Source organism: Sphaerodactylus townsendi, linkage group LG08 (assembly GCF_021028975.2).
Source record: "Sphaerodactylus townsendi isolate TG3544 linkage group LG08, MPM_Stown_v2.3, whole genome shotgun sequence".
NCBI classification, from domain to species: domain Eukaryota; kingdom Metazoa; phylum Chordata; class Lepidosauria; order Squamata; family Sphaerodactylidae; genus Sphaerodactylus; species Sphaerodactylus townsendi.
The window spans coordinates 33,869,733-33,941,821 of NC_059432.1; the positions used below are offsets into that span (position 1 = coordinate 33,869,733).

The 72,089-nt window shown below is 43.6% G+C and overlaps 2 protein-coding genes across 4 annotated transcripts in view; one reads left to right on the plus strand and one right to left on the minus strand.

Annotated features, from left to right (window-relative positions):
* The first annotated feature begins 1,642 nt into the window (after positions 1-1,642).
* On the plus strand, positions 1,643-55,821 carry LOC125438561 (lipase member M-like). The gene is made up of 10 exons (XM_048506997.1): positions 1,643-1,816; positions 4,035-4,146; positions 5,138-5,255; positions 9,135-9,333; positions 10,094-10,203; positions 13,493-13,629; positions 16,435-16,581; positions 48,194-48,265; positions 51,917-51,988; positions 55,548-55,821. The coding sequence occupies exons 2-10, from the start codon at positions 4,042-4,044 to the stop codon at positions 55,779-55,781; spliced, it is 1,194 nt and encodes a 397-aa protein (XP_048362954.1). The 5' UTR covers positions 1,643-1,816; positions 4,035-4,041; the 3' UTR covers positions 55,782-55,821.
* Positions 55,822-57,823: 2,002 nt separating this feature from the next.
* ANKRD22 (ankyrin repeat domain 22) overlaps positions 57,824-72,089 on the minus strand; it is a 17,589-nt gene continuing 3,323 nt past the window's right edge. The window contains exons 2-6 of one of the 3 annotated variants that reach the window (XM_048506214.1): positions 63,476-63,667; positions 60,677-60,784; positions 60,216-60,293; positions 59,185-59,283; positions 57,824-58,241 (exon numbers count right to left, since the gene is read on the minus strand). In XM_048506214.1, the coding sequence (XP_048362171.1) occupies positions 58,167-58,241; positions 59,185-59,283; positions 60,216-60,293; positions 60,677-60,784; positions 63,476-63,667 (552 nt within the window). In that variant the 3' untranslated portion in view covers positions 57,824-58,166. Of the gene's footprint in view, positions 58,242-59,184; positions 59,284-60,215; positions 60,294-60,676; positions 60,785-63,415; positions 63,668-72,089 lie in introns of all 3 variants that reach the window. The other 2 variants (XM_048506213.1, XM_048506215.1) reach the window with 2 other exon arrangements.

Below are 72,089 nucleotides of genomic sequence, written 5' to 3' on the forward strand. Positions count from 1 at the left end.
CTCATTCAAGAGGTTTAAGTTCAACGTCCCTGTAAATGGAATGGAATCTGGTGTATTTACTGCAAACCCAAAAACAAGACATTCATTTTCCATCATCAATTAACAGGAACATAACAGAAAATACCTCATAATTAAGACTTTCAGTATAAATAAATATTATTTATGGGGTTTAAAAACACACACACACACACTCAGAACCTAACTACACAAGACTGGGAGACCTATCCTTGGAAATTCCCAGTGTTTCTGAAGCCAAACTACAGCTATGTATGGACCCAATTTAGACAGAGGGATAGGGGATGTGTTATAAGACATTTAATCAAAGTGGAAGGAGTGAATCATACACAGCCTATGTTGGCAAAAATTAGCTACAGTTTTTCATTGGCCACATTGCAGGAGCATTGGCACAGCATGGAGACAGGCCCTTGTATCAGGTGCCCTGCCTGTTAAATAATACGACCCCACACTTGGCTTTAAAAGGAAGAAGCATACCAATATGATGGGCTTCATAACACAGATCTGTGCAGACACCCCCCCCCCCTTCATAACACAGATCTGTGAAGGCCCCCCAGCCACTGCCCTGACAAGGACAGCTGGAAGTCCCCTACCCCCACCTCTCTGCCACCATCTTCAGCTCTCATAAGTGCTCTTCTTTGAGTCCACTCCCTACCCCATGTCACAATTTTCAGACTCACGTAAGTCAGGGGCAAGGCTTACTTGGTGTTGCTAAATGAAACAAATGCCATTGTTATCACTCTTTAAATGGGAAAAAGACACACACTCTTCATCTGACCTTGAAATGCAGACAGGGTAAGTTTTGATTAATAAAAAGATAGAAGGAGAACACCTTGTAATGGGTTTCAGTTGAAAGTAGTTTAACAACTCGTAATTCCCATTTGGAACAATTCCATCTTTAAATAATGCTGGTAACTGTGCCTTCCCTGGATTCATTTCCAGGCAACTCTTTTTCATCCATTCCATCATGGTCCCCAAACAACTGGCCAGAACTTCCGGGGCAGCTTCTGGATGGTCGTCCGTCAACAGATACAACGGACAATTTTATTGTCATTGCTTCATTAATTAGCACTTTGCAATGCTGGCTCTCCATAGAAAAGCACTGTTGATGTTACATAAATGTTCAGTCTTTGGTGATTAATCGATAGCATGTCATTCACACATATATTTCCAATGCTTTGTACCCTAGTCTGGATATACATGTGTGAACCAGCTCTCACTGTTTACAAGTTCACAAGTTCACAAATCATGTTCTTACAACTGATATATAACCACTGTCAGTCATCAACCATGAAATGACTAGGCAGCTTAAATACTTGCTGACATCAGAACTATCTCACCTACTGAGGTGTCCTACACCAATTATCCTAGACCTTTGGGTTATCATGCTACAAAATGTTAATCTTTGAAGTTTTGCAGATGGTTTCATTTCTGGAATGCACAAAATCAGCCTTGGCAGGATTGAGCAACACATACCATTCTGCTTATAGACCTGACAGTTAAGAAAACAACATAATGTCTTTGAAATTCCTTTTCTCTTTCAAGAGGCTTGAACTTACTCTACTGACAGTAAAAGGAGTCACCAATCAGTGTCAATACTCTTTTCTTTCAGTGTTGATTAGTTGAAGTGGTAGCTGAAGGACTGAGATGGGGAACTGAAGCTGGAAATTATTACCAGGAGAGTTGCTGTGTGATTGGTGCAACTTATCTGTTTCCTTTATCATATGTTGCTGGTGCACTGAAACCCCTTGAGTTTCCATCATCTGAATGTCTCAGTGGAACAAGTGAAGTCTGGCACAAGGTTGGTGTTTTTTTGTATTAGAATTGCATTGAGTACATGGAGGGAAACATGGGGGAATTATGCACAGTGATTTTTGTTTTTTGCTTTTAATATATTTTTCTCTCTTCATCTTTCTTTCTGTTTTATTGCTCTTTAAGGAGAAGAGAAGGAAGAATGAGAAGTAAGATAGTTACTATTGTCAAAGGTTTTCACTGCCAGAATCAACTGGGTGTTGTGGTTTTTCCAGGCTATGTGGCTGTAGTCTGGTAGTTTTTGCTCCTAAATATTGTATTCAGGATGCATAGCATAACAGTTCAGGAGAAATAGACTATTCTAAAGAGAAGACTATTTAAAAAAACAGAGGTGACAAATTATGAAGTTTCAGGTTGCCTTGCTCGCTTCAGTATTAGAGTAACTCCATTTCTTCTATGTCTATCATTTCCGGAGTAAAACACTTTCTGACTGAAAATGTCCTAATGCAATCTGTTTTAGTCTACTCACTCCCAGGACTGTGAGGTTTAAACATTCCATTTCTCATTTTAGTATTTTAAGGTTACCTTAATTCATACTTCTCATACTTCATGATCTTCTTCCATGTGTTGAACAGCTTTGTGGACTATAGGGAAACACTAGCAGTGGAAAAATTACTGGGTGACTAGATTTTTGATTTAAGAACTTCAATGCACATGATTGTGGATTTTTAAAAATATATTTTGTTATTTGTATTTTACTTCATTGGCATTTTTTGTAAACAGTGACCTAAAGAGATTTACAATGTCATCCTCCCTTTCTCTGTTTTATCCTGACAGCAGCAAATGAGGTCTTTAGAGGTAGGTGAGGCTAAGAGAAGAGACTGGTATAAGGTCTGTTCATTATCAGAGAAAGACCTAACTACCAGACACTTGAGGTAGAAATAAGTCATTCTGTCATCTACTAAGCAGAACTATCCCTCAAGTTGTCTATTCTTTTGTTGAGACAAACCTGAGCTGTCACTGTCCTCTCCCTGAGGCAGACATCAATTCTACCCTGATGTGACTCTCTCCAATATTCTCTCTCCCATCTGAAAGGTGATTGAATGTTGGAGAAGCACTCCAATGTGCTCAGCTGAGTAGCTGTTTATTCTTTTCAGGGTCAAGACAGTCTCCTGCCCTTCACACCAAGCCAATCACAACCACCAGGTGACTGGGTACCATGTGACTTGCAGATTTCCCCCAGGCTGGCCTGATACTATTCAACAGCAACCATCCAACAAAAGCTAGTGTGGTGCAGTGGACAGAGTTTCGGACTAAGATCTCGGAGACATGGGTTCAAATCTCCATTGTGCCATGAAAGCCCACTGGGTGACCTTGAGCAAGTTATACATACTCAGCCTCACCTACTTCATAGAGTTGTTGTGAATGGAGGAGAGGAGAATTATGAAAGCTCTTTTCAGTCCCCATTACGGAGAAAGATATGCTATAAATGAAGTAAATAATAAATATAGCAGGACATGAGGGACAGATAAAAGGCAGGCTGGTTGATGAGTAGGAAGGAAAAGAGGGGCGTTCCCCACTCACCAGGATCCACCCTATGCCGCGCGCTGCTCTCAGCGCACGGCATCCCTGGCACGTGCCCGGGCATCCCCACGACCCCGCGCTCTGTGCAGGGTCATCAAAAGGCACCGTTTTCTCCAGCGCCAGGGATGCCGCGTGCTGAGGGGGCGCAACAGAGGCAGCATCGGGGCGGCTGCACTGTTGCCGCCCCTGTCATGGGGAGTGCCAGGGGACCCCGCGCGACTTGAGGAGAGTAGCGCGGGGCTTAAGGTAAGTGGGGAAAGGCCAGAGGAAGAACGGAATTGTGAGAATGTAGAGGTTTCCATGAGGCCAGAAAGGAAATACTGTGGGGAAAGAGGTACTGGGGGATATGAGATGTCTTCTTCATGTTCTTGCTAGTTCCCCAGGATACAATTGGGCATGGTCTGGCAGTCAGTACAGTACAACTTTGCCAGACTTTTCTCAGGGTGCAGAAAAGAGAGAAATCTAAATACAAAGGGGCAGATAAAGGTAGACTGGCTGGTGGATGGGAAGGAGAGAAGGGAGCAAGCAACAGGGAGAGGCTACATGAGCTTTCAGGGAATAAAGAGAGGAAATAGTGGAGAAGGAGGAAATGAAGTGCCTCATGAAAATCCTGGCTAATTCTTCACTCGTTGCACTATAATTGATAACAAAGCTATTGCTTATGCATGTATTCTGTTACCCAGGTAAAGGATGTGGCTGTTTATTATAGTGATATGTCTGCCCCAAGAAGTTGTGCAGTCAGAAGAACACGTGAGAATAAAAAGAGCTGCGGATCCAGAAGCATTTATGAGTATTGTAAGTTGCTCTTTGGCTAGAATGAATGGGATGCATTGTCAATGTAACTGCTAGAACAGTTCCAATTAGGCATCCTGCAAACTTCACTGTGGACATGATTGACCCCCTTGATCCTGACTGGATCATCTCAAACAACCTTGTACCTGTGGAGTAGTCACTTGTTCACAGAATCTGCAGGTTGTGGGTAAAAACAAGGTAAAGCATTTTAAACAAGTATTTCTGTCTCCCATCTTGGTATTTTCCTGCTCAATGGCAGTTCTTTTCACCTATCCACCAAGCCCAGCTTTGCTGAAGAAGGTGGCTGAGAGACTGACACTAATGCCAAGCAATGCTCTTCTCACTCCTATGGTTGGTCTAGTGAGTGAGAGGAAAACTTCCCTCAGAATGTTATCAGGAATGTATGACTTATTGCATGCCATGAAACCCCCAAGTATCTGAGCAAATCTGAACAACTTACCTTCTCATTAAGAGTTAAGGCAGATTACAAAATATAAATACAATGCAATCAGACACCATAAGATGACAAAATAATAGGACTAGGGTTACAAAATAGAAAACAATGCAACAAAAAAGTATAAGTTTTGACATAACATAAATAATGCAGAGAATGGATTGCAAAAGTAGACAGTACAGTAAGAGTAAAATGTGCAGTAAACTACACTACACAACCATCTAGATGTCATAACTTTGGCAGACAGGGCCTGTGGACCTGGAAGCAGATTTCAAACATTGCCTGGCTGTACTAGTAAATGACTCCCAGTGAGAAAACTGAGTGTTTGACTCTCGGTATACTTGTCCTACTCATTAAGAACTGCTGCTTACATCCATGTGACTGCAGTTGATGCTTGTGCTCTCACAGTTTAAGGGTTTAACCATTTGGCCTCAGGCAGTCTTTTCTTTCATGTCTTGTTAGAGAAAGTAGGTATCCAACTACTGGTGTGGAAGCTTCTGAGCACTTTTCTACCAATGTTTATTTCTTCACTTTTGGCAGAATGAACTCATCATGTACAGGGGCTACCCCAGCAAAGAGTATGAAGTAGTGACAGATGATGGATACGTTCTTAGTATCAACAGAATCCAGTATGGCATTAAAAACCAAGGAAACTCAGGTAAGACTTCCTGAAATGATGCAAAGCAGAAAGAAGACTGAAGGATGTGACCTACAGTGGGTTTAGTATACATCATGCTCAAGCCCATCTCAAAAATCTGAGGGGGCAGCAATGCTAGCAATTTATAAATTAAAGCATGTTGGAGCCTACCACTGTTGCTGCTCTCTGTTCTCTTTTTCCTTCTGTCTCCCGCTTGTCCCCATCTCCTTCTCTGAATCCTTCCAGTCCAGCTGTACCAAGTTCACAAACTACCTGGCTGAAGTACCTGATTACAGAGTAGTTTGTTAACTAGTTAACAAGCAAGGGAAATTGCCCCCAGAGGGAGGGATTGACTATCCTAGTGGTGAATGTACAACTGATTGAAAATAACACACAACACTTTTATTTGTGGTAAATAAAATTGGCCATAGCCATTTGCATTTATTGGCAAGAAAGAACAGATGAGCGTGAGGCGCAGCATGGGGGTCTGATCTGAAAGCAGGGCAGCCAAGCAGGCTGTCCCAAAAGCAGCTTTCCTCAAACCGGCTGTTTGAGGAAAATAAACTCACCCTTGAGTTAAACAGGGCAGCAATGGAAGGGGGAATTCCAGATGGGCGGTGGGCCGCATTCTGAAGAATCCCCCATTTGAAGAGGCATATTATAGCCATATGTGGATAGAATGTGCAGAAGTAAAAAAAAAATTGGACAATTGTATTGTTATATATCGAGAAACTGGTGAAGATTAATATTGATTTAAATAATGACTTAATGTTCATGGGTGTAATGGAAGACAGAAGGGTGGATAAAATATATAGTTACATGTATAAAATAATGATTAAAGCAGCCCATGCAACAGCCTTGGGCTGGAAAGAAAAGAAAAAATGGACATTTCAGAAATGGCTAGAATATATCTGGGAACAAGTGACACTTGATATTTTCGATATATTAACCAAAAATAAGACGTGGCAAGATAAACAGAATGAAATTTTGAAGATATGGATAATATACGTGGACTGGATGAAAGAAGCTCGAGTCAATGAAGAAATATGGGAGAAGAGGCTACAGAGAATGAACTTACTGCTGTTTGTGTGACAAAACTATTATTATTATTATTATTATTATTATTTATTATATTTATAAACCGCCCTCCCCCGAAGGGCTCAGGGCGGCGAACAAACAAATAGATAGAGCACAAATAAAATCAAATTTTTAAATAGTTATTAAATATGGCTCTATATGTTAAAATCAACCCCCATTAAAATGCAGCATCTATCAAAATTACCGATGGCGTCTTACTCGTCGTCCCCTAAGAAAAGAGGGGGGGAGGAAAGAAGAGGGAGGGGGAACGGCAGGGTCCACAGATTTTAGAAAGTGAGGAAGAAGTAATAGGGGGAGGGAGAAAAGGGGGAAAATGTATTGTTTGAAAATGCATGAAGAAGGAAATTATTATAAACTGTAAAATTCAAATGATACAATAAATTTTTTTTTAAAAAAAGAATCCTCCATTTGCTGGGGGGGGCAAGCGGTCTCAGCCCAAGCCTGGGCTGCCAGACCCCAGGCTTGCTCCACCCCTACCTTGTAAGGAGGTTCCCAGGCAAGATCAGTCCCCCATGTGCAAACTGCCAGATGGCTATGACAAGAGCAAAGCAAAATCTTGAGCTCCTGTACCCCTTCAAGCAGTAAGGGAGCGGTGGGTGGGACGGTTTCAGTGGCGGGGAAAAAGAGGGCCTGCACGAGTCCCAGCCCCGTCTTATATAGCGAGGGGGCGGCCCGGGCAACTGGCACCGAGGAGCTGCGCCCTCGCGCCAGCCGCTCGCCAGTCAGCAGACTTGCCTTTGCTGACCTCATCCCCAGGGGACTGGCCCGCCCCCTGAACGAGCTGGAAGGGAAGGAGGAGCACTCCACCCTTCCCCTGGTAGCAAATGGCAGCCGCAGTGAGTCCCTGCTGCCCCCTAAGCAGGATGTAGCACAAATATTATTGTCATCCCCCCACCAATCTATGAAGTAACCTGGTAATGTTAAGCCTGCAAGAGACAAATATTTCATAACCTGCTGACAAGACAAGCAAGCAGGGAGAGGGGGGGATCTCATCAGACATTGTCCTTTGCTAATAGGCATTCTACCTAGCATGCAGATAGTCCAGGGAGAGGCTAAATAAACCATCTCTCTCTCTCTCTCTCTCTCTCTCTCTCTCATGCACACACACTCACACACACACACACACACACACACACACACACACACACACACACAGCAAGCCAACATACTAAACATCAGTAAAGAGGAATGAGAACTGTGATTTGGGCAACTTATCTGAAAACCCAGTGCAGCTTAAAGAGATTTCCAAAACCACCAATTTAAACAATATAATTTAAACAAACTAATAAATAATAAACAAAGAAAATAAATACATTCTGGGCATGTCCTGATTAACTACATAATCCCAGATTGCAGGTCATGATTTAAAATGTTTCTTTGCCTCATAACTCGCAGCTCTGGACACACCCAGGCTGAAGTACCTGCATGCAAAGGAGAAAAACAAATTCAGTCTAAGTCAAATTCGTGTATTGCTGGTAGGATCTTTCTAACTTCTGCTCCCTACTTTCTTCCTTTCAACACTCCTGTTCCTATGCAGAAGTCTAAAATAATAAAACCAAAATACTTAAATAAAACCCAATGTAAAAACACCTCCCTTCAACTCTTCTCTGCAGCCTCTAAAAAAATGAGCAACAAAAAATAAGTATATTATTTATTTATTTGTTTGTTTGTTTATGGACACTCCCAGTGCTTTTTTCAGTGACATCTTACTCTACATCAGCTGACTGTCATGTATAAGGATGTACCAGATTGTTGTTGGAGATACATATCATTTGCAGGGTCTTGTGATTCCAAAACACAGACTTGGGGGGGGGGGGGATTTTGTAATCTATCTCATTAACAGTATGGTAAATATTAGTTTGCCTCATGATTCTAAGATTATATTGTTTTGTTGGATCTGCAATATGCCTTGATTCTTCTTGTGATAGCTGCTAGATGGGGGAAAAAAACACTCCTGAGCTTCAAGAGATTAGCTTAATTCTGTCTGGGAAAACGTGTTGCTTATTAAAATAACTTTTCACCAAAGAACATTAAGAAATTATTGTGATATTTAAAATAAGTTTAAGGAATATTGAGCTATGTTCATAATGTTCTGGATTGAGAAGACTATAGAGGAAATTTCTCCTGATGTTTTCTACAAGCTACTCTGAGTAATTTCTGTGTGGTATTTATATTTTGAGGGATTGTAGAATTAACATTATTATAAATCATGGTTTATTTATTAAATAGCAGAAATAGCTTTGAGATATTTGTGTTGTTTAAGATGATGGGACCATGTTCTCCCTCCCTCTCTCCTTCCCAGTCTCTCTGTAAATGTATGCGCGGTTATAGATATCTACACAGGCAAGTTAATCAAGATGTATAGTTTAGTGAACTGATAAACTTTATTTATACTTTTCTTGTCTCACTAAATTAAGCATCACAATATTCTTTATCTATAGCTCATGTGCTTCACTGAATCAATGTTTAGATACATGTTTCGTATGAATCAGAGAGATCTGTATGCTGTATATATCTATAATGAATAAAATTATAACACATTGTCCTTTCAGTCTGATATTTGCCTTCTATCACCACAATTTGAACATTATCACATAAGCATATTTTTTTACAAAAAAATTAATTTACTTTAAAAATACACATGATTTGAAATCCAAAATTTAGAATTTGAACTATGTTGATACATAAGTTTAATTTTTCAAAGCTTAATGTTAGCTTAAATTCAAAGCTTAGCCCTTGCTATGTCTTAATCATATGATATGACCATAAAAGATGAAGGAAAATATTTTGTTTTTGTTTCAGTTGTGAAACCCGTGGTGTTTCTCCAACATGGCTTGCTAGGAGATGGAAGCAACTGGGTCACCAACCTGGAGAACAACAGTCTGGGCTTTGTCCTTGCAGATGCTGGCTATGATGTTTGGATTGGAAACAGCAGAGGAAATATCTGGTCTAGAAGACACCAAAATATGTCTGTACATCAAGAGGAGTTTTGGGCTTTCAGGTATATTGAACTATTGCAATCTTTGTAGGTTACAACAGAATAGTCTAGTGCAATCCCAAACAGAGCTGGTGGCGCACTGGAAAGTGCCATCCAGTCTCAGCTGATTTATGATGATCCAATAGAGTTTTCAAGACAAGAGACAACAGAAGTGGTTTGCCATCTGCATAATAACCTTGACTTTCTTAGTGATCTCCTATTCAAATACTAACCAGAGCTGACCTCGGTTAGCTTCCAAAATTGACAAAATCGGGCTAGCCTGAACCATCCAGCTTTTTTTTGCCATCAATGATTGGCAGGGTTTTCAAGGCAAGAGATGTTCAGAGGTGGTTTGTCATTGCCTGTTTCCATGTCATAACCCTGGTATTCTCTGGAGACCTCCCATCCAAATACTTGCCAGGGATGACCCTGCTTAGCTTCTGACATCTAAGGAGATCAGCCTATCCCAGGCAATCCATGTCACCCTTCTAAATCAATTAAGGGGTGGAACTTTGCTTAGGAGTGCATTATAGGTAACCCTCCCCCCACTCCACACCCCACCCCCCGTGCCATTCCTCAGGGTTCCTTGTCCTCATGAACAGCATGTCATAGAGATCAATAGACTGGATTGGGACAGGCCAGCTAGGAAAGTTCCATTCTGTCATTGGAAATCTTAATCTGGATCTAACCCATTATCTGGTATCAGATTAATAATGATAGTTGGCATGTACTTGCATGATGTGCTGCAAAACAAATGTTATGTCTTGATTTATTTGCCATGCAGTTTTGATGAGATGGCCAAGTATGATCTACCAGCTGTTCTGAACTTTATTCTGCAAACCACTGGACAACAACAGTTATACTACATCGGCTATTCACAGGGTGCTGCAATAGGTATGGTATGAAATGAAAAGTATGTATAGAGAGAGATACTGTCTTTTGATACTGTAATTCAGTACAGCACGAAGATCTAAGAACAGACATTGGACATTGTAAGAAAAAAAGCCAGGTTGTTATTTATTTAAATGTTTGTACCCTACTTTTTCTTCTGGCTCAAGGCAATTTACAAATCATAATCTAAATACCACAGTTTAAAATCACAAATATAAAAACCCAAATGACCCCTACCCCCAAAAAGGAAATCTGTCATTTATACCCCATTAAAAGTCTTGGCAAATAAAATGGCCTTGCAGAATCTCCTAAACATTTCAAGAAGGGGGTCGGTTATCCCCTCCCCTCTTCAGGCAACCTGGTCCACAAAGTGGGAGCTACAGTGGAGAAGGTTCAGGTTATGTTAACTGAAGTAACAGCCAGTAGGTGGCAGTATGAGGAACACAGTTGACATGCAGGGATATATTGAAGGAAACAGTTCTTCAGATGTGGAGGTCCTACCTAGGCCATGAAGGCCATGAAATAGATAGCCCAGACTAGCCCAATCTTGTAAGATCTTGAAAGCTAAATAGGGTCCATCATGATCAGTATTTGGATGGGAAACCACCAAGGAACAGCAAGGTTGCTACACAAAGGCAGGCAATGGCAACTCACCTCTAAATGTCTCTTGCCTTGAGAACCCTGCAAGATTACCATAAATTGGCTGTGACTTGATGGCAAAAAAAGAGCATGAAGGCCTTTAAAGATCATAACCAGGTCCTTGATTTGGACTCAGAAACAAATTGGCAGCCGATGCAGCTGTTTTAAGGATGATGAAAAGTGTACTTATGAGCTACCTCCTGACAAGAAGCAGGCTACTGCATTTCCTGGTTGTCTTCAAGTAAATTACAGTAGTCCAGCCAAGAGGTTACAAAAACATATATCAGCATTCCCAGATAGTTTGATTCTAAGAAAGAACATGGAAAACCAAATGCACTCTTGGCAATCCTGCCAACCTGCTTTTAAAACAGCATCCTCTAACTCTTAAACTGTTCTGCAAATGCCAACTCCCTTCCCTCCACTACAAGTGGATCCATTCCCTTTCAAATATCAGTCTTCCCAACTGCCATCACCTCTGTCTTGTCTGAAATCCTTTACCTTGTTCTGCTTTATCTACCTGACAAAGACCTTGGAGTACTGGTTCAGAGGCAGGGTGGGTGCATCTGGAGGTTTAGCCAATGAAGCACAGAGCATGGCTGAATACTAAAGCTTCATTAGTTTGAATATTACCTTCAGCATTTGAAATATTTGTCTTTGAAATTACCAGAGTAAGAAATAGAGCTATAAAACTATGACAAAACCAAATCTTTCTTGAATTGCACACATTGAGAGTATGCCTCAAGTGTCTAGTATTTGGCCTTGATATATAAACTGCAGGGGCATAGAAAGCTTTAGATATCAGCATATTTGTGTGAGAGCCAGCTTGGTGCAGAGGTTAAGAGTGGGTGGTGTGGCTCTAATCTGGAAAACTGGGTTCAATGCCCTATGAATGGCAGACTGTTATCTTGTAACTCAGTTTATTTCTCCACTCTGGCACATGAGGCCTGATGGGTGACCTTTGGCTAGTCACAGTTCTCTCAGAACTTCTCTCAGAACTGTGACAGCTCCACCTGCCTCACAAGTTGTCTGTTTTGGTGAGAAGCAGTTTGTAAGCCACTTTGATACTTCTTACAGGAAAGAAAAATGGGGTACATCAATCCAAACTTTTATTCTTCTTGGCAATCCAAGAGGTTAAGAGCAGAGAACTCTATTTGGAGAACCGGTTTGTTTTCCCACTCCTCTACATGAGGTTTGCTGGGTGACACTGGGGTAGTCACAGTTCTCTCACAACTCTGCCTATATACCACCTATAAATTCCCCTTGCTTTGAAAATCCTATGAGGTCACCATACATCAGCTATTGACTTAACAGTACACACATACACATAATTGTGAGGGGTTGTGGCTCAGCAGTAGGCAATCTACTTTGCATGCAGCAAGTTTGAGATTCAGCCTGTGGAATCTCCAGTTAAAAGGATCAGGTATTAAGTGATCTAAAGGACCTGACAAACCTGGAGGTCACAGACTGTTGTGGGTTTTACAGGCTGTGTGGCCATGGTTTGGTAGTTTTTGCTCCTAATGTTTTGCCCACATCTTTGGCTGGCATCTTCAGAGGCAGGTCATGGTAAGATGTATTTCTCTCAGTGGCACAGTGTGGAGTGATTGTGTGGAGGGGTATATGTCTTGTCCACTTCACAGGTGGGAGGAAGGTGAGGTACATTTCCATGTATCTGAGTGGACACAAGCAACTGCAACTGCAACTCCACCTAGAGTGGATTCCATGTACCCATTACCTCCTCACTGCAAACTGAGGACCAAACTAAACATGATGTCTGGCACAGGGATCAACATCGACAGTTGATACCTCAGGGAAATAATGTTCTTAAGTGCTATGGAACCCGATTCTTCAGGAGCATGGTGGAGCTTCAGAAGCTTTTTCTGAAGAGGGGGGGGGTTCTGTTTCTGTTGTGGGGTTTCACTTATTACATTCAGTTCATGGTACACGGTAGATTTTAACTGAAGACTTCCTAATTTATAGGCCAGCCATTCCACTACAACAGCTCCTTTGAAAACATTAAGCAAGAGACAGAGAACTTTGACAAGAGATATTTTAAAAGACTCTAAAGTTCAGTGAGGCAATTCTGTGCCCCTTCATAGGTTAAGTTGACACTACAAAAAAAAGCTAGCAAGGAAGGGCTACATAAGCATGATGTGAAAAGAAAGCTGATTCTGAGTAACAATGAAAGGATAGCATTGGTCCATAAGAACATAAGAACTAGCCTGCTGGATCAGACCAGAGTCCATCTAGTCCAGCACTCTGCTACTTGCAGTGGCCCACCAGGTGCCTTTGGGAGCTCACATGCAGGATGTGAAAGCAATGGCCTTCTGCTGCTGCTGCTCCTGAGCACCTGGTCTGCTAAGGCATTTGCAATCTGAGATCAAGGAGGATCAAGATTGGAAGCCATAGATTGACTTCTCCTCCATAAATCTGTCCAAGCCCTTTTTAAAGCTATCCAGGTTAGTGTGTCCAAAATGCTGATAGGATTCTCTAATAAACCATATCTTGTAATGGCAGTAATGCAGGAAACCAGTATTTAATAATTGCAATGATGCAGCCATAGAGATGGCTGGAGAGTGACAAAGCTACTGGTATGTGTATTTTCACTGTGGTATTTCTTTTTGCTGCTGCTAACTTATCTCTTTGATTTTCCCAGCATTTATAGCATTTTCAACAATGCCAGAGCTGGCTCAAAAGATCAAAATGTTTTTGGCCTTAGCTCCTGTAACTAGAATTAAGTATGCCAAAAGTCCTGCAATGAAACTTATGAGTCTTCCAGAAAAACTTCTCAGGGTACGTCCTTCCTTTTTTGATTCCTGATTCTGTAAAGAATCTTAAAGCAAACTTGCTAAGAGAGCAATCCTAAACAGGTCTGCTTAGAATATTACTGAAGTCTACTCAATGGGGATTATTCATGGAAAAAGGTTGTTAGGATTGCACTGATAACCTTTAAAATTTCTCTAGGGCTCATTCCGCACATGCAGAATAATGCACTTTCAAACTGCTTTCAGTGCTCTTTGAAGCTGTACGGAATGGCAAAATCCACTTGCAAACAGTTGTGAAAGTGGTTTGAAAATGCATTATTTTGCGTGTGCGGAAGGGGCCTAGGTTTTAGTTTGTGTGTATTATACCATGCATAATTTAAGTACATTCATTAATTATGTGCAGCTAAGCACACTATGGAAATGTGATTTAATCTCTTTCTGCCATGTACACACAAGCTATTAGAGCAGAGGAACAAAAGCTAGATATTTCTGTGTTTATTGGGGAAATATTATTTACAAAACTATTTGAAAAAGATATTACCAAAACACATATCTATGTCCAGCTGTCATTTCTTTAGCTTAGCCTCTCCTTGTTTCCCATATCCCAAACCCACAAACTACCTACAATTGAAAGTAAACTGTCTCTTGCTAATAGTGCTGCAAAACAGGAGGTGCTGTTGGTTTGGGAAATTTTTGTTTTACATTTCAGGGATTGATTTAAAAGTTACAGAAAATTATGACCCTTAACTCCTGGTTCCCATTTAAATATCATCAGAGGTGAGTGTGAGACTGGCACCTCTGTACATGGTAGATATCAAATGGAAGCCAGAACAAGATGTACACAATTCCATTTTTCATCGCCAATGGAATGTAATGGTTCCAATTTTAAAAAAACCCTGCCATTATTTTTCTAAAGTTGGAAATGTTTCTAAAGCAATTGATCAGCTATAAATATAATTGGTTATATAAGCAAGGTTTGTGTAATAAATATTTGGGCAAAAATTCAGTGCAGTGAAAACTGCAATAAATACCCAAGCCAGAAGTCAGCACTGCTATCTGGTGTTCAGTTCAGAAATTGCAGGCTAAATACACAATATTTTATCTAATGTCTACAGATAGTATATTAGTTGGTGCTGCCAAGGTAAGTATTATAAAGTATAATTCTAATTTTAAAAGGAAATTCTAGAATGTTTTTTAAACCCTTCATTTAACAGGAGAATTTCTTTGAAAATAATTCATTCTGCAAAAATTACAAATGGAATGGAAGGCTAAGACTTCTAAAGTCTTTCATATTTCACTAAATTACAACTTAGGCTCTCTAAATCTGTATGCCAGCTCTGAGTCCCAGTTTTCTTTCTCAGTGTGCAGTATAATGGGCCCAGGCAAACTTTGGGGCAATCCTAATCACAGTTACACAGAGATCGAAAGTGGATTACAAAATTAGAAAACAGTACAATTAAAAAAAACCAGTGCAAGACAGGATGACAAAAATGAGAAGGAAATGCAGTAAAAACAAAACTATGCCATGAACTACAATCCCATTTTACTTTGATCCTATTCACTGTGTTGACTTAACAAAGGAAGTCATGGCCTACAGCAAGTCTGTTAATGATAATGTTTTGGAGGGTCACCTTAAGTTGGATGTGACTTGATGGTACTCAACACACTTACCCATGTGTTCATTTTATAAAAAGTCTTCCTGAACAATTTTTGTCAAGCTAGGGACGATTAGCATATGAAAGCAGGAGTGAAGAGGGGGGGTGGGAAGAGTTAAATTTGGAGGAAGTTTGGAGTAAATCCATTTTGGGATTTTGTGTTCCCTCAGCACGGGAGAACACAAGCGTCGTCAGCCAAAATGGATCTTTTTTCCCGCCTGCTGCACAAAGATCTTGCCAGTTTCATTTTGTGTGCTACAGCAGATTCTCCACGGTGATTTCCCATGGAGGTTTCCTCTGTTAGCAGCTCATCCATTTGCTATTTCACAGTCAAAAGTAGATGAATAAAGTTTGTTTCACTTATGATCCAGTGGGCATGTTGTTTTTCTTGTTTTTTATTCTGGGAATGTCTGTAAAGCTAAGGCCAAACAAGCATGTGCATGTTGCAGCTTCTCCAATTGTATTGCCATTGTGTTGTTTGTATTTTTAGACTTTTATTGTTTTATTGTTTTACTTTGTTGTTCACCGCCCTGTCCCTTTGGGGGAGGACAGTTTATAAATTTAATAATAATAATTAAAAACAAAAAAGGAAAAAGACACATGCAAGGGATTGCTAGGCTAAACAAATTTTATTCATCTTCAAATGGATGAGCTGCAAGCAGAGGAAACCTCTGTGGGGAATCTCCACAATTTACTAGAGTACACAAAATGATGGGTACAAATGGTGGAAACAAAAGAGGTTTGGGTGGGAGAAATAAAGCATTTCCCTCCATGCTGGCATTTGCTTAGCAGGCAGGAATTGTCCTCAATTTGGGCTGCGGGGAAAAGATCACTAGTATAGCGATTGTTTAAAAATCCAGCTTGAGAGGAATATAACTGCTGAACTTGTTTTGGGGAAGAGAGCTGTATGAAGTTCTTCCCCAAAACGCTATTTATAACATCCTAAAGATGTTATATTTGTGCCATACGGAATCCACCCATGTGCAAGCATCCCAGGAAAGACTCATTGAAAGAGCCAGTACATGGCATTCATTGTGGACATAAGTGATGTGGTCAGGAGCATGGAGCTTACACTGATCTTGCCCCCAAACCATACTAATGAAAGTGGTTCTTCCATTTAGGCAGGGGTAAGAACCCAAAATATCTCTCCATCTGACCAATTCCTTTGCATGTTACAGGTTATGCTTGGCAAAAAAGAATTTCTTCGCCGGAACAAATTACTGAAAAAAATTGTTGTTCCACTGTGTAGCTACAGATTATTTTCTGGTGCCTGTGGAAATATCTTTTTCCTCCTGGGTGGCTATAATATGGAAAATATGAATATGGTAAGTATTATTTAATAGGTTGCTAAGTAGAGAGTAAGTTACTTGTTTCTATGTTGCAAGTTATATTGTATTTTTTCATATAGCCAATGCAAGCAAACCAGAAAACTTTGAAGAGTTGCCAGTTTTATTACCAATATAAGATTAAGGATGTTGTATATGTATAGAGTAAACAAATACAAGCAGATAAAAATAAAGACACTTACAGAAAGGTACTCATATTGTATCTTCACCAAATTTTCATAAAAAGATTCATTCATGTTCTGATCCTAGTAGCAGAGGTAAGAGAACTGTAGTTGTCAACCAAGCTGGTAGTTGTCAACCAAGCTGTGACGCTGTAGTTATTTACCACAGTCACATAGTTAGTTAGTAGTTGTGGGTCTAATTGTACTATTTGTTCCACTGTTATTGTTAGCCTGGCTTTCTGTTACTCAGTTAAAACTGTAATTGTTAGTTAGATTAGGGATTAGTACTTTAACTAGTGGCGAACCCGAGTCCACTACGGTGGAGAGCCTTCGCCGGGGTAATAGGCAGGAAGGGGACGGTAGGAAATGGGGGCCCCACCTAAAGGTCCAGGGATCCCAGTGATGATGGGACGGGGTAAATATGACGGTAGGCAGCGGCCATATGAGAGAAGGTGGGTGAGAGGGAGATGCACTCGCTCACCTTCTGACCTCCCCCCCCCCCCCACCCCCCCCCACCCCCCCCGCCCCCGCCCGGCCACACCCCCCCCCCCCCCCCCCCCCCCCCCGCCCCCCCCGCGCCCCCCCCCCCCCCACCCCCCCGCCCCCCCCCCCCCCCCCCCGCCCCCCACACCCACCCCCTCCCCCCCTCTCCCCCCCCAACCCCCCCCCCCCCCCCCCCCCCCCCCCCCCCCCCCCCCCCCCGCCCCCCCCCCCCCCCACACCACCCCCCCCCCCCCCCCCCCCCCCACTCCCCCCCCCCCCCTCCCCCCCCCCCCCCCCCCCCCCTTCCCGCGCCCGCCACCCCCCCCCCCCCCCCCCCCCCCCCCCCCCCACCCCCCCCCCCCCCCACCCCCCCCCCCCCCCACCCCCCCCCCCCCCCACCCCCCCCCCCCCCCACCCCCCCCCCCCCCCACCCCCCCCCCCCCCCACCCCCCCCCCCCCCCACCCCCCCCCCCCCCCACCCCCCCCCCCCCCCACCCCCCCCCCCCCCCACCCCCCCCCCCCCCCACCCCCCCCCCCCCCCACCCCCCCCCCCCCCCACCCCCCCCCCCCCCCACCCCCCCCCCCCCCCACCCCCCCCCCCCCCCACCCCCCCCCCCCCCCACCCCCCCCCCCCCCCACCCCCCCCCCCCCCCACCCCCCCCCCCCCCCACCCCCCCCCCCCCCCACCCCCCCCCCCCCCCACCCCCCCCCCCCCCCACCCCCCCCCCCCCCCACCCCCCCCCCCCCCCACCCCCCCCCCCCCCCACCCCCCCCCCCCCCCACCCCCCCCCCCCCCCACCCCCCCCCCCCCCCACCCCCCCCCCCCCCCACCCCCCCCCCCCCCCACCCCCCCCCCCCCCCACCCCCCCCCCCCCCCACCCCCCCCCCCCCCCACCCCCCCCCCCCCCCACCCCCCCCCCCCCCCACCCCCCCCCCCCCCCACCCCCCCCCCCCCCCACCCCCCCCCCCCCCCACCCCCCCCCCCCCCCACCCCCCCCCCCCCCCACCCCCCCCCCCCCCCACCCCCCCCCCCCCCCACCCCCCCCCCCCCCCACCCCCCCCCCCCCCCACCCCCCCCCCCCCCCACCCCCCCCCCCCCCCACCCCCCCCCCCCCCCACCCCCCCCCCCCCCCACCCCCCCCCCCCCCCACCCCCCCCCCCCCCCACCCCCCCCCCCCCCCACCCCCCCCCCCCCCCACCCCCCCCCCCCCCCACCCCCCCCCCCCCCCACCCCCCCCCCCCCCCACCCCCCCCCCCCCCCACCCCCCCCCCCCCCCACCCCCCCCCCCCCCCACCCCCCCCCCCCCCCACCCCCCCCCCCCCCCACCCCCCCCCCCCCCCACCCCCCCCCCCCCCCACCCCCCCCCCCCCCCACCCCCCCCCCCCCCCACCCCCCCCCCCCCCCACCCCCCCCCCCCCCCACCCCCCCCCCCCCCCACCCCCCCCCCCCCCCACCCCCCCCCCCCCCCACCCCCCCCCCCCCCCACCCCCCCCCCCCCCCACCCCCCCCCCCCCCCACCCCCCCCCCCCCCCACCCCCCCCCCCCCCCACCCCCCCCCCCCCCCACCCCCCCCCCCCCCCACCCCCCCCCCCCCCCACCCCCCCCCCCCCCCACCCCCCCCCCCCCCCACCCCCCCCCCCCCCCACCCCCCCCCCCCCCCACCCCCCCCCCCCCCCACCCCCCCCCCCCCCCACCCCCCCCCCCCCCCACCCCCCCCCCCCCCCACCCCCCCCCCCCCCCACCCCCCCCCCCCCCCACCCCCCCCCCCCCCCACCCCCCCCCCCCCCCACCCCCCCCCCCCCCCACCCCCCCCCCCCCCCACCCCCCCCCCCCCCCACCCCCCCCCCCCCCCACCCCCCCCCCCCCCCACCCCCCCCCCCCCCCACCCCCCCCCCCCCCCACCCCCCCCCCCCCCCACCCCCCCCCCCCCCCACCCCCCCCCCCCCCCACCCCCCCCCCCCCCCACCCCCCCCCCCCCCCACCCCCCCCCCCCCCCACCCCCCCCCCCCCCCACCCCCCCCCCCCCCCACCCCCCCCCCCCCCCACCCCCCCCCCCCCCCACCCCCCCCCCCCCCCACCCCCCCCCCCCCCCACCCCCCCCCCCCCCCACCCCCCCCCCCCCCCACCCCCCCCCCCCCCCACCCCCCCCCCCCCCCACCCCCCCCCCCCCCCACCCCCCCCCCCCCCCACCCCCCCCCCCCCCCACCCCCCCCCCCCCCCACCCCCCCCCCCCCCCACCCCCCCCCCCCCCCACCCCCCCCCCCCCCCACCCCCCCCCCCCCCCACCCCCCCCCCCCCCCACCCCCCCCCCCCCCCACCCCCCCCCCCCCCCACCCCCCCCCCCCCCCACCCCCCCCCCCCCCCACCCCCCCCCCCCCCCACCCCCCCCCCCCCCCACCCCCCCCCCCCCCCACCCCCCCCCCCCCCCACCCCCCCCCCCCCCCACCCCCCCCCCCCCCCACCCCCCCCCCCCCCCACCCCCCCCCCCCCCCACCCCCCCCCCCCCCCACCCCCCCCCCCCCCCACCCCCCCCCCCCCCCACCCCCCCCCCCCCCCACCCCCCCCCCCCCCCACCCCCCCCCCCCCCCACCCCCCCCCCCCCCCACCCCCCCCCCCCCCCACCCCCCCCCCCCCCCACCCCCCCCCCCCCCCACCCCCCCCCCCCCCCACCCCCCCCCCCCCCCACCCCCCCCCCCCCCCACCCCCCCCCCCCCCCACCCCCCCCCCCCCCCACCCCCCCCCCCCCCCACCCCCCCCCCCCCCCACCCCCCCCCCCCCCCACCCCCCCCCCCCCCCACCCCCCCCCCCCCCCACCCCCCCCCCCCCCCACCCCCCCCCCCCCCCACCCCCCCCCCCCCACACCCCCCCCCCCCCCCACCCCCCCCCCCCCCCCCCCCCCCCCCCCCCCACCCCCCCCCCCCCCCAAAACCCCCCCCCCCCCCACCCCCCCCCCCCCCAACACCCCCCCCCACCCCTAGCCCCCCCTCCCCCCCTCCCCCCCCCCTCCCCACCCCCCCCCCAGCCTGGGGGCGGCGTTTTTACCGCCCCCAGGCCGTCGTTTATGGGCCGTGCGGAAACGGCCACAGTCTTTGGAGGAAAAAAAACCAAAGGAAGAATGGGGATGAGGGAATTCATGAAACAAAAATTCTGCCAACTGGAATTATACAGAGATATTTTGCCATGGAGGACTAGTTCACATGTTTACATCCCCAGTGAGTACCTTCAGATTCTTAATTCCATTTTGAAACATGAAGAAGAGAGCAAACTCCCTCTCTTTTGGCAGGTAGCTAAAAAACCTTGGTATATGTAAATGTATGCTTCTTTCCAGTACAGTGTTATTTTTTCCAATAAAGTACTATTCTTCCTTAAAATGGTTTTCTGCTGAGCTGGATGAGAACTATAGTTTTTATAACCTCTACAATGAACTCAAAAGGCCATGAAAGCTACAACCTCTTCATGCCGGCAGTATATACCTGCAAGCTGGCTATATTGATATAAACTTTGCTAACTGTGAAGATGCAAATAAATTATACCTAACTTCAAACATTGTACAAATCACCAATACAAATATTTGAGTTGTCATTCAAAGAAAAATGAGCAAACTGGAAGCAAATTTCAATCATGTCATTTATTATCACTACTGTTTCTCCTTAATAAAGATGGGCACAACTCTGAGTGGTAGACACAGTTCAAAAGAGTTGGAAAAGGACTGTTATAACTTAAAAGGAAAATATGAGTTAAATATTCATATATTTAATGTATATTTTAAAAAATGGGGAACACTGAAAATGTTGTCTTTCTTTCTTGTGCATTTTTTTCCAGTTTACCCCTCCCATATATAAGATAGAAGATATGAATGTACCAACCGCAGTATGGACTGGAGGACAAGATCTTCTTTCAGATCCCAAAGATGTTGCTATTTTACTTTCTCAAATTAAAAATCTCGTATTCCATAAAGCAATTCCAAAATGGGCTCACTTGGATTTCATCTGGGGCTTGGATGCACCTCAAAACATGTATAAGGAGATCATTGATCTGATGAGACAACATGCATAATCCAAAACAGAAGGGGGCCAGCAACAGGCAGTTTAAAGATAATACTGGCCAGCTGACCTTTTTTAAAGTGGTTGTATTTTAAACATTTAATGACGGGACTAATAAGAAGGAATATGGCTGGTCGTTTTGCAACATTTGCATTTGAACTGCATTTTCCTACATATTGACAAATCTCCTTATATTATAGCATCACATAAGAGATCCTTTTGGAGATACCTATTAAAGGTTTTTGCCATTCTTCGTGAAATATGGTTGTTATTAAGCAATTGATCCTCTCGCTTGCTCTGAAAATTCAAATAAGGTTGAGGATGATGAAAGATTTCAGAAACGTTTGGCGGTTCTAAGGATCCTATGACATCAAGCCACTTTGGAGATCGTATTGGTAGAGTTTGCCTGCATGAGTCTTTCTCTTGGACTTGCTTTGGACATTTAACTGGAAGCTGAGATGTGGTCCTTTGAAATATTAAGTGCAGTGTGGTGTGGCAAGAACCCTTTATTAATATAAATATAGAACCATGGTCTGCGGTTTCATGAAGATGGCAAGGGATGGTTTGCACCTCACAGGTACAGGTAGGAACACTTTTGCTCACCAGCTTGATCAGGAGGACTCTAAATTGAGTTATGTTGTGGAAGGAAACAGTATTCCTTCTTCCCATAGTGCTAGGCAATCAGATAATGGCTTTCACATTCTAACCTCCCTGCTTTTCTCACCAGCTGGCTGGGAGCGGGGGGGGGGGGGGGGGGGGCTTGGGTGCTGAAACTGTATCTCCCTTTGCCTTTCCCCCATTTCTCAGTTCTGGCTATGAAAAGTATGGTACCTTGCCTTGCATAGACTTTCAGTAAAGACAGCTATTATCAATATCAGAGTTTAGTTAATGTCTACTGACAGGGCAACCTTACAATTAACCATCATTAAATTATTGCATGTCAAGAATGGGTGGATGAAACCAGAGGTAGCAATTATTCCAAATGAAATAATTCATAATCAAAGGATGTGATTATTTCAGAGAAGGGCCACTGCTTGGTGACACCACACCTGCATTGCATATAGAAGATCCCAGATACAACCTCTGGCATCTCCACTTAAAAAGGAGGAGGAATAGCAGGTGCTGTGGAAAGTTTCTACTTGGAAAGCTGCTGGTAATCAGATGTGACCAGGTTGGATGGATCCAAGCAGATTCAGCTGATCATAGTACATGAATGTCAAGGCTCAAAAAAATGTCAAAAAAATGTCAAAAAAATGTCAAATGTCAAAAAAACCCAAGAAGGCCATTGCTTTCACATCCTGCATCTGAGCTTCCAAAGGTACCTGATGGGCCACTGTGAGTAGCAGAGAGCTGGACTAGATGGACTCTGGTCTGATCCAGCTGGCTTGTTCTTATGTTCTTATGTTTTCCTCTCCTGGGTCTGAGGTTGCTTCCAAAGTTTCCATCCTTGGTTCACTCAGGTATCACCACCTAGATCACGTGGGAGCACATTTAGCTGCCCCCTCCCCCCACCCCTGCATTTGGTTCACCTGCCTTTCTTGCTGGATCATTCCAGCCTGCCTGCACACTCTTTGACTTTCTCAGTCACCGGCTGCCACTGGACTTTCTCACCCAAATTTTGATGCTCCTTTCTGCTGGCCGGTGACTGAGAGAATCTGAAAGTGTGCACGCAGGCCCCATGGTCTGTGAGGGTACTAGATGAACCATGGCTAGCAGGGGTCCCCCTCACATCAGCTGCTGCAGCCAGCGTGTCCTCTTGAGCGGTTTCTGTGCCAGGGTGTCTCTGACAGAAATGCTCTCCCATAGGTTGGTGTCATCTCTGGGGTTGTACCTCGGGGGGGGGGGCGCTGTCCACACCATGACCTCCATTCCTCTTCAGGCAGTTGTGACAGCAAGGGGCCATTTTCAAAGTTAAACTCTGGGGCGGTGTGGCCTGCATCACATTTGTGGTGCAGCATTACACAGGCAGCCATAATTGATGGAACATTCTCAGGCATGGCCAGGAGCCTCATCAACAGGAAGCACCATCTGACCTTCAGCTGCCTGAATGCCCACTCTGAATGCATTCCTGGCCTGGCAAGTCTGCATCTGAGGTTGGCTCTCATAAAATCCTTTCATTATTTTACTCACTTTCATTTATCTGAACATTTATAGCCAAATTTATAGTCAAATTTAAGTTTTCAAAAGCACAATAGCTTATCAAAAATTACAATAGAAGATACAAAAGTAACAGCAAACATAAAACCTACATACAACAACATTACTCAAAAATATCAGCCTCAAAACATCCCACCAGAAGACTACCTGAAAGCAAGATAGAAAGCAACAGAAGTCTGAATCACTGCCAAGATGCCTATCAGCACCTTAGCTTGTCAAGGATGATCATCAAAAGCACAGCCTCTTCTGGTTCATTCTGTGCCTTTTCATTTTATGGATAGTTAAATCCATGCCTACGCTAAAATCACTTTCAAAATGCTTATCAACATCTTAAATCTTTTCTTACATCATTCTTGGCTTTCATGTTCATATTTTGAAATAACTATATACAATCACAAATGTTCTTGTGCGGAAGGAAAATACTGAACAACTGGACAGGGCATAAGATTTTAGTACTAAGCATATGCCTTGTATCCAGAAGATTTCCATGCCCTGGTATCTACTGACCACAGCACCATGGTGCTGTTGTGGGGACTGTCCTTCTTCATTCCCAGGGTCTTGTGGGGTTGCCCTTGCCCCTCACATGGGCTATCCTACTGTGGGGTGAACTCCCTTGTGCCATCAGAGGGCATCATGAGTGGATGGGATCCACAACTTGGACTGATCAATGGATGGAGGGGATTGAGCACAACAGTCATCACTACCTCAGGTCATCTGGAGGCCTTCTTTTGGGTTACCTGGGTCATCATCAATGACCAGTCACAGATCAAGGTGGTGCTTGATGAGCTCTCCCACTCTCTTTGAAAGTGGCACAGTGCCACGATCATGGTGCTGTTCCTCACCTGCTTTAAAGCTCCCCCACCCATCCCGTGGATTGGGTTGCCCAACAGTCATCAGTATTTTTAGGAATTTTTTAAAAAAAAACTAGACTATGTAAAAAAACCCATCAAGGTGGCTCTCACCACAAGAAGCAGGGGTGTGTTTTGGGTGAGATAAGGGAGGTCTCATGACTCAGGTGCCACTGCCTAGGTCATGTGGAGGGTACGTTTGGCTACCCCCATCCCCTTGCCCCCTTCATTTGGTTCTCCGCCTTTCTTGCTGGATCACATATGTGGACATGAAACAAAATATGAAACATTGACAAAATGAATGCATTTTTTCAGACAGTCAGGGACAAATGGTTCGGATTAACTCAGAATGACTAGACAAAGTGCTGCCTTGGAATGTAGCAGGATGGTACAACAAGTTATCTAATCAGGATTTCCTCACCTGTTTAAGAACATTTGACATAATAGTTCTTCAGGAAACCTGGTGCCCCTTTACTATTACCTTCCAAGAGTATATAGAGTATATAGCCTAACCTGCTTACAAATCGCACCACAGAGAACACCATCAAGCTGGACTTGCTGTCTTCATCAGATCCAATCTCAGTGTATCCACAGAAATTTTGTCAACATGTGGTAATCTGGCGATCACTGTAGCCCTTTCCTGAGACCACTTTGAGGAGGTGCTGCTTAATGTTTACCTTCCCCCTTGCACATCAAAGGAGGAAAGAACTTCCCTCTGGACCAAATTGTTGGACTGTTTAGAAGAGCTGCAATCTGTGCGTGTGTGTACAAATTAGCTTGTAGCTGCAAACTTTAATGTTAGATTGGGAGAGGATGAACTTAGTTTGCAGGCCATATCAGGACTGGAGCTGGATGACGCACCTTGGTTCTTTTCTCTTCCAAGGCATTCTAAGCGGGGCAAGTTTTGACTTTGTTAGTATTTGTTCTAAATTTGACCTCATCCACCTCACTGGTATGGTAGCCTTTGACAGTTCAGGAGAGTATACATACATTTCTACTCGGGATAGTAGTGTAATTTACTATGTTATGATATCCCAAAATTGCCTTCATTGGATAAAGGGCTTTCAGGTGATGTATCAGATTTGGAGTGACCAGAGGCCCCTATGTCTTTATCTGGAACTTCCACCTCCAAATACCATGGTCACTACCTCTTCCCCTATCTCTGCCCACAAAATTAAGTGGAACAGTCACAGCAAGGCTAAGATTAGGAATTTTCTGCATTCTTCATCTCTAAGCTCCATTAGATCTAAAATCCTGACACCTACCTCTTCAGATGAATGCCTGACTTATTATGAAACACTTATATCACTGTTTGCTGATTTTATAATTAATCAGGCAACTGCTCAAACAACCTAAGCCAAAAAACCAATGAGGGGTGGCCTCAATAGAGACTGCTATATGATCAAAGAACAGATCAGGGAAATCTGTGCATGCACTAGGGCATGTGGGGAGTCAAAAAATCTCTGGGGAATATTTCTCTCTAAGAACCCAGTTGTTGGCTCACTGCAGGAGACTCTTTTTAAAAGTGACCGAAGTTTGAGGGGACCACAGCTGAGTTTTACCACTCTTCTAAGGAGATAAGTGCATTGCTCCTGTTGGCCACTATTAATCAGGTATTTTAGGAGGGAAAGGCTTTCTGCCTCTTGATTTGAATAAAAGATGGTAATAATTCTCAAAGAAGGGAAGATCAGGCAGAAATAAAGTTGTATTGACCTAGATGCCTACTGAATTTAAATTATGAAATCTTGACATCAGTCCTGCAAACTCCATCCAGCAGGTGGGGCCTTTTGCAGCCTAGTCAGAAATAAATATGAATGGGCTGGAAGTGGCATGACAACACAAGTGAGAGGGCGAGAGCAAGAAAACAATGGGGAAAGGCTGGTGGGAGGTCAAGGGATGAAGACACATTCCCAAGGGGGAGGAGGGGACAACAGGTTGACTTTATGTGAAGGAGGAACAGTTGGGAGTTGCAGCCTGAGCTGGAGGAGAGCCTGAGAGCCTGTAGGCATCAACAGTAGCTGGCTGTGAGGTTGCTGAGACTGTGTCCTCAAAGGGGAAGCTGGCATTCCCTCAGAGAAGGCAGAGGCAGAAGGTGGAGCGGGGGAATAGAGAGGCTGTAGGTGGAACAATAAGACTGCAGCTGCCAGACTGAGGATAGTGCAGGGAAGAACCAGATCCTTGCCATGACAACCCTGCTTCACGGTAAGACTGAGCAGAACAGCCCAGCAATAGCACAGAGGGGCAATTACTCACTGATAAAACCATGGGGAGTGAAAGACTCTTGAGATGGTGTAGGGTAGGACTTAAGAGCAGTGAGGTTTAAGGGCAACTTAGATAGTGTTTTGTGGATATGTCAGTGACCAAGGAAGAACTCAGTTGGATATATCCAGAGGGGGACCCCTGATTCTAGGCCTTGTGGAACGTGACACAGTCATCAAAATGACTTTATTCCTGACCAGTTATTAACTCAAATGTAAGGAGAGTTGTAAATCTTACAGATTATATTAATAAAAATAACATAAAATCATCTCGTTTTTAGATGATGAGAAGACATTCAACTGAGTAGAATTCTTTTGTACAAGAAGAATTGGTATTTAAAAAACCACTTTTCTCAACCGTGAGGAGTCTCAAAGCAACTTACCTTTCCTTCCTTTCCCCACAACAGGTAACTTGTGAGGTATGTGGGACTAAGAGAGTTCTGAGAGAATTGAGACTAGACCAAGGTCACCCAGAAGGTTTCATGTGTAAGAGTGGAGAAACAAACCTCACCCAACTAGAATCCAGCATTCTTAACCACTATAGCACACTGGATCTGGTCCCTGTTTTGTGGATTGGGACAAAGTAACATATTGCAACTCAGTAGTTCATCTATTCATTACTAACACAGTATAGAAGCTCATCACTATAAAAGAGTAGTGCCAACTTTCTTCCCTTTCATTTTTCTTTGGAAGGTTTGGAAACTGCAGTTAGAAAATCTTCTCAGGTTAGTGGTTTGAAGATAGGGACTCAGCTCCATAAAATAAAATTGCCTACTGATGGTTCTAATATTCCAAGTTTATCCTCTGCACACAAATCTAGGGACGTGCTTTCAAATATCACCAGTGCAAAAATATATCAGAAAAAGACCTTATTAGTATTTTCTGGGTATATTCAGCTCTCCCAAGTATATGGGGGATTTTACAGAATACTGGAAAAAATATGTCCCCAAAATTCAAGATAAAACAGGTATGTCAAGAGTTGGTGTTCACAAACACCTAAGACTATTTTCCCCTTTATTTCTGCTGTGTTTCTATGTTTTCTGGGGCTCACATTGGCTTAGCAAGCTGATTTAGCAAAGGTTTTGTCAGTTTCATGTGGTTTTGTTGTTTTTAAAAGTTTGTTTTTTGCTGGATCTGATTTGTGTTGAATTTGTGGTGCTCTTGCAGATTACAACATTTTGCATTGATATTTTCACATTTTACAACATTTCAGATTCTTGGGAGTTACATTGATTATCAATAGCTATGGAGGGAGATTCTTGGGTTTTACATATTTTGCTTTGTTTTCCTCAACAGGAAACAATGGAGACAAAGGGCTGGAGGCCCTTTGTTCAGTGGTGTGAACAAAGGAGTCCAATCAACTTGAAAATTGGGGGTTATTTAAAGGACAGGCACCAGTAGCTTCCATCCATTGTTGCTGCCAGTACCTTTACAAAGACCCCCAGCCCTCTGGAAAAATTCCCCATAGGGAATAATGGAGTTGATAAATATTGGAAATGCTGTGTGTGTCCCCCCCCCCCCCCAACTGATTTGGATGCCCTGCTCAATGAAGATCAGCCTTAATGTGGCTCAGTGGAAAATATACAGATGAGGCTTTGAGGTCCTTAATCTACAAAATGATCATGATACAGCTAGACAAGTATGGTTATGCATATGGCTGACTTTGGTGGGTCTTTGAATAAAACACATGAACAATAATTGACTAAAATTCCATTAAAACCTTTTCACTCAGTTAACAAAGTTTAATTGAAAGAAAGTATACGAGTATGTATTTTCCCATTAAGTCACAGTTGACTTATGGCAACCTCATAGGATTAAGGTAACAAAGATGTAGGTAACGTCTAAATAAGCATTAACATACAAACCACGTAACCCACTGGCAGCCAATTTAAGTGTGGTATTTCTTATTTGTATAATAAGGAACAATGCTCATAACATACAATAATATAATTCACTGTTGTATCATCACATGAATTATTTTTCTCTTTTTTCATTCAATAATCTAAACTAAACCTTTTCTCTTTTTTTCATTCTAATGAAGTCCTTTCAAAGGTGTATCCACATTCATATAAAATCCAAATTCATATAAATCCAGAGTTCTTGCAATTGATAACAAAAGAGTTTCAGTCATAAATATTGCAGTCTTCAATTCATTGCTGGCAGGAGCATCGCTGCAGTGGCGCTCTTGATTCTGCCTTCATCAGTGCCAATTTGCCATTTACTTGTACATGAGGTGTTCTATAGGTAATAAACGCTTTCCAAGAAGCTGTTAGATCCTACCACACCTTCCTCTGGTAGTAAGGGAGAGAGTCAGCTACCAGAGGAAGGTGTGGTAGGATCTAACAGCTTCTTGGAAAGCGTTTATTACCTATAGAACACCTCATGTACAAGTAAATGGCAAATTGGCACTGATGAAGGCACCGAAGAGCGCAATTTCAGTATGATCGCGTTCCTACAGCGAATGAATTGAAGACTGCAACAATTATGACTGAACTGGCATATTGTTCCATCAATTGCAAGAACTTGGATTTATATGAACCCTTTGGATTTATATGAATGTGGATACACCTGATAATGGACTATTGAATCGAGAAAAAAGAGAAAAGGTTTAGTTTAGATTATTGAATGAAAAAAGAGAAAAATAATTCATGTGATGATACAACAGTGAATTATATTATTGTATGTTATGAGCATTGTTCCTTATTATACAAATAAGAAATACCACACTTAAATTGGCTGCCAGTGGGTTACGTGGTTTGTATGTTAACCTCATAGGATTTTCAAGGCAAGAGAAATTCAAAGGTAGTTTGCCATTGCCTGCCTCTGCATCACAACCCTGAAGTCTCCCATCCAAATACTTGCCCGGGCTGTCCTTGCTTCGTTTCTGAGTACTAATGAAATCAGGCTAGACTGGGGCTATCCAGGTCAGGGAATGAGGTAAATTGCTTGGTAATAAACAATTAATTGACAGTATAGGAAAAGTATCCCAAGCTTTCTCCAGAGCTCCCCCCCCCTCCCCCGCCCAATACACACACACTTTGTTTTAATTGTATGCATGACAGGCTTTTTTATTTTAACCAACTGAAGGTATGGATACAGTCTCCTGCGATTTTTGAGATCTACGTACATTTTAAACTATAACCCACCCCCTCAGTTACCAGGTGATCTAAAGGTAGTAAGTGTACAAGCTTTGGGGTAAGTTTTGTGGTACACAAGAAGATTATTGAGATCACTAAGAAAGGGTTAGTAAAGAGATGTAGTTGAGGTGTTGTGTGATTTCTGGGCTGTTTGGCTGTGTTCTAGTAGCATTTTAACCTGACGTTTCACCTGCGTTGGCATCTTCAGAGGATCTTCAGAGGATCTGAAGATGTCAGCCACAGATGCCGGTGAAACATCAGGAGAAAATGCTGCTAGAACACGGCCATACAGCCTGGAAACCACACAACACCCCAGTGATTCCAGCCATGAAAGCCTTTGACAATACGAAGATGTATTTATTTACAGGTTGGTTTAAAGAAACAAATAAGCATCACAGGTTTCCAGGCAGACAAAGGAGAAACTTTGCTGAGGCACATATATTTAAACTAGTTATGGTTTCAGAGAGCCATTGACTTTAAAGCTTTCAGGCACAAACAGGTTTTTTTCTGACTACCCACTAGGACGGATCCTATCTTGGATCCTGTTTGATCCACTCTCGCCAGTCTGCTCTTTCCCAAGAGTCATGCTACATTATAAAAGGTCTGCTCTCCCCAGAGACAGGCCTAACAATTGGGCACTCTATTTTCTCTCAAAAATAAAGATAAACCACTGTACCACACAGTTACCCTTTGCTCTATCTGCTCTTTTCCCTGAGCCAGAGCTGTCACTGCTCACTCTTTCTGAGTCAGATCTCAACTAACTTCTCACCTGCTTCTCTCCAACATTCCATCCCGTTTCTCAAAGGTGATTGAGTGCTTGAGCAGCACTCCTGCAGGCTCAGCTGAGAGGCTGTTTTTTTCCCTTCAGGGTCAGATGATACTCTCTATCATAGTATGGGACATGGAAGTTGTGTATGATTTTACATCTTTTTTGTGATGTGAATGAGCCATCTTAGACCAGTACACTGCTGTGTCAGAAAACAATAGAGTTAATATCCTTTGAAGTGGTTCTACAAAGGGCCAATGGTTGTATCTTTATGTTTGTCAATCTTCAAACTGAAAGGTGTTTTATTATTACTTGCTGGTTTAAGGTTAATGAGCAAAGTGGTCATGCTTTCCCCAGGATTTACAAACAGGTCATGAGTAATTGCAAGATATATTTTTTTTCACGGCCATCATTAGTTGGTGGGACTTCAGCATTGGTTGTAGGAACCTTGAGTTACAGAGGGGCCACAAAAGAACAAAACAGATACCCCTTGATGATTAGATGTTTCCTCCAACCGATGGTGAAGTTAACTTTCACTAAATGCATTGTATGCAAATTCAGTTCTTTATATTACCTACTAAAAGTTTCCCAGTGTCTTATTATAGACAATAATGGGCTAGATGGACTAAAATTGTGAATCAGTTTAAAGCATCTTCATATTTTCATGTTGTGTATGCTTTGCTGCTGGCAGGGGGCCAAGTATTTTGGCTTCTCACCTATATAAAGTAGAAATGACAAATGTTCCATTTTATTAATATACGTTTCTTCCCAAGCAGGTTCAAAATGTGGTTCTTTATTATCATAGCATGTTTATTTCAAGGAACATTCATTTCAGAAGAGTTCATTTCAGAAGATCATTTGGAGAAATATACAGCGGATTCTGAGTACTTTTTAAATGTTGTAAGTTAGATACACACTTTTTACCAACATTAATTTGGCCTTCCCGGGCCAAAAAGTAAGGTGGGTGAAATGGAAATATTAGTGCCCAACCTATAGTCAGATATTGTTAATTCCATATAAGGCTGAGGAAAAGTGCTTACCCAAGGTGGATTCTATGCTAATATTTTATTAATCTTTCCTCTGTATCATGTATAATCAAGTATACTCTCCAAAGCCATCATAACCTGACAGACAGACTATAGCCGTGATGGCGAACCTCTGGCACGCGTGCCAGAGGTGGCACGCGGAGGCCTCCCCTCTGGCATGCGAGTGCCGAAGCTTCCCTTCCCCCTTCAGAGGCGGCTCGTAGGCCGAGTCATCTGCAAACTCACTTGCATTCTGGGCTGGGCCTTCCCCTCCAGCAATGCATTCTGGGGCTTCCCCTCCCGCAATGCATTCTGGGGCTTCCCCTCTTGCTCTGCATTCTGGGGCGTTCCTCTTCCACCTCCTTCACGCCGCCCAGACACGCCTACTCCAGTCAGTCAGTCGGTTCGGTAGGGACGAAGGCAAGGTGTCTAAACAGCTTTAAGAAGCCTGCTCAATTTCAAAAAGTAAGTGTGGAGGGGGGGCGCCGCGGGGGAGGGCGGCAGGGGATTTTGCGCCCCCACATGACCCAAATCCGTCAAGGCCAAGTGCAAGGCGCAAGACTCTCCGCTTCCTATGGGAGCTTGCGGCCACCGCCTGCACCCAAAGATCTTCAGCCAGATAAACCTCCTGCAGCTGTGCCTCCGCCCTAGCACGGGCGCCTTCTCCGCCTCCGAACACATGGAGGTCTCCGAGCTGGCAGAAGACAGGGAGTTGGAGCAAGTGGCGGCGGCGGCAGCAGCTCCCTCCAAGCTCCTCTCGTTGCACTCCGGCTGCTCCATGCCCTTTGTCTGGTGCAGCTGATCCCACTTGCCCTGCAGAGTGCCCGTCATGCCTGCAGGCACCAGCGGCAATCGGGCTGACTGGGCTCGAGGGTGCTTTAGGCGGCAGAGGCAGCAGGGCGACGCAGGGCCCGGCTCGACTCTTGTGGGGGGAGAGGAGGGGGGAGAGGAGGCGGCGGCGGCAGGGTCACCCCAAGCTTCTCTCGCTGTTCTCCAGCTGCTCCATGCCCTTTGCCTGGGCATGCAGAGCTGGGATCTCCACTTTGCCCCGCAGAGTGCTCTGCATCAAGTGCCTGGTGCAGGCACCAGCGGCGATCAACGCCAGAAAGCAACCCCCGCCTGCGCCCCGAGCCAGGTGAGTGCCTAAGGCGGCCGGGTCAGGGCTGTGCCTGGGCTCGAGGGTGCTTTAGGCGGCAGAGGCAGCAGGGCGACGCAGGGCCCGGCTCGACTCTTGTGGGGGGAGAGGAGGGAGGAGAGGAGGCGGCTGCGGCAGGGTCACCCCAAGCTTCTCTCGCTGTTCTCCGGCTGCTCCATGCCCTTTGCCTGGAGCAGCTGATCCCACTTGCCCCGCAGAGTGCCCGGCCATGCCTCAGCAGGCACCAGCTGCTTATCAGCCAGAAAGCAACCCTCGCTGGCACCCCTTTGCCAGCCAGGCGCCGCTGCAAGTGTTTCTCGGGCCGGGTTGGGCTGCCGTGGGCTCGGGATGGTGCTTTTAGGTTTATCATGCATCATGCTCGGCAGGGCCCACCTCGACTCTGCATGGGGGATGAGGAGGCGGTGGCAGGGTCACCCCCCGCCGGCCTGCAGCCAGCCAGCCACGCTTCCTTTGGACCTGGTGCTTGCCAGCAGAGTACATGGCTTTGAAGACCCTATATTATTCTGTTAAACAATGTATGTACATGTTAAAACAAGCATAACTCCAGAAACAAACATAAGGGACCTCATCTTTTCAAGCATAGCTGTGGGCCATCTGTAACTTGTGCAGGTTGCTTCTAGCTGGGCTTGTAGAGCCCACAAGTCAGTTGTTTTGAGGATAAAACAGAATAAGAATAGTTAATGCCACCCTCACCCTTTAGGGTTACTTAATAGAATGTTAAATAAAAACAAATGGCAAATGTTAAAAAAAGCATGAGGAGAGGAAGAAATGATTTTCCCCAGCAAATTTTGGTTTTAATTCTGCAAAATGGCAAACTTTAATGGTGTAAACTCCCTCCCCCTGGTGATTGCAAGCATTCCTTCTACATGGAAGCATTCATCTGAAAAGGCCCTTTGATTAAAGGGAATAGGAGTTCGCTAGAAATACCTTGCCCAAAAAGTCCAGTAACATCATGGATTTGTCTTTAAGTTCAACTGATCAATTATTCAAATTCAATTAAATGCGCCATGGACTCACTTCCTTTTATTAAAAAAAATCTTTCTATACATTCATACAAGGTATGGTCCCTCTTTGCAGTGGAAACATTTTGATGTGTACTTTAGCATTGAGTTGTTTTTCTAAATAAATGTAAGGAGCTTGTTTTTCTAAAATAAAACTCAGGGTGTATCTAGGTTAAATTGCTGTGATTGGTACCTGGCGAAGCATAAATGGGCTTTGAGTTGCGGTTTGGGCACTCGGCCTCAAAAAGGTTCGCCATCACTGGACTATAGGATGGCAAGTGGTGTAGATATCTAGGTAAATGATAGAATCTGAATGAGACAGAGTTGCCAAGTTGCCAACTCCAGACTGGAATCTCCTAGAAATTTGGGAACTGGAGTCTGAGGAGGGCAGGGTTTGGGGAGGGGAAAAAAGGGACCTCCGTGGGGTTTAATGAATCTACCCTCTAGAGTTGCCATTTTCTCCAGGGGAACTAATCTCTGTAGTCTGGAGATCAATTATACTTATGCAAGATCTCCATACCCCACCTGGAGGATGGCAACCTCCAGGATGCCACAGAAAGTAGCATACGAGGAACAATCCTAAACAGGTATATTTAGAATGCTCCTAAGATATATTGACGAGTAATACTGTATACTGTATACTGTAAGTAATGTTCTTGGGATTGCACTGATACAGCCTCCTTAGTTCTAAGCCTTCTTTGAGATTTCACTCTTTCCTCTAAAATGGAATTCTATTGATATAGGTGCAGATAGATTCTTTTTTCCCTTTCCTTTCCTTAAGTAGAGCTTAACTGCGATTTCAATTCATCATGGCTATTCAAGTGGGAGGAGCATCATGTTGAGGACTGGCGATAAATATATCCTTACAGCTCTATAGGAATACGTCCAAGAAAAAAATAAGCAGTGGCAAGCATAAAAGTAGGACATTGTTAATAATTAAATTTCCAAAACAACAAAGTTCAATTTTTTAAAAAGTTAATAATCTCATCAAATTAGCTTTCTTGCAGCATTCAGGGCAGAATTCTACCATTTTAAGTTTGAACTCTAATTCACCTGTAAATTCTGTAGTATATTTATTGCTTACATAACAGTGTAACAGTCTCTTCTCTCCTTGAGTATTTGTGTGTGTTGGTTTAGCCTCATGGGTTGGGTCTCTGATTGTTGGTTTTGTTTATTATTTAGAAATGTTTCATGAGCTCTCTTATCCTGATCCAGTTGTTTTGATCCCCGTAACTTCTTGCTGATAAATTGATTTTTTAGCACACTCATTTCTGTTGTGTGAACCAAAAAAACTAGGAACTTAAGCAATTACCCTCTCCCTGATTTGCAAGCAAAGGGGAACATCACAATTTCTGTTTTCAGTGAGCCAGGGACAGTGTTAAACACTTTGCAACACAAAACCTGCACTGAGGCCATTTCTGCACAGCAAATGTATAGCGGATTGTAGTCAGGATAAAATAACCCGTTTTCCTGATTTTGCATTCACTTTCATCTGTGCAAGCTGCGATTGGAGCCCACAGAAACAATCTAGGTTGCTGTCATGCCTTGGCATGGAGACGTGCCTTTTTAAAAATTTACTGCATAGTTACACAGACGTGCACTAACAAACCCCCAAAGCCATGTTGACTTCTCACAATATCATTTGTACCTGTGTGGCTATGCAGATGTATAGTGTGATTCTCAAAAAAAAACTGGTTTGGGGGAAATAACATGGGCAGATTCATTTTAGGGGCAGGATCTGTGTGAAATTCCCTCCCCAAATGTTTTTTTTTTCCATTCTAAACCCGTGTTTATTGGCTCATAAAGAGTAAGTCTGAGGTATTTGAATGCAATTTAAATACTTATATATTTTAAGGTGCTGTGAGTCTCAAAAATCCTTTGCTGAGATTCCATGGAATCTCTGTGGACAAAAATATACACCTATCATCTTGCACAAACCTAGAAAATCGTAATTCATTGTATTTCTTTCACTTGAGGAGCAGGGGAAAGAGAAGGAAGCATTTCACCTAGCTCTTCTCCCTAAATAAAGCCCACACAAAGCCACCTTGATATATCATGAGGATCATTGGATGATTTTAGGGGTGTTCAAGGGGAAGGTCATAGGATCCAGTTCTATGTCTTGAAAATTCAAAGAAAATCAGTAGTAGGTTTTCTCTGTACAATCCAGGTCTCACGCTTTTGATCTCACAGAAAAGATCTCATGTACAGAGTCTATGTTTATCAGCTATGTAATCCTTTAATACTTGGCAAAGTTCATCAGCTCTGTAATCCTTTAATACTTGGCAATGAAGGGTGAAGGCAGTGGACATGATTCTGTCCTCCTCTTTCTCCACACCTTGATTATACAAACATAACAAGTATGAGCAATGCCATTGTCATCTGCCTTTGTGGGAATCTTCCACTTAAAAAAAAGCCAATGAATATAATATAATTGAGGGATAAACTGCATGTTTTGATATGGCCACTGACAAATAAATACAATTTCTGCTTCTGGTGCTATAATTGCCTCCCCTCACCCACACCCCAGAGCTAGGCTAAGACTTTTTATTTCACCAAACTTCAAACTGTGTATGTAAAACTGTTTGTTTTCTTTATTCTTTGCTTTTGGTGGGTTATAGCTTGGTTTGACTCAATTACTTTTCATTGGTCTAATTTCTCTTGTCAAACTGTTGCTTTTTTAAAGTGTTGCATGTCAACATCTGGTATTTTATTATTGCTTATAGGCAAGGCTGTATTGCTGCAATTTTTACTGCCAAGTGCCTCAAGCATTTTCATGGATGTGCTGGGCTAGGGCATGGGCATAGCTCAGTAGGCCAGGATCTGCTTTGCATGTAGAAAATCTCAGATTCATCCCCAAACATCTCCAGTTAACATAATCAGGTGGCTGGTGATGTAGAAAATCTCTACCTGAGACTTCAAAGAAGAGCTGGTAGTCAGTGAAGACAAGATAGAAACCTGGACAGACCTATGGCTCGAAGCATGGGCAAGTAGCTTCATATGTTCATCAACTGATAATGTAACAAAGATTTTAAATACATACTTGTCCTACAGGTCCAAAGCCTGTTGTGTTTTTGCAACATGCTCTGCTTGGAGATGCTACCCACTGGATTTCAAACTCACCCAACAACAGCTTTGGTTTCATATTAGCAGACGCTGGCTATGATGTTTGGCTGGGAAACAGTAGAGGGAATGCCTGGTCTTTACATCACAAGACGCTTGAGCCAACTGAGCAAAAATTCTGGGAGTTCAGGTAAGAAAACAGTTTTTAAAATTACTATAAATAGATTCTAACTTCATGCATCAAACCTATGAAAGGGTCTCATTGATTCATTCATCAGTCAAACTAAACATGATGAAGGAATCCATTTTTTCAGTCATGTATCATCCACATTCATGTATCAAGTGGAGGGCGGAAATAATATTTACAACAGAAGGAACAGGCAGGTTCAAGGTACACTGTCCCTTTCCCTGCCTTACCTTTCCATATTATATCTGTTCAGGCACTTTTACTTTACAATATTGATAGCCTACTTTTCTTCTGTCATAGAACACAGGATGTTGAACCTAGGCTTCCCAGATCTGCCATCTAGATGTGAACTAGAGATAGGCCGGCTTAGATGAAGCAAGTTTGCTGCATTGTGTGACTTCCAGAGCCACTGCAATGTAATGGTCAGAGTGCCAGGCTAGGGCCTGAGAAAACTTGTCATGAAGCTTATTGGATGACCTTTTGCCAATCACACTCTCTCAGCATAACTTACCTCACTGAATTCTTGTGAGGGTTAAACAGGGAAGAAAGAATGATGTATGCTTCCCTGAGTTCCTTGGTGAAATGGTGGGATCAAAACTAGATATTATCCTTGGATGATTCTTTCTCCTGTAAACTCATTTGGTAATCTATGAGCCTCTTCATCTGAATTTCTGTTTGGAGTTTCATGCTCCATATTACTTTGTCTTATTTTCATACAGAAGAGCTGGCTTAGGATTCTCCCATTGTTTCATTTTTTGTTTTGTTTTTTTCAATGCTTTTTGCCAGTAGATTTAATTATAGACCTCAATTCCTCAATTCCATTTGTATCTTTTCTCCTGTTGTATTATTGATATGTTTTGTGCACACTGATAAAATGCCATAAAAAGCAATCTGAATTTGGTTGTATGGTATCAAGTTGCTTGCTGTGTGAGGTTTTAGACTTAAACTAGCCAGGAGGGCATCTCAGTAAGTAAATAGAAGATTAATCTTTTTTCACCTGGTGCCATGAGATGGATTGACTTTATAAAGGAAGCCATAGCCCTCAATTTGCATGACCTGAGCAAGGTTGTTAATGATAGGACATTTTGAAGGACATTGATTCATAGGATCAACATGAGTCAGAAGCAATTTGACAGCACTTAACACACACAAAGACCTACCAGGTGTCACAGTCTTACGCCTTCTGTTTAGGCAAAAGAACAGGTATATGTCATTAGACAGCTACCGCCTTGCACCTGGGCGTAGTGTCAGGAGTTGGCAGTAGGCGGAAGAAACACATCCACCGTGATGTTTATTCCAAGTCAGGAAGGCTTTATCTTGGTGCACATAAAGGCAAGATAACATACTGTACAAAACTATCTTCACCACATGGACTACCAGCACAATCCACCTTATTCTATGATATACCTATATACATATCTCATCCAATCACAGATTGGGTCATCTCATGCGGCACCCGGATAGTGATGTACTTAGTGACCTTCAGCAGCTTCCTGCTGTGACCTTCAGCAAATTCTTGTTTAATAAGTCCAGTTAATATTATTCCATATCCTGACAGTACAGTGCAACCCTTAATGTGACCTGCTGCCATGTGGCAATGGCCACTGCTAGCCCAGGTGTCAAAGTTCTGTCTTCCTAGGTAGAATCAGCAAAAGAAACCCTCCTCTCTGTGCCAAGGGGTTTTATTATCTCTGTTTTCCCACCCCATCTGTTTTCCCATCCCTTCAGTCACAAAAGCCTTTCCTGAAGTCTCCAGGAAAGATCTGTTCTAGCCATTCAAACGACAATTTCTCTTCCCTGCAAGTTTGTCATTGTCTTCTAGCTAGAGATGAAACTCATTGTTAATCTTTTGTATTGTCCAAACATCCAAAATAAAACACCTGATATAACCTCTTTGGTAAGCTGCTAATATGTCACAGATAATAGGAGGTTGGAGAAGCTAGAATACTGCCGTATTAAAAAAAAATAGATACTTCCATCTGAGCTGCTGTGGTATCTAGTTAAGGGGTTTATTTATCCATCAACTCAGGAGTTTATCTGTCAGTGCAAGAGGCCTAAGGATGGAAGGCAAGCTCAGATAAATACCATGAGAATTTTTAAACTGGCTTAAAGCAAAAATACCATCTTGACAATTTTGAATTTTTAGAAACCAAATGTACTGGCATGTTTCCTTATTATGTGCCCTTTCACAAATATTATTATGATCCCAGGCTTTAATAATCTCACGGGGAGGTTGTAGAACAGGAGAAGACCTATAGTTTTTCTTCAGATAGCCACATGAGACCAGCAGTGTATTAGGAACTTAAGCCAATTTGAGGTAAAATCACTAGAGCGTTAGGTGACCCTTCAGGGGAACTGATGGCAGACCTGCTTCAGTTATTAGATGTAGATGCACTGCTGGGATACCCTGAGGGAGTCCTAAAATTGTCCTTACAAAGATATTTTGTATGACATCCAATTGATCCAACAACTTTTGGTTCCCTCCCCAGATCTTAACCCTATACAGTAACTGGGGAACTACCTTACCTAAGAAAGCCTTGAGGGCTGGGGCAACAAAGTGCTGTCTAGGGTTGGTAAATACCCTAAAAATTCGTTTAAATTCAGATTCAGATTTTTGGGGGCATAAAATTATCTGTATGCTCGAATTAGACACATAACATTTTCGGATGTGTCTGGATTTTAATTGTTAATTTTATCAGTTCGATTAAGGGGAAAGTTTGTGTTTGCCCACTGACAAAAAAAAAAGATCTGTTAGTCCTGTTACTGTCTATGGAATTGATTATTGTGTTTTATCTTATTGGACATTTTTATTTTACTGTACCTGTTTTGTTGATATGGTTTTATGTTATGTTGTTAAAACCTGTGGTTATAATTCTTAATAAATATTTACTCAAGGATGGAAGGTGCTTTGCACCCTTGATGGAAAGGGTGTGACAGAGACAATCAAACCCCTGGATAAGAGGGGTGGGTTTGGGGGGTATTTTGCTGAATCTGCATAGGCCAGTGGTGGCGAACCTTTGGCACTCCAGATGTTATGGACTACAATTCCCATCAGCCCCTGAATTGGCCATGCTCGCAGGGGCTGATGGGAATTGTACTCCATAACATCTGGAGTGCCAAAGGTTCGCCACCACGGGCATAGGCAACCAAACCCTCATACCTGTCCTTCTGCACCCATTAGCACACCACAGCAGGCATAGTTTTTCCCCCAAGGGTTAGACAACTCATGCTCTTTTGCCTCAAAAGAAGGAGCCAAGTATGCTACAGAAAGAAACCTCGAGAAGGAAGGGACAGGGCAATTAACATTATTAATTCATTTTTGTGTGTGCCTAATATTTTTATAGTTTTCACGAGATGGGATGCTATGACCTTCCAGCAGTAATATACTACATACTGAATGAAACGAGGCAAGAACAGCTTTATTATGTCGGTCATTCTGAAGGTTCTACAAGTGGTATGTTACAGAATTCAGGACGTTTTGCAAGAGCAACATGACGCAATGTGAAAATGTGTCCGACAAATATACGGGCAAAAAGAAATTGTGACAGATCTTACCAGTTTTTCCAGATACAGGGCAATGCTGTGAGGACTGAAAACATGTCATTGCTATTCAAATGAGCGCTGGCTGCATCCCTGCCTTCTCCCAGTTACCACATGTATTGACGCACAGTTGTTTTAATTGCTGGGGAAGACAATGGCAAACTACCCTATCAAGTCAGATGACCATCGCATCTGTTTTCTTTGGCAGATGTAAACGCAGCGATTGCATATAGTGTTTTTATCCATTTCAATTTTATCTTTAATTGTATTAATTATCTATCAATTATTAATATAAATTTTTGTTTTGATATGACCCCATGTATTAGTAGTGACCTGATTCTTGCACAAGAGATTACATCTAGCTTTTGTAACTATTGTATAGTAACAACATCACTGATAGTAATGGGCAACTCAGGCTGTCTTTTGCATATGTTTTCAGAGAACTGTTTCAAACTTTGATGTCTTTTCTTGTGGTCCAGTGAAGTCTGTGTTCTCCAAAATTTTAAACATTCTCCTGCCCCACTAAAATCAAAATAAAATTATAATCCTACTGCTGCTGGATCAAAACTAGTAAGAATATAGCATTAAAGATTAGCTTTGTGCTTTCTGCCAATCAATTGATTTTACTATATAGATAATGAGAAGAGAATACATTACACAGTAGTAGATTGTCTGCACTAAGAGTCGATCTTGAGCTTTTAGCACTCAAAAAATGATATCTTATAGACCCAGTTTTGAAATTAATTAAATGCAAGGTTGTCCCACACCTTCTCTATGAATTTGAAATGTGGGGATGAAATGAGGATACTTTATCTAGTCCTGAAGTACGGTAATCCAAAACCAATTACTAAGACACATTCCAGCCCTTCCCAAGGAGTCCACAGTGGCCCTGATAAGAGCAGAATCAGGTTCACCTTGTATTACCAGCTTGGGCACACCTAGCTGTTCTAAAATACTGGAAGAGAAATAAAGCTTCTAGATCTAATTTGTTTAATTAACAATCTTTCAGTCTTTTCCTATCTAAAGATGTGAAGTGTCTTGGATTTCGTAATAGTATCCTGTTGCGATACTTCATCCCCAATAACCTGTTAGGAACTTTTGCTGATAACTCTCATATTAGAAACTGGGTATTCAGTTCTGATGCATATATCTATTGAGGTTTAATTTTAAAATCTAAAGCAGGACCATGGTATAAATTAATTAAGAACACTTTTGAACCTCCTATTTGATGAATATCACAAATTATAATCTCAGAGTAACCTTTACATCATTACATTTACAATCTATGAAAACAGCAATATTGTCTGCATATTGTTCTCAAAGGGATCAACAAATATGTATTGGAGGACTTATCACACTGTATTCTATTATGTCCATTGTATACTGATCTGAGGGCTAAGTTTTTGGTGGGAATATTAACTTATCTATACAAAAGGCATTTTGGTGATGACTTGGTTTTTAAAGAACTGAGCAAGCATGCGAGTAAAGGGGATAGGCTGCGCTGACACGAGTGCATTGCAGAACATTAAAGAGGTGGGGCCCACCGACTGCTGTCAGGAACTATGCCAGGAATAGTCAGCAACAGTTTTCTGGAGCCTGTTGTATTTTTTTGCACAACAAGCTTTATTGCTAGTCTGGTATAAACTTATATTCAGATGTTGAGAAAAATCAGATTTTTGTTGTCTGAATGTCAGAGTCAGACATGGTATTGAAGAGAGTAACCATTTACATTTTCAGGCTGAATGGTTTGAACTTGTTTTATTACATTTTAATATCTTATTTGTACTAGTATAGTATAGATATTTCTGTTATTACTCATTTGTTTTACCTAAATTGATAGTTATATACAATACATTTTACTTTAAATAGACAGTGAAATAATTATATAATTTGCTGGCTCAGGATGTGTGTGTTTCTTTTTTTAAGGTTTCGTAGCATTCTCTACTAGGCCGCAACTGGCTGAAAGAATCAAATTATTTTTTGCCTTGGGACCTCCAACTGCAGTTCCCCATCTGACAACACCTGCTGCAAATTTTGCATACATTTCTAAAGGAGTGCTTGAAGTAAGTGCTGGACTTCAATAGTGTTGGACCCTACCAAAATGACAACTAACAGATGCATAGACCAGTCCTATGCACATTTGTTTGGAAGAAAGTTCCACTGGAATTAATAACTTTGCTATGCAAAGCTCTATAGTCTTAATTTTGTAACACCCTATCCATAGAAATTTTGGATTATATGTGTCTATGTATCAAATACTATAAAACCTTTAAGCTGCACTCAGAACTGCTCCATCCTATCACTCGCACACAGCCAGACAACGTAAAATATATCACCACTTATTGATAGGCTAAAAAATATTGCTACTGATTCAGAGGTGCGAATCCAATCCATGTCTTACCATTTCCCTGAGTGAATTCTGAATTCTTCCTCCAACCTAGGTAGATGTCCTCCAACTTAATTGCTCTTTTTCCAATGAATGAGCTACAGAACCTGAAGGAAGATTCTCCAGGCTGAAGAAAAGCCATTTGGAGAATGGTTGGATCCGCTTCACAATAATGATCTCATATGCCTTCTTGGTTATTACATGGTCAGATAATTCCATGACAAATCCAGTGCTCTGCTTCAGATTAGGGAAGTACTTTTATTTATTTACAGCCCAGTTCAGAGCTTGCAGTGGTGGGCCTCAACACTGCTTTGGCACTACCCCACTGCCTGCAGGGAGGCTTCTTGACAGCACAGTGAGGCAGAAAAAAAATCCTTCCTGCTGCCAACAAGCTCTCCATTGGGCTCTATTGTGCAAACACCCTGTGCTACCATTCCAGTGAGCGAAGGCTAGAAGGAAACTTACTGAGGTGGTATCCTCCCCCCCAGCCCACCCTTGGAGCTCCCCAGCCACACCAGTGCAACTTGTTTGTGCTGGTGGGCCTAGGAGCAAATGGTGGCTTCTGGGTAGGGTGCCACAGAGCCACACTGCTGCCCTGGTTAGTTCCCCCTCCACTGGTGCATTTGTCCCTTGCATCAGCAGGGTGGCACCCATGGCAGGAAATGGGTGCACCAGCACCAAAGTGCAATTCAGTCCTTCTCCTCTGGAGTGGGCTGCCCACAATCAATGAACAAAATGTGATCTTTTAATCACTGTAAAAAGGAAAAAATGTGGACTCTGATTGGGTGGAAAGAAAGAATGAATTTTTAATTAATAAAATTATGGAATAAACAGAATTCCTTAACATTATTTGATATTCCAGGATGTGATGTATTCTGGAGTAGTTGTCTGATTTAGAAAGTTCAAGTTCAGATTACATTCAGAATGAGGGATGGGGAGTCAAGTGATTTTGAAACCAATGGATTCTTGAAACCAAGTGATTCTGAAACCAAGTGATTCTGAAACCAACCTGTCTGCAGAAAATTGGGAAAAAATCTTCATAAAACTGTCTTTTGTGAATGTTTCCACTAATCATGCTCAGGTGAATAAATTTAGTTATTGCTTGGTTTCAATGAGAAACACATTTCCAAATATAACCTCCCTCAAAACAGATAAAAACACAACTGAGATGTAGTTATCAAGGACTGCACCCATTACCCAGTTAGATCTTTTTTCCCCAGTTTTTTGCCAAATGGGGGAAAAGTTCTCTGTTCTGCGGGCAATGAAATATGTTTCTTTCTTACCTGCAGCCTCTCCCCCGATTCTATTGTAATAGAATTCTCAAGGAGTACAGATTTTGCAAAAGGGATCCCCCTTCCATATTTCAGAGAGAAATGAGGAATATTCTGTGTTTTACAGGCCAATAAATTCTCCTTAAGACACCTGAGAGTGGTATCATAACATTTTCTTCCATCCTTCCCTGGTTCTGGGATCCTATGGAAGAAGTTATTTTTTTTAAAACAAATGATAATGACTATTAAACCTTGAACACTCAAACTCTACATCAATTCATTTCAGTTTTTATTCTTCCTTACTGTGTCTAGCACAGTTATCAGTATCTGTTAAGGAATCAGCAAAGAGCCTTGCATGGTGAAAATGAAATGTTTCAAACCTCTGAACTGTGACTATCACAGAGAAGGCAGAGGGACTGGTTGGTGTTGAAGGCCCCAAAACTCCCATGTCTGATGACATCAAACTGCCTCCACCTTGGGAGACCCCAGCTGCTCCAAAAGCACAGCCATGTCTCACCCAAACAGATGCTAGTCTTAAGAATGTTAGCAGAACATGAACATTAGTAGCAGGAACCATATACAACCACCCGTCCTTTTGCTATCTACTCCTACCTCTTTCAGTTGCCACCAATGAACATGCAAGGAGATGGAGACATAATGTATAGTGCATTCTGGGTGTCTATGACAAAGTTCTGTGGCCTCACACCAGGAGCTGGTCCTTTAAACCTGGGCACCACTTCCCATGTTGTCCTCCTTAGCCTTTGTACTATGCTCCTCTCCCAGGCCTTCTCAGCCCTGCTGCCTCTTAGAACTCACTCTGCAGGCCTGTGCCTGGTTCACCTTTTCTGAGTAAGCCCCATCGCTGGTTGAGTGCCATCTTCTCTTGCCCTTCCCTGCTGCAGCCATCCAACAGCAGACAGCTAAGCATAGCTTCACTATTCCCAGTTGTTTCTCTGCTTTCCCAACTATGTGCAGGCTCCTGAGCATTTCCTGCTATGGTCCCCTTCTATCCCCTCATCTGCTCATTGCCTTTTTGAAATGTGCAACTCACCTATGCAGTTTCCACCATAATGTGTCTTGTGTACATCATTGACTTCCTTCCTTCCCTTCTTCAAGTGAAACGCAGCCACTGAGCAGATGCTGAGCAGAATGCAGGGTTCTGGTATTTTCTAATCAGTTTCCTATCCAATAAGTGCTGGGGAGAGAGGCAGAACGGGATACATACAACATTGCCTGATTATTTGATGTGTCTTCAGTGTTAACTAGTTGAAATTACAATATCTTTCAGGTTATACTTGGCACAAAACAAATTCTACTGTTTCCAGCTAATCTGAGAAAATTATTTGTTAAATTATGTATTTACCAGCCTGGATTCTGTGCGTATGTTTTGGCTTTTATATGTGGATATAATATCCCCAACACTAGCATGGTAAGTTGTATTCTTGTCTTTATAACACTACACCAAGTCAAAATTTTGGGATGAAACTGAGATAAAAGGAGTTGTTAAGACCTACCAAATGTGTAACAAATATCAAAAGTAAAGGTTGTTTCAAAAATAATGGCTTTGATCCCAAAAAATGCCAGTAATTTTTTTGCCCATCCCTACTTACAATATTTCTGTTTCTTTTCGAAGTAACATGTCTAAGTACAAACATATTCCTCCAGCAGCCAGATTATAAAATTCTGTGCAGAGATTCTTCTCAGCTTTCTCTAGCTGTCTCAGCAGTTATGAGTTTCCTGTCTCAAATCTTGACACTATCAGAAGTGCTCTGTAAGTCTGTTCTCCTACAGATCTTTCTGAAATGAAATCATCAACTGAACACTGATTCATTGCTGCAGCAGTGAGTAAGCTACATAACCAAAAGGTTTCCTTAGATACTAGCTGGGTGTTGATGATCTACTGCCTCCTAAAACACAAAAAAGAGTAATGTGGTACCACACAAAATACATTTAAATGCAGCATCCACTTAAATGCTTGCATGACTGAACCAGTGCTGCTGAGATCCATTCCCAAGTAATGGCCACTAATAGTCAGGCAAAGCAGAATGGATGTTTGTTTGTATCCAAATATCACAAGAAACTATGGGTAATGGGCTGTGCAACCCAGAGGGTGGCCAAATCCCCCTCTGGATGTGGCATGGGCTTCAGCTGGTCTAAATGCCATCTCCGGGGCACTTATGCCAGTGGAGGGACAAATCTGTCAACACCCAATCGCTCTGGCCCCCACAATGCATGGCCACTATGCCTGGCCTCACACTGGCACTTGTACACTACCAGCAGCTGTACTGGTGTTCCAGGGGTGTTCCAGAGGGGCAGGGCCAACCTTAGTCTGGCTACAGACCCTTATCTGCCTCTGTATGTCAGCAAAGCAGCCATCAAGGAAACACAGCAATTTCACAGCATATCTCTATTCTCCCCTATGGAGGACTGGGAAGGTTTTTACAAACTTTACAAAAAATTAAAAACTAAAACTTTTCCCACTCTGCGGAAAAGCCCCGTGGAGCAGGTGGAGTGACACTCAAGCAGTGCCATGCCCATCTGCCTCAGCTCTGGATTGACCTGTCAAATTCCCATTTCTTACACAAATCCTCATTAGTCTACATGCATAACCAGAGACATACTCCAAGGGGGTGGGGGGTGCACGACGCACAGGGCGTGCCCCTCTGTGGGGGTGTGGTGAGGGTGTTCCAGGGGTATGGTGGGGTGGGGCGTTCTGGGGTGGGATGGGGGTAGAGGATGCACCAGTACACCGGGCGCTTTCCCCCCTTGCTACACCTCTGTGCACACAGATCAGCATTTGTTCATAAATGTCATAAATGTCAGAATGCTGTCTGCAGCCTTCCCCATTTGCAAGGGGACCCCTGAATGTTATCTTAAACTTGCTGGCATTATTGGGCTGCTAGCAAAACCTCAGTATGTTTATAGCTTGTTGAAATCACAGCAAATGGGAAGGAATGGGTAGCAGGGCAAGGAAAGCCTCTTTCTTTTCACTCTGAGCTAAGGACTGCCAGTCTTTCCCTCCCTTAACTTTCTGCCTGACTTTTAACCAGACAAATTTTGTAACCCTCACCCATCATTAGAAGCTGTTACCCAAACATTGTACACATGTATAATCCTTAACTTTTAGAGTGTGTCAAACATGTACACATGTATTCCAAGGTGAAATTATATTGAGGGACCACTGCCTGTGTAAACCGAGGTCCCAAATTTGGAGTAGCACTTTGCTATGGGAATGGAATGATTCTCAGAAATAAACAGGCAGAAAACAGAATCGAAGTTCAAACCTTTAATTTAGAAAAATAGTGCAAAGAGAAGCAGCAGCCACACAGAGGATTGCATGTTTGCCCAAATGCACATGTGTATGCACACATGTACAGCTGGAGGAACTTCTGATTGGTGGGCGGAGGGCTAAGGGTCAAACTTATGCAATACATTCGGCCAAGAGTCAGGTTGCGCTTTGCCACTGAATACTGTAGACACGTGGGCTTAGCTGGATGCCTTTTAGGAGCTAGGCCGGAACTGGGGGGAGCACTTTTTTCTCCTTCTGATTTGGGGTACTTGAGTCATATTCTGACAATGTCACAGAAGCATAGAGTTGGAAGAGACCCCAAGGGCCATCAAGTCCATCCCCCTGCAATGCAGGACCACACAATCAAAGGAAGCACTCCCGGCATATGTTCATCCAGCCTCTGTTTAAAAACCTCCAAAGAAGTGTGAACAAAGCCAGCATTGTTAGCAAATGAAATGAAATCTAGCAACCAATAAAACAATGAAACAGACCTACCTTAATGTAAGCAGGCTTCTGAGGCCATGTTGTTTTTTTGTGCTCCATATATGTATATTTCAACAAATACATTGAAGTGTTGTTCTGACATCAATGGGACACGTCCACAGGAGTACCACCTTGGTTGTTGAGCTTAAAACTAGCACTCTTATGTAGCTATGGAAGCTCTCTTCTTTCCTACAAGCATTTCTACTGATACTACATTTTTTAAAGAAACTTAGTATAAGGAATAGGTAGCTAGTATAGCTACCAGCAAGACACTGTTCAATTAAGTAACTCCTCAAGAGATGCTCTGATTTAATATGATTAACAATTATTTGACTGCAGGACCGACTAGCGATGTATGTAGCCCATTCACCTGCTGGAACATCTTTACAGAACTTTCTTCACTGGTGCCAGGTACACTGAATTGTCAAATGTAATTACCTGTCAATTATTGAATTACTTTCACTATGCAGATCATTTTTATATCCTGGAATCAAGGCACAAGGAATCTGTTGGACATCTATGTCGGTATGAAAACAGTCTTGTGCCACCATCAGATTTGATAAATGGTTTCTGTTTTACAAAAACGTATGTGATGGTAAATTTGTTATAGACCCATCCAAAGGGCTGCACTCCCGGATGTGGTGCCATTGCCCCTCTGCCCCAACCCTCCCAAGGGGCTTTTCTAGTGGCATGGGGAAGCAAAAAGCACAAAAAAGCCTTCTCATCACTGGAGAACCCCCATTGGACTTAATGGACTGATGCCACTGAAAAGGTTGTATAAGTCCAAAGCCCCGGGGACCAGCCCAGCAGCGGCAATGGCCAGATGGAAGCCAACTAGCATTGGCTCCTTCCACAGCCATGCCTCTGGACCACCCCCACTATGCCACCACATGTGGCAGGAATGTTGGCACAATACTCTGCGTTGTGTTCAAGAGCCATGGAGGGCAGCAGTGGCCCCCCACCAGCAGATCCACACCTCTGCCAGGGCAAATGTCCTAAGAAGGGCGAATCAGCTGGTGTGGCCCTGCACCACCTCCAGCGGTGGATTCACCTCCCCTTTTGATGAGGCTGTAAATCACTAGATGGTTTGTAGTTTTGGCTGCTGTGGACTAACATGGCCAACTCTCTGGAACTGATATTAGCAATACCATTATAGCTGTTTTGATTTATGACATCCTAATTCAGCTATTTGTTATTGGGGCAAAAGCTCTAGTATCTATCCAATGGAGTTCTCCCAACCACACAAACTTCCATCTGTTTCAGTAGATGGAGCCAGTATACATGCACATAGGAATGTCTGTACTTCTGTTTCAGCCCATTTCATTGAAATGACCAGGGATCAGAGTGCATGCAAAAGATATTCTAGTCATGCATTTTTTAAACATTTTCATTGTTTTTAAGGATGACAATGATGGTTTGCACTTTTCTGTTTAGGACTTTTGAAACCAATTCTTAACAAAATGTCATCACATTTACATGCACGATGCATTAAATACATATTGTAATGCATTACATTACATTACATGCATGATACATAATCTCAGTTTGAAGGGCAAGGCTATGTCCCACTCAGTCTCATGTGTAAGTTTGTGTGCGAGAGCATCCCCATAAAGCAATATAGATCTCATATCTCCCTTCCCCTTTTCTGCCAGGGCCATGTACCTAGCCATTATATATACACTAACTTCGCCTCCCTAACATAAAACAAAAGACGTTCATATCACTTATCTTCTCTTTGCTTCTTAACTTACCGGTATTAATTTTAAGCAGAAAATTTCACAACTGAAAGAGCGATAGGTCTGAACTATTACTTGCAATAGACTGACACATCACTTGCAATAATGGGACATCTCATGAGGTTCTCCTACCTCCTTGCCAGGGACGTAGGTAAGGGAGGGGTCCTCAGGTTCAACCCCTCCCCAATTGTCCGAAGCTCCGCCTCCCCCCGTTTGTGGGTTTTTGCATTTTAAAGTGTTTTTTGTTTTTGGCCTGCAGGGGGTGCAGTTTACAGGCTAACGGCACCAAAATTTCAGGCTATCGTCAAGTGATACTCCTGATGATACCAGCCAAGTTTGGTGAAGTTTTGTTCAGGGGGTCCAACGTTATGGACCCCCAAATGGGGTGCCCCATCCCCCATTATTTCCAAGGGGAGCTAATAGTAAATGGGGTCCATTTTGAGGGTCCATATCTTTGGACCTCCTAAATCAAACTTCACTAAACCTAGGTGGTATCATCAGGATAGGCTGCTGCTGATACTTCCAGGTTTGGTGAAGGTTGGTTCAGGGGGTCCATAGTTACGGACTCCCAAAGGGTGTGCCTCCATCCCCCATTGTTTCCAATGGGAGCTAATAGGAGATGGGGCTACACCTTTGAGAGTCCATAACTTTGGACCCCCTGAAAAACTTCACCAAACCTGGGTGGTATCATCAGGAGAGTCTCCTAATGATACCCTGAAAGTTTGGTGCTGCTAGCTTAACAATTGTACCCCTGACAGCAGGCACCCCCCAAATTTTCCCAGATTCTCTTTTTAAATTCACCCCCTTCGGCATGGATTTAAAGTGAGAATCTGAGGTCCCCAGGTCAAACGTTGAAAGTGATGCTGTTTCAGGGTGGGGGGGACAATCCACCCAAAAACCCCATCACTTTCAATGTTATTTTTACTGGGGACCCCAGATTCTCCCTTTAAAATGAATTTAAAAGTACAATCTGGGCTCCCTAATTTAAACACCATTGAAAGTGATACTGTTTGGGGGTGGATTCCAGCATCACAGCAGTCGCCCATAGTGTGTGGGGGGATGCGCAAACCTCAGATTTTGCACAGGGCTCCATTTTCCCTAGCTACCCCTCTGCCTGGAGGGGAGAGAGAAGGGACTGCTGGCTGCCAGCTGGGGAGCCCAGCCGGGGGGGGGGGCAGGTCACAGGAGTCTGCCATCCCTTGCCTTGGAGAGCTGCTTTTTATAAGCACTGAGGCCATGGGCATGGCTTGGGGAGGTGTGGCCACACCCCCAGGGGTGGGTGGGGGCGTGGCCTTGCCCCCGAACTCCCCCATAAAAATCTATATCTATGTCACTGCTCCTTGCTCTGGGAAAAAAATGTCTCCTTGATGCCCAGTGCAGCTTCTCATGAGGTACTCCTGCCCTGTTGCTCTGCTTTGACTGTGGGCTACTGACAGTCTCCTGACACCACCGCTCTGTAAGTCTTGGAGGACATATGTCACCCTTTGCAGCACTTGCCATTGCTGCTGAGAGATTTAAGCCCACAGGACATGGGGCCATGAAAGATTTGCTTGCCAGAGGGTGGGGTGCAGCCTACCAAACTGAGGAAGACAGGGGCTGGAGGAGTCACCTGAAGGTAAGTACAGAAATAACACCTGGGTCAGCATGGTTTGGGGCATGGTGGAGGCACTCCAAAGGGAGCAAGACTCACTCAGTGCTGCTCCTAGAGAAGTCTGGGAGATCCTTGGTTGGGGCATCCCTAGATGATAAATATATGGCATCTCTTACCAATGGACTTTGTTATGTTGCAATTTTGTACATTATGCTGACTCAGGCAAACTCAGATTTGCAATTGAGCTTCCAGAGCCTTCTATTATTTCCCTTTCTCCCTGCCAATGCCACACTCCATCCATGAGGATGTTATGACCCACTTATGGGTTACCTGCCACAGTTTGAGAACCAATGATTTAAATAATGACAATCCAGTAATTATGGTCTTGTTAAGCTGTTGTAAAGATTGTAGAGCTAATGAGTGTGAAGCATTAATGTGTTATATATTCATTTGTTCAGCTATTTATACCTTAGTTTTCTCCCCATGGGAGGGGGGGAAGGGGGTGGAAAGCATCTTACCTCATTCTCCAATTCTCCATTTTACCCACACAATAGTAACCCTGCGAGGTAGGCCAATATGAGAGACAATGACTGGCCCAAGGTCAGTCACCACTTTCATGGCAGAGTAGGCCTTCACACTTTGAACTCCCAGATCCTACTTGTAATTTTGTATGTGACTATACATGTCTGTATGCATATAACTATATGTATATAACTATGAATTATCTAATTATAGATGACCTTGACAAAAGACTTCATGGCATATGACTACGGCTCCCAGGAAAAGAATATGCAGAAGTATAATCAGGTAGGGCAGCAGCCCATGAAAACTTCATGGGGAAATTCTCTCACTTTCTCCTGAAACCTCCCTGATTTCTCCCCTTCTCCTTTTTCCACTCCCTTCTTTTCTTTTAAAAATTGCATTTTTTAGTTTTATGATATAAACAGGCCAGAAAAGTGAAAAGAGCAAAACAACAATCACAATTATATCAACTAAGAAAAAGAAAAAAGAACTGCACAGATAATATTATCCACCATAATCTAATTAGCAATAAACAATGAGTGATAGTAGCCATAAAACAATAAATAATATGATAATGGAGATGGAATAATGATTATTGTAATAGTTTAATAACAATAGTTAAATACTCTATGCTAAATCTGATATACCTAAATCTGATATTAAACTGTACTATATGATGGATTATAACATAATAAAAGAGATCAGAACTGATAATATTAGTATTATAAATTCCTAAATATATTTCTCCAAAATGAAAATTTTCACATAATATATTATAATCTATTCATAATATGTTTAAATATTTTGGACCCCTTTTCAATATGACCTATTATGTGGATTAATTATAATGTATGTATGTACATCATTTCATCAGCCTCCTTTTCAGCTCCTCAGTTTTATACAGGAATTCTTAAAGTTCAGTAATTTTGTCATTACTGCATATTCAGCTAGATTAGTTTCCCAGTACTCTTGAAATAGACATTCTTCTGCTTTTCATTTTGCTGCAAGTATAACTCTAGCAGTAATTCTTGTGTATCAAAACAGTTCTTTTGGCAAAAATATCTAACATACTCTTGGCATTCATAGCAAATCAAATTTTTAAAATTTTCTGACTTTCAGCTTGTATTTTTTAATCAGTTTTTTTGTCTTTCTATATTTCTATCACGTATGATAAAAAGTACCATCCACTTCTTTATATTTCAACATTTTTCTTTTGTAATTCTTGCCATCATCATCTCACCATACATATTTTAACTTGTCCTCATAGATGTACTTTTTGTTGTGTTATCATCCTTTTAAATTCAGTCAGCTGCCTTATTACGCTTCTTGCAGTATGGATATCCTTTTTTTAGTCTTGGTGATTTGTAGATCCCCTGTCGCTATTTCATTCATTTTTAAGGTTTTTCTGGGAGTTTCTGGGAGTTTACTGAGATTTGAGTTTTTTAAAGAAACCCCACCCTTCTCTGTAAATGATCTTGTGTTGTGAATTTTGAACCCTCACATTTGACCATATATAGAATTAGAATTAGATATAATTATAATACTCTTCATACAACATATTTTTTTTATTTTATCATTTTTTATTTATTTTTCAATTTATATCCCACCCTTCCCAACAGGGCTCAGGGTGGCAAACATCAATAAAACCACACAAATCATGCAGTATAAAACCAATACCGACACAACGGTATTATTTAAAACATTCACATTAAACAATAAAAAGACAGATGGCGATAAAACCCTAACCAGACACCCATGGAAGGCAACGATGTTCCGGTCAGGCCGACTGGCATCATATGAAAGCCTGGCGGGGCAGCTCAGTCTTGCAGGCCCTGCGGAACTCGCAGATGTCCCGCAGGGCCCTAATCTCAGCAAGGAGCGCATTCCACCAGGTGGAGGCCAAGGTCGAAAAGCCCTGGCCCTAGTAACGGCCAGCCAAACCTGTCTTGGGCCAGGGTCCAAGATAGGTTTGGCTGGCCGTCACTAGGGCCAGGGACCACTAATAAGTTCCCCCCTGACAGACGGAGTGGTCTAGAGGGGGTCTAGAGGGGCAATATAGGGAGAGGAGGTCCCATAGATATGTAGGTTCGAGACCGTTCATAAAATCATAAAAACACACTTACCCTCACTGGTAACATAAAAACAGAAGAAAATATTTGTTGTTTGTATTTCTATTTTGTGTTTCTCCAATTTTAGTAGCAGGCCATAAAAACAAGAACAAAAAAGATGGGACCCTTCAGGTAAAATCCTGGGTAAAGGGAAAAGTTTTGACTTGGTGCCTAAAACAGTAAGGTAGGCACTAGATAGCCCCATATTGCCCAATCAGGTCCCATTATTCGGAGGAGAACCTACTGGTCATCCCCAGCCCAAAGAATACCTGGCTGGCCTTTTCGGTCCTGGTGGAATGAACTCGAGAGAGAGATAAGGCCCTGAGGCATCTGAGTTCTTTCTGCAGGGCCTGCAAGATGGAACTCTTCCACTGGGCATTTTCTAGGGGCCAACCAGGCTAACATTTATTAATATTGGCCTCCCAGGGGATATCAGGGGTTAAGTCAACATCATGAATGATATTGCTGAATTTGTTGTATTGTTGCATTTTAAATATTTTATTGCTATTTTAACAGTATTCTGTTTTATCTGTTGTATTGCCACCCTGAACCCTTCTGGGATGGGTGGGGTACAAATTTAATAAATACATAAATAAAATAGATCTGCCTCCAAGAGAAGGGCATTCCAAAGGAAAAGGGCCACCAATGAAAAAGCACTGTCTCTAGTTCCCATCTGCTTCATGGGCACAGAAACCAGAGCTGATTAGGAGAACCTTATCTGTTAGGATGAACAGTAGAGAAAGAGGCATTCTTTTAAGTACTTCAGCCCCCAACCCACTTAAGGCCTTAAAGGTAACATCCACTGTTTGAATTGTACCTACAAAGAAACAGTATAGATCTTTATGATTTAACATATTTATGCTCAGCCCCCGCAATAGCACAGCTGCCAAATTTTGGACTAGTTGTTTTCAATAAAAAGTGAAAGGCAATTTCTTATGGTTTCTTCACTTCAGTGGCAGCTTTCCCCACTCTGTGTCACCTCCAATGACATTCCTGAGCCCCACCCCCAGAGGCGGAGCAAGGAGAAACTGTGCCCGGGGTGCATGCATGCCCTGTGCCCCTGCCACAGCATCGCTCGCCCACGCCCACACCCCACCCTGCCATGCCCCCATCATGCCCCTGTCACACCTCCTTGATGGCCCAGCCACGCCTTTGCCGCTGCTCTTCCTGGGGTGTCATGCCCCCCATCACATGGGTTCTACATCACTGCTTACCCACACGCCCCAGCATTCAAAAATAGCATTTGGGAGGAACAGGGGGCTTCAGTGGGTTGGTGACAATCGTGAAGTCTGATTTGTTCACCGTGTTCAAGCCAGAAATCATGCAAGATACTACAATATTAGGTTAATGCACATAGGGCATTTGGGATTTCTGGCATCTAAAGCACTTTGATTTTTGGCTGTGACACATTTGAACATCGTTTGTGGTAACCTTGACTCTTTTTTGTATTTATTAAGCCATTCTTTCTTTATGTTTTTACTTGCATTTCAAGTTCAAATATAGCATCTATTCATATATTCAATGAATTGTGTCCCAAGGGGATGAGGATATGTTTTCTTTGGGCAGTGGAAAGTTAGCAGCATATTTTTGCATTTCTTTGGAACCTTGAAAGTACAAATGTTATTTTCTCTGTTTTTATAATTCTGAATCAGCTCTAAACATTGGAATAAAAATATTCTCATGCTATTATACATCTACAGAAATAGCAATTTTAAACCATCTTTTTAATTCCATAGACAACTCCTCCTGTGTACAAGATAGAAGATATAAAAATACCAATTGCAATCTGGACTGGTGGGAATGACTTATTCATTCATTCAAAAGATATAGATTTGTTACGCTCTAAAATTAGTAATCTTGTGTCTGAAAATCATATTCCTGAATGGCAACATCTGGACTTCATTTGGGGACTTGACGCCCCTGAGCGCATGTATGTGAATATCATTGAGATGATGAAGAGATATGCATAATCCTAGAGTGGCTCCTGGATCTTGACCAATCAGCACATAAACGGAGACATTATTAATATGGTATAGTATCTGTAACATCACTACATTGAGAACTGATGCAACTAAGCACTTGTATGTGCCTTTTACTAAGCTTGATTTTTTTGATATTTGCTGAAACATCAAACTTTTCATTCATTCTTATTTTATGTTTTTGTTTTCAAACTATCCATTATCCCACTCCGTTGATTAATGAATGCACGCAACTGAGGACATGTACAGTCCACAAAGTATCCACAATCGTACCAAGGACTAATTTCTTGATATCATTTGATGCATTCAAATGGAGATTACTGAAACAATTCCACCAAATTTTCTTTTTGAAAATCAGAGGCGGTCCTCGCATTGGGCAAAGTGGGCAGTTGCCCAGGGTGCCCCCTTGTGGGGGGCGCAAAAACTGCAGGTTCCTTTGTGGGATTTTTTGTATTTTCAGTGTTTTTCCGTTTTTGGCCTGAGGAGGGCGCAGTTTTTAGGCTAGCAGCACCAAAATTTCAGGGATTTTTTGGGAGACTGTCCTGATGATATCACCCAGGTTTGGTGAGGTTTGGTTTAGGGATTTCAAAGTTATGGACTCCCACAGGGAGTGCCCCATCCCCCATTGTTTCCAATGGGAGCTAATAGGAGATGGGGGCTACACATTTGAGGGTCCATAACTTTAGACCCCCTGAACCAAACTTCACCAAGCCTGGGTGGTATCATCAGTAGGGTCTCACGAAGATACTCTGAAATTTTGGTGCTGCTATCTTAATAATTGCACCCCTGACAGCAGGCACCCCCTAAATTTCCCTAGATTTCCCTTTTAAATCCACCCCTTTCCTAACAATGCTTGTTTTCTTTCTTTCTTTTATTCTCTCAATGCCTAATAAAGGTTATTATTATTATTATTAAATCCACCCCCTTCGGCATGGATTTAAAGGGAGAATCTGAGGTCCCCAGTGAAAACATTGAAAGTGATGCTGTTTCAGGGTGGGGGATAATCCACCCCAAAACAGCATCACTTTCAATGTTATTTAAACTGGGGACCCCAAATTTTCCCTTTAAGGTGGATTTAAAAGGAGAATCTGGGCTACCTAGTTTAAACACCATTGAAAATAATGCTGTTTCGAGGTGGATTCCAGCATCACTTGTTTAAACTAGGGAGCCCAGATTCTTCTTTTAAATCCACCTTAAAGGGAGAATCTGGGGTCCCCAGTTTAAATAACATTGAAAGTGATGCTGTTCCCCCCCAATTGGGAGGACTGGATACAACACCATAAAATGTTTTCATAGTAGTAAAAGATTTTGAAAGCATTTTGAAAATGTTTTCAAAAATATTTCTGCTGTGTGGCATGGCCCATTGCTGTGTTCAGATTTGTGAGTTGGGACATGTTCTATAATGTGATGGTGACTTTGAAACAACCTGGTGGAAAAAATCATTGGTCATGGTGGGAGAGGGTGGCTGCCCATGGTGGGGGGGGGGGCGCATCAAACTCAAGTTTTGCCCAGGGCTCCAGTTTGCCTAGGTACGCCACTGTTGAAAATGGTTTGCTTTGCAGTTGGTATAGGAATGCTTTTGTAGCTTTGCTGGGCCAGGTGGGCCCTAAGATCCAAACAAAACACAAATACTAAAATGGCATGGATTACACTAGCAAATTTGGGATGCCATTGGGAAGAAAGGTGGGGTACAAGTGAATTAACTTAAATAGATCCTTGCTTCTCATTCTGCCTTCTTTTAAGTAGGCCTTCATTTAAGTAGGAGTTTGAGCTTTCTGTTTCTTACTTCCAACCTCATGGACTATTGTTGTGATTTTGCTTCTACTGAGATGGAGAGCAGAGCAGTACAGGAGAAACAGACTTTGAGATCATAGGTAGGTCCACAGGTTCTCAATTTCTTGTTCATGCATGCCACCATGTCCACTGCTCTTGGAGAACCCATATCTCAGGCTGGCAATCCCTGACAACCTTTATCACATCTCAGTTGTATTCTTGGTCAATAAATGTAACACTAAACAATGCCTCATAGCATATTGAAAATAAATACCAAATGGAGCTTTATTGTTGGATTTGTTTTAAACTTCAACATTTACAAAGAGTACTCAAATAAATAGTATTGGTCGAACTGTTACAAATATCCTAAGTATGAAAACATAAATCAAACAATTACCTCTTACTGGTTAAAAAAAACATGTCCTGGTAAAAATCACATAATGTGTAGATACATAGCAGGAGATTTAAAGCAGTCGATTGCTGTATTGCTGTTGCAAACAAGGTGACCTTTAAATGTTGACTAAATGGCACTTCTCAGAGTGAATTTCCAAAGCAGGTAACATTTTTTCCCTAACAACTTTGTAAATATCCCCTTATAGTCTGTCATTCTTTCTTTAATATAGTTTCTATGTCAATGAATTTCAGTCTTCTTGCTATATCCAGTGGTGTTTCATCATCCTAAAAAGTAGTAAAAATGGCAAAAATAATTGAAGTAGTAATTAACATGACTTGGAGCCAGCCTCCACATTGGAGGATTTCTGCCTGCGGGATATAATTCTTTCACCTTATAATAGCTGATGAATAATCTTGTAACTTTAATTAAAAATAATCAAAGGTACAACTTCACTGTGTATGATCTTTGTACATGAACAAAATATAATTCAGCTATCTCATCCTGCAAAGGCAACTGTGATGAGATGTTGGTTTTTCTATAAAGGGCTTAAGATGATAGAAGATCAATACATACAAGAGATAACTGTATAGATTTTTATTATGAGGATCTCAATTTGGACCTACACCAGAAAAACAGGATGTGTGAAAGCAGTTAGTCATAACAGAGCCCTTCGGGGATGGGGCGGTATAAAAGTCTAATAAAATAAATAAATGTAAAATCCATGAATCTGTTTTTCAGCCCAGAAAACCCACAACAACCAATTGGACCATTGGTCCATCAAGATCATGATTGCCTATTCAGTAGCTCTCCAAAATCTCTCACGTCACTTATCTCCTGATCCTTTTAACTAGAGATGGCAGAAATTGAACCTGAGACCTTCTGCATGCCATGCAGATGTTCTGCTGAATCATGCCCCTCCCCAACCATTTGCCCACTGCACCACACATATGAAAAGAAGACATTGAACACATGGCAGAAAATGAGTGAAAATGTGCATAGGTTGGGGCTGTCTTATGTGATGGTAAAAGAAAGCCTTTCCTCAATCTCCAGTGGGGGCTTGGAGGGGAGACAACTGTGAGAAGGAAAAAAACCCCTGTGACCTAGAAAAGTACGGTGACTCAGGATAGCACAATAACACAATAGGAGGGGAAGTCCAAACCACTAGAAGATCTGTATGGAAAGTAGACATAATTCTAGCCATTGTGAGAGCTTACTTCCTTTCCGTACCTTGTTCTTTATGGAAAGATCAGCACCTGCTTCGACTAGTAAAGGAATGATGGACTGGTTCTTCATTTCACAGGCATAATGAAGAGCTGTTCTTCCTGACTGGAAAGAATCAAAATGTTCTTCTCAAGTGGGTGAGGGGAAATTTTGGTTTCAATGGGAACAGTTATTTCTAATAATTATTTTAAACCAAATCAAACTTTTTAAAGAAAGAAATCAAATGAAAAAGACTGGTTCCTCCTCCTAATGATAAAGTTTACCACATTTCTGTCCTAAACTAGAAGAAATATGTATAACTTTTAAAATCAAAATTCCCAAACTGTGTGCCACAAGAAAACTACTGAGATATCAGGAGAATTCAATGGTTTTTGTGAGCCCAAAGTCTCCCTGTCAATCAGGAGCAAAGTTCCCTCTGTCCTTTGTTCCCATCATTGCTCCATGGGTGTACAGAAGTCAGGGCGCCTAGGGTACTCCTGGGCAATGTAGTTATTAGGAATCATGACACTAGGACATTAAAAAGAAGGAGTGGAAGAAGAGCCATGTACAAGGAGAAAGAGGCAGGAAGATTATTTCCTCTTCTGCAGCTGCTTGCCACCATGCATGTCTGTTCAACAGCAGGTAAATTGAAGAGTTAAGGGGAGTTAAGGGGATGGAAAGGAAGGAGTAATTTTTGGCATAAATGCATCTTTGGCGGGGGGGGGGTAGAACTGGATCATACAGTCACTTCTAGTGAAGAGTTACTGCTAGATAACATGACCTGAAAGGTGGCTACCAATTACATCCCTGCATGAGTCACTGTTTGGGCCTTAATCGTCACAATGAGAAGAACGAGAAGAAAATTAGAAGATCTAGAAGAAAGCTTTGTGGCAACAGTGCAACAAGCTTCTAATTTAAATTCGAGGTGGGGGAGTTTCACAAGGACTACTGTCAAATGTTGGGGAAACCCCACTTTCACATGATTGCTGGGATTTTCTGAGATCTGGAGAAGGCAGGGACCCTATCCTAAAACTGTCTATGTGTGCATGTTTTCTTACATTGTCTGTAGCATTGACATCTGCACCAGCTCTGAGTAACATCTTGATGAGGTTTTCATTCTGTTTACTTTTAGATACCTGTTTAACAGATTTCAAGAGGAAAAGATGAAATATCGTTGTAAACAAACGTTTATCTTAGGTTCACAAAAAGTTGGTGTACTAACTTGTGAATCAAAGCAGAGCGATACATTTTCTAAATAAACAGTAAATATTAACAATAATACTTAAAAGAGATCAGATAAAGACAATATTCTCTTGTGCAATTATCCATATGCCAATTCTACATGATCACCATTCCATGGGAAAGAGTTAATCACAGTTGCTTAGTAAAATCTTTGTAGTCCAGAGTTAACTAGTTCAACCTGCAAGTTCTGGAAAAAAATTGCTGAAGTTCACATTCTGAGTTTCAGCTAAATAAAGTGCACAGTTGATTTTTATACTTGAGTTTTCTCTGAACTTACCATGAGGAGATACCCAAGAAGTAAAACAGGCATTAAGATGACAATGAGAAGATAATCAAGGTAGTTAAACCGTTTTCTGACAGCATAATGCAAACATGTTCGTTCTTTCTAGAGAGAAATGCAAAATTGTCACTACAATTAAAACTTCCCTAAATTCATTACAGATAATTTCTCACGAGATCAAGCAGGTGAAAGGGTTCATTTATTTGGGGGATTCTATTACTCTCACTCTGTATTGAACAAACCAAATTCAAGTGGTCAAACTGAAGTTAGAATGAAGAGAAGAAACAAATTCTACCTAGTTTGGAGATCTTGGAAAGAATCTTCATTCCCAAGCCTTATATGTTCGGGATGTTCAAAGAGATAATTGGAGTTATTTCAACATAACAGGTTCCCAGCTTTGGGGTGGGATTTTTTTTCCACAGCTCTTTCACAGTGGAGAGATGTCAGGATAAGTGGAGAGACCTCTCAGGATAAGATGCACGGGCAATAAAATGAGCATGAATGGAAGGCTATTTAAAGCTTTTCCACCCATTCCAGCCAGTTTTTGCTAATGGAGTTTTCTTGGGAAAGCAGTTGATCACATTAGGACATTAATTGGCCAGGTAAAGAGCTTATTTTTCCCCCCTGCTTCACACTGCTGACCTTGAGGGAGGAAACAGACCTGGTTTTAGTGAGAATGGTTAGGCCCATAATTAAGGGTTTTCAACTTTCGTATTTGTTTGGTGACTTCATCCTAAGGTATCTACAGATGTGAGAAGTAACCAAATTAGACATTGAAACCTCACCAGCCCCCAGGGCATGGGGGGTGAAATCTCTTGTGTTGAACAGCAGTGCCTGAACCCACACATGGAGTAGTCTCAAAAGTTGGGGATGATTGGAATAATCTCTTGGCACATTTTGGTGTTCAGGCATAGCTGAGGAACAGCTGTGTTACCACTCTGACCTTGGAACCAGAGGGGGGCTGCCCAAACACTATCCCTTCAGTATGCTGCCCTTCTAATTACTTTTAATCCAAATATTTAAATGCAATGCCTTCTATATATTGAAGCAAGTTTATAGGTTTTTGTCCAGCATTTCAGCAGCTTTGATATTCTGGTTCTACACACAAGCAATATTTCTCATGAAGGCACAGTCGGTTACTGCTGGGAGAGAAGTTTCTCCCACCAGCCACGATCTCCCACTGGTTAGCAATCATAGTCCAAAGTATGTGCCTGTGATATGTCTTTGTGTTTACAGCTATGTAAATTTTGAATCTGTTCCTGGTAAATCTGGGTCCTTTATCACCCCAGCTGGTACTACTGAGGAAGAAGGAAGGCACAAACTTAATAACTGAACTGAAGCCAATCAGTATGTTTGCAGTACCATTAATACCAGCCAAGTCAATAGCCTCAGAAGAGTGTAACTCTGGTAAGAATGGCACTTTAAGACACAACAGAGATAGTAAATTTAAAAAAATGACTGAATAAATAAAACATTGACATAAGAATATATAAAGATATAATCTCTAGAAAAATGATAAATAGAAAATAGTTCCACCATAACGCTAAAATGTAATTAATTTGAGCAACATTCAATGTATATTTATCGATGTAATAGCAGTACAGGTTAGAATGGGTAGACGTGATGTCATGGCTGATTGTTGCCTTCCCATTTTCCTTAGCACTTTCTCCATGCTACTCAGATGAGCAGTGCATCAGCAGAGCTGACAGATCCCCTGCTGGGTATCCCTACCAGGGACCCCTGCTTAGTGCAACTATTTGGTAAATATCCAATTACACTTTATGATGTCTCACCTGGTAGACATTTAAATATTGTACTGGTACTGAGATTTTCATGTACAAAAATCAAAATGAGGAAAAGGTACAAAACCTAAACTAGACATTAGTAAAGAAATATCTATGGAGAAATACATGCTACTGTATATACTGGCGTATAAGACTACTTTTGAACCCTGGGAAATCATCTGTAAAGTCTGGGGTTGTCTTATACGCCAGGTACTGAGCGGGTGGTACTGAGCAGGTGGCACTCTATATTTTAACTGGAAAAGTGGGGGGTCTTATACCCCCCGTCGTCTTATATGCAGGTATATACGGTAATGTAGTGAGACCAACCAGCGTGGGGTAGTGGTTAAGAGCAAGTGCACCCTAATCTGGAGAACTGGGTTTGATTCCCCACTCCTCTACCTGAGTGGCTGAGGCTTATCTGATGAACCAGATGTATTTCCACACTCCTATATTCCTTCTGGGTGACCTTGGCCTAGCCACAGTTCTTCAGAACTCTCTTAGTCCCACCTACCTTACAAGGTGTCTGTTGTGAGGAGAGGAAGGGAAAGGAGTTTGTAAGCCATCTTGAATCTCCTTACAAGAGAGAAAGGTATAAATCCAAATTCTTCACCTTAATTTCATCCATTTCAGTTAAAGAAAACCATCCAACTACATATTCCTTTCAATACATGGATTTGCTGCCTCCTGAATAGCTAATGAGTCAATCTAAGTCAGAGGTCTGCAACCTTCGCCTCTCCAGATGTTAATGGACTACAATTCCCAGCAGCCCCTGACAGCATGACCAATTGGCCATGCTGGTGGGGGCTGATGGGATTTGTAGTCCATGAACATCTGGAGTGGCAAAGGTTGCAGACCCCTGATCTAAGTACAAAGTATGAAGGCAGAACATATACAAGGTTAACAGGGTGACACTGAGCTAATCACATAATGGCAGAATATTATCTTCCCTCACCTTGAAGATATAAATCAAACTTGGGAATATAAAAGATGATGCCTTTGGATATATACGTACATTATTTTGGATGTTCACATCAGCATTTCTTTTCAGAAGGAAACTAACTATTCTGTTATGTCCCTGTCTGCAGGCACAGATGAGTGGTGTGTCTCCGCCGAAACTGTCCTGGATGTTCAAATTATTGCTGTCTTCCTCCAAAAAGAGCTGAACTTCATTCAAGTCATTATTGTATGCTGCCTGACAAATAGGCTGGAGAAGAAATGAAGGATATAATCACAAACCTGGTGCTATACTGGATATCTTATTTCTTCCTTCTGTTCACTAAAGTTCAGAGTGATCTTCAGCTCTGTTCTGATCTAGTTGTTGAACAGATGAAACTTGCTCCTGACTCTCTCTCTCACCCTCTCAAACCACACCACTGTGGTATTCCTGTACTTACCTTCAGGTGACTCCTCCAGCCCCTGTCTTCCTCAGTTTGGTAGGCTGCACCCCACCCTCTGGCAGGCAAATCTTTCATGGCCTCATGTCCTGTGGGCTTAAATCTCTCAGCAGCAATGGCAAGTGCTGGAAAGGGTGATATGTCCTCCAAGACTTACAGAGGGATGGTGTCAGGAGACTGCCAGTAGCCCACAGTCAAAGCAGAGCAACAGGGCAGGAGCACCTCATGAGAAGCCCCATGTAACGAAAGCACTTATATAAGTTCTGCTTTCTGCGCTGCCACCAATAATATTTTTCCTCTATATAGCCCACTCAATACTGATTTTCCACACGGTCCCCACCCTGACTGGGGAACACAGACACACAGACAAATATAAGACTGGAGAGGTTTTTATATAACAAAAACTTAAAACGTTTATTTGCTGGCTTAAACAGAGGCTTCTCAGGTAAACTGGAGAGGAAACAAGCGTGCTGGTTTCAGAGAGAGTTTGCTTAAACTTAACGGTTGCAGAAGGAAAACTTATTTTCTTGAGATGTTACTTCACAGATACTAGATGGTCTCTGCTCCACACACCCCTTTCTCGTTCATATACCCCAAGTCTAAGTCTGGTAGGACTGGCACACACTAGCCACCTACCCTATCAGTCCCCTACTCGGGCCTAAAATGCCCCCTTTCGGACTGGACTTCTGGTGACTGGGTTTAGAACAGGGGATGGACCGACTATGTCTGGGCAGGCTAGCTGCCAGGCACCTGACCGGCGGTTCACACTCCACCAAGACTCAGGGCCTTCCACACACTCCCTCAAGCTTCCTCAGCTTGAGTCAGAATCCTTTTCTTGTCAGAGCTGACAGACTGCCCAACTCTGCTCTGCTCTCTGACAGACTCCGATCAGCACTGCCTTCACTCTCCGTGCTGTAAGCCCACTGGCTCCCCCTAGCTTTTGCCAAACGTTACTGGACCTTTTTCAACCAATCAGGTTGGTTCTCTACTTGTAGAGCCTTTTTCTCTTTTTCTGGCTGTTGCTAAGGCCTTCTCCCTTTGGCCTGCTGTACGCCAACCCTTCAGGGTGGGGCAAGTTCGTTACACCCCACTGGACATCAAGGAGACATTTTTCCCAGCCAAAACAGAGCAAGGAGGCAGAAGAACCTCATGAGATGTCCCATTATTGCAAGTGATGTGTCAGTTAATAGTTCAGACCTATCGCTCTTTCACTTGTGAAATTTTCTGCTTAAAATTAATAAGAAGCAAAGAGAAGATAAGTGATGTGAACTTCTTTTGGGGTGCTGTGTCGTTTCCGGGCTGTATGGCCGTGTTCTAGCAGCATTCTCTTCTGACGTTTCGCCTGCATCTGTAGCTGGCATCTTCAGAGGATCTTCAGAAGATGCCAGCCACAGATGCAGGCGAAACGTCAGGAGAGAATGCTGCTAGAACACGGCCATACAGCCCGGAAACCACACAGCACCCCAGTGATTCCGGCCGTGAAAGCCTTCGATAATACATTGAACTTCTTTTGTTTTATGTTAGGGAGGCGAAGTTAGTGCATATAATGGCTAGGTGCATGGCCCTGGCAGAAAAGGGGAAGGGAGACATGAGATCCATATTGCTTTATGGGGATGCCCTCACACACAAACTTACACATGAGACTGAATGGGACATAGCCTAGCCCTTCAAACAGAGATTATGTATCATGCATGTAAATGTGATGACATTTTATTAAGAATTGGTTTCAAAAGTCCTAAACAAAAAAGTGCAAACCATCATTGTCATCCTTAAAAACAATGAAAATGTGAAAAAATTGCATGAAAATTGTGATTTTCCAAGAGTGCATCCAGGAATGACTTCCCCTTCAGGGGTAAGCACTGACTCATGTAAGATCATGCTGGGATCAGTGTTGCCAGGCTCATAGTACAGCTGCACCAGTTCTGTTTAGCTGCAAAACATACTCCAGGTCCAGTGGCACCATGACATGTAGTTCACTATGAGCTTATATGGATGGTAGCACATTTCTTTAACAGACTGACACAGCCACCCCTCTGTAGTCCCCATCCCTTTCCCACTCATGCACTCTTTTGACTGCTGTGTACATGTTGCACAGGGAGCAGGCTGGGGGTAGAACAAGGGGAAATATGTCTGCTTGTCAGAGTCTGTCAATGTCCCTGCAATAACCAGACCCTTAAGCCCCTTCTGCACATGCAAAATAAAGCACTTGCAATCCACTTTCACAATTGTTTGCAAGTGAATTTCACTATTCCACACAGTAAAATCCAGCAGCAAAGTGCACTGAAAGTGGATTGAAAGTGCATTATTCTGCATGTGCAGAAGAGGCCTTAGATTCATCAATCAGTTTATTGAATATGAACATTGTCAATAGAATACAAGCAAATCTTTTCTGGAACTGGGTTCCAGTACATAGCTTCTGGTTAATATCTCTTTCCCAAACACCCCTCAGCATCCCAGTAGGATGAAATCACTAAAAGTATTCCCAGACCGTGCCAAGAGTCCCAGTGCCAAAGCAAAAATACAGTCCTGGTGCAAGCTGTCTTGAACAAGGGAAACGAATCACAAGTATACCTACTACTTTAGAAAGATTTGCAAACTGCTGTATCCAGTGCTACAATAGCACATGAATCTTTATTTTTTGCCATACGAAAGGTAGGAAAAATAAAAGTAGAAAACAAATTCTATAATAACCAAAATAAAGTTTATTATTTGGGCGGAATATAGGATACATTATCTGTATGCTGAATATATTGGCCTATACATGCATTGTTTTCTACTGGTATAATGCCATTTTTCCCCTGCATCATCCTTAATATGGTGTACCCATTCAGATTTCTGTAATCTTAGTCCTGGTACAATTCTTATTGGATGTCTCGTTATATGGATTATACCAAGTTATACTATGTAACCTGTTGTGGAGTCATATTGAGAAAGATGGACTGTAAAAATGATAAATAAATAGATAGAACTGCCAGCATGTAACTGTGTAACAATGCAAACACTGTATTCTTTAATAATGTGTTATTAACACAGCTAAAGCTTCAGTCTTAAATACACTTTCCTAGGAGTAAGCACCCCTGAACAACATGAAACTGTGGTCTGAATAGACCTGCTTAGGATTGCTCCCAAAATAAATCCTGAAAATGAAGTACCGTGTATACTTGAGTATAAGCCGAAGGGTGCTTTTTCAGCATAAAAAATGTGCTGAAAAAGTCGGCTTATACTCGAGTATATACAATATCTGTCTACAGTATATGAGGGTTTTTCCATTGGTCAAATTGAAATGATTCTCAGACTTTTTCACAGTATGCATATTGTGAGAAAACATTGCCTTAAGAAGAATTTCACACATTCTAAAAAAGAAATTATTTCATAGAATTTTTTTTCAATGCTCCTCAGAAAAAAATAAGCAGAAAAAATTCTTCCAGACCTTCACGTTTCTAGTGTAAAATCTTTATATTGAATCAGACTATTGGTTCATCAATTCCTGCTTTGATTGTTTCTCTAGGATCTCATGTCTTTGCATCATTTACTACTGATCCTTTTAACTGAATAGGACATCTTCTGCATTCAAAGCAAAAGTACTATCATTGAGCTTCCCTTAATTAAGCCTAATGAATATTCCATTAAAACAAATATATCATATATTATAGCTTAATACACATTTTCTATTTTTGTAAAAATTGGGGAAGGGGGAATTTTACAGTTTTAATTTTATGTGAAGCAATTTCACATGGAGCAATTGTACTTTTTTGAAACATTTATGGGGCAATCAATAACATAGATAAGGAAACATAATATAGATGAAATGAAAGGGTATGTGCTAGTTTTCCCTAATGCTTATTTCAGTAATCATTTAGAAGAAAACCATAAATAAAACTGAAAGACAGAGTGTCCTTTGAGATTATCAATTTATGCAATGTATACAAAGCCAACAAAGTTATAGCGTTTGAGCAACCATGGTTTGCTTACTGAACGAGGAAAGGTAGTGGCTGAAACAAAAGACAAACTGCAGTTATGCTTGAAATCCTCAGGGTGGAGCTAAGTAAATGAATTTTTTTTTTGCAGTCAAGTCCCAGCTGACTTATGGTGAGCTTCTAGGCTTTTCAAGGCAAGAGACTTTCAGAGCTGGTTTGCCATTGCCTGCTTCTGAATCATGACTCTGGTATTCCTTGGAGGTCTCTCATCCAAATACTGACCAACGTACGTAGTGAGGGGAAGCTTGCATGGAGCCTGCGATGTGTCTAATGCCCCTACTGCGATCCTGTCCACAATGCCCCGGAACGCTCCCGGGATGCGCCCACCACGCCCCTGCACCAGCGAGCGCCCGGCACATCATCCCCCCCTCCCCCGTCACCTTGGCGCTACACCACTGCTGATCAGGGCTGATCCTGTTTAGCTTCTCAGATCTTGATGAGATCAAACTAACCTGGGCTATCCAAGTCAGGGCAATAGATAAACTACACCTACCTAAATTCAAAAGAATGTATATGTGTGCATATGGGCATGCCATCAAGTTACAGCTGACTTATGGTTTTTAAGGCAAGAGACCTTCAGAATCTGTGTCACAGCCTGCCTCTGCATGAACTGAAAAGTTCTGACAGAACTGTGACTGGCCCAATGACATCCAGCAGGCTTCATGTGGAGGAGTGAGGAATCGAACCTGGTTCTCCAGATTAGTGTCCACCACTCTTAACCACTACACCATGCTGGTCAGGGTAGTAGATGAACTATACCTGCCTAAATACAAAACAATAGCCAAACTCATAATAACTGATTAGGAGATTGTAAAGACATGAATCACTTGTAATTAAATCCCAGTTTTGAATGTAATGCCTGGTTCAAGGTCACCAACACCATCTGCAGTGAGAGACCTGGCACTTCAGTCTTCAGTTCAAATGGTAAAACAAGTGAGATTTAGGAACAGAAAGCTTGCAAGAGATCAGAAGGCTCAGCAGGATTAGCACTGGCCTTTGGTTGTAAGAAACTCGAAGTTTAGCTAGATTCCATCTTTGCAGCAAGAATGGAATTTATAGTGTCCATCTTTGTTTTTTTAAAGCTTGTTGCATTGTGATGGGCTCAGCAAGGGAGAAGGTAGACTGAACAAGATTGGGGGATCCTCTCACTAGCATAATCATAGTATCTCTTTACCAGATTAACAGATGTGAATATCACAGCAAGACAATACATTGAGCTGGAGCAATGCTGTGTGTACAGCAGAAATTCCCTAAAGGCTGAAGTGCTTTTAATGTAAGTACTTTAATCTATTTTTATGTAATGCATATTAATGAGCTGGCCATAAGAATATCAAATGACTATTAATAGCAATGTTATATGCAAAGAAGTACTGGTGCAGTTTCCACCATAGATTCTCTGCTTTGGGGTCCCCGAATCACATTGTACATTTTGTAGTAGAGGCAGGCCAGGGGTGAATTGGGAGCAAGCTAAAGGCCCTGGAACAGGGGTAGGGAACCTGCGGCTCTCCAGATGTTCAGGAACCTAGGGATCAGAATTCCCTTATCAAGCCTCTGTCAGCGCTTGTGGCTAATCGGCCCATGCTGGTGTGAGGCTGGTGGGAATTGTGAATTCCTGAACTAATTCTGAAGTTGTTTCCGCATGAGTTCTCTACCCCTGCCCTGGAACAAGGCAAGCTAAGCAGCCCGTTTGGCACTGCATGCCAGAGGTGGAAAGGTCATTCAGCTCAGCACCAGCAACAATGGACATTAGCTCATTTGCTGCTTTCTCTGCTAACTGGTAGAAGTATAAGGGAAGCCAACTGATGAGCAAACACCAATGATTGTAGCCAATGAATGGTATAAACCCAGTAGACCCTGAAGTGCAGGCTGCATGGATGGGGCTTGTTTCTGTTGGGCCTGGCCACCAGCTGCCGTTGCTGTAAGTGGGGTATCCACCATTTGTTAAATTGGTGTTTTTTGGGTTCAGGTTTAATAGTCCTGGAAATTTTTCAAGGAAGTTGATTCCAAATATTGACTTTTTCAGGTTGTTCAAAAAATGTTCAGGTCTATTAGACCGGAACTTAAAAAAATTCTGCAGCCTTCCAGCTTCACGTGGAACTTGGGAGGAAGTAGCATTGGTGGTGGGTCTGAAGTGGCCCAAATCATGTCAAAAACTGTTCTGCATGATACAAAATCTTTTTTTTCAGATCCCTTTCAATTGCCGCCTTTTTCAGTTAAACCCGCCCCCCACAAAATACCAGTAAGGTATTTTTCACAGGAGGGAGGGTGTCTGGTCAGTTTTAGCAGAATGCCCACATCTAGTTGTAAGTAAAGCATGAGAGTGGGGCTGCTCAGATGTTCACTGGTGGTGGGATATTCCCTACCAGTACTGCTGATCAGATGGCCAGCAGGAGATCTGAAAGTTGTGAGGGGGAGGCCAAGGCAGAGTTGTTGTGGTATTTGGGCAAAAACTCTGATGATTGTTACCAAATACTGGAATGTCCAGAGACACAGGTAACATGCTGACATCAGTTCCAGTGCATACCTGAATGACATTACTATGTCACTGACTTAGGACTCCCACCACCAGTTGTTAGGCGAGACCTAAGCTCTTTGTGGGAGTAAGCAACAACAAGCAGGTCCAGGTACAATGCTAACCATGATTAACCAATTAGATGGCAGTTGCAAGAACATGTGATTCCTCCCTGCAGCTTCACCTTTCTTGGAAGAAGGAATTATATTCTGAAATATCAACCAGGGTAGTATCCATGGACAAGGTCTTTTGTTGCGGTTGCACGGCACCTAATATATAGAATACCAATCTAAGGCTGATCGTCCTGCCACCGTCTCTGTTGTCCTTTAACTATTGGGGAAAACCTGTCTGCCCTCAAGGGATATAAGTTTTTCTTTGTTGCAGTCTAGCCTATATCACTCTCTGTGTTATACAGCTGCTCTTCAGCTTCATGATAACAGGCAGGTTTTTTTAAAGGAATTTTATTGAACTGTTTTATTGATTGATACCATATAGGGAAAAGGTTGGCCCAGAATTTAAAAAACAAACACATAATTCTACATATGCAAGATGTATTACTCGCCTCAAATGTGCCCATACACGGCCTAACAAACTTCCTCACTTAAAAGTTTTTGAAGGGTAAAAGGATATATTATCCCGTAACACAGAACCTGGGACTGGGAAGGCCAGTCGCATGCCCATTACAATGATATGGAACATTTAAGTAATTTTACCAATAATTTTTTCTTTCATGATTCTTAATATTTGAATATTTTCAGCCACGCAGGTGGAACAACAGATCTATTTGTGGAACAGGAGTGGGATTTCTGTCAATTCTCCCCTCCTACTGCAGTTCCTGAGGGTCCACTGACCCACAAACCAAACTGGGTGGGCTCAGTGAGCTGCACCAAGAGAAAGAAAATTGGGTGGGCTCAGTGAGCTGCACCATGAACTCCACAAATGGTTGGAAGTTGACCATTGTATATAAAGGATGGGGAGATATTACAAGTTTGCACTGAGCTCACATAAATTATGCAATATGCAACTCAAGGGAAAAAATCAACTAGATGCCACTCCTAGGAATCTCTTCTGCAGTTCAGCTCTTACTCAGAAGAGGATTTTTTTCCAGTTCTAAAATTTTGTAAATGGAGGCTGTGGAAACCCCATTCTGACTGTTGTCTGTCTCTAGTAAGTAATTTGATGGGAACTATTGAGAGAGACATATGTTGGTCCATATGTATTGCTGTTCCTGCCTTTTCCTCACCTAACCTCAGATCTGCTCAGTCAGACTCAGGCATGTAACTGCAATGGGGGCATCCGGGGCAGCTTGTCCCGGGTGGCGCCATTGCAGTCACATGGGGAGGCGGGGCCGGGGGTGGGGAGGGGGTGGGGAGGGTGCATGCAGTTCATGCCCTGGGCGCAGTTCCCCTTCCTTCATCACTGGTCAGACTGGCTAAGTTTTGTGTATGATTACCAGATTCTATCATATATAAATGTATCTGCTTAGAGAAGGAGAAAATCATACTAGTTAAACATCAAATTATAAATAGCATTTTAATTGAAATTCTTGGTCTTTACAAAATCCTCTTGCTTTAAGCTTCTTCTTTTTTAATCATAATGCTTGAACACTGGAGAGTGACATGTCGTTGACAGAGCCACCCATTATACAGTCATGTTATGATTAGGGTACATAAAAGTCAGCAGATAGAAAATAATTGGGATCCCTGAAGGCATGGAAAAAATAGACTGAAACGTCAGAGAAGG

Coding starts and splice junctions, on each gene's coding strand:
- LOC125438561 (XM_048506997.1), top strand. CDS start 4,042: ATGTGGCTGTTTATTATAGTGATATGTCTGCCCCAAGAAGTTGTGCAG. Junction 4,147..5,137: donor CAGAAGCATTTATGAGTATT/GTAAGTTGCTCT, acceptor CACTTTTGGCAG/AATGAACTCATCATGTACAG. Junction 9,334..10,093: donor GAGGAGTTTTGGGCTTTCAG/GTATATTGAACT, acceptor TTTGCCATGCAG/TTTTGATGAGATGGCCAAGT.